General features: G+C 43.5%; 2 protein-coding genes and 1 non-coding gene across 3 annotated transcripts; 1 reads left to right on the top strand and 2 right to left on the bottom strand.

Moving 5' to 3' along the window:
* Positions 1-12128: 12128 nt before the first annotated feature.
* trnav-cac lies at positions 12129-12201 on the top strand. Its single transcript has one exon. It is a non-coding gene; the product is annotated as a tRNA-Val (tRNA).
* A 715-nt stretch (positions 12202-12916) lies between these two features.
* On the bottom strand, positions 12917-39203 carry efnb2a (ephrin-B2a). Its single transcript, XM_041056947.1, has 6 exons — positions 39087-39203; positions 38292-38961; positions 28050-28333; positions 19391-19483; positions 17716-17826; positions 12917-16570 (listed from the first exon to the last, which is right to left on the bottom strand). Exons 2-6 carry the CDS (start codon positions 38402-38404, stop codon positions 16164-16166), a joined length of 1008 nt encoding a protein of 335 aa, XP_040912881.1. The 5' UTR covers positions 38405-38961; positions 39087-39203; the 3' UTR covers positions 12917-16163.
* A 3213-nt stretch (positions 39204-42416) lies between these two features.
* arglu1a (arginine and glutamate rich 1a) lies at positions 42417-51281 on the bottom strand. Its single transcript, XM_041056948.1, has 4 exons — positions 50719-51281; positions 48022-48247; positions 44983-45066; positions 42417-44194 (listed from the first exon to the last, which is right to left on the bottom strand). The coding sequence occupies exons 1-4, from the start codon at positions 51048-51050 to the stop codon at positions 44030-44032; spliced, it is 807 nt and encodes a 268-aa protein (XP_040912882.1). The 5' UTR covers positions 51051-51281; the 3' UTR covers positions 42417-44029.
* Between the last annotated feature and the right edge of the window lie 20808 nt (positions 51282-72089).

Consider the following 72089-nt stretch of genomic DNA (forward strand, 5'->3'; position numbering starts at 1 on the left):
GATATGTCAGAGATGTTGGAGAGAGTATGGCTCATTTGATTAGATGTCTTGGGGAAATGGGATGCAAAGAGATGCAATGGGATGCAACACCCCCATAAACCAAGGGTTATGGGGGTGTTGGAGCCAACCTTGGGTGGTGCAGTGGATCAAACCATAACCTCTCCACAAGCTTAACCATGAGTTTATTACTGTGATGGCGAACGTCAGGAGATGCTTCTATGGGTCGTATCAGGGGGTAAGGGACAAACGACCCACGTGATCGTCTGGGTTGGAGGACCCTCACAGACGACTCACTCTCCAGATCTATTTCCCTTGCTCTCTCGCTCTCTCTCTCTCTCTCTCACGCACACACACACACACAAACAAAACCACCCATTGTTCAGTCAGGTATCATCTCATGGAACGATCAGGTTTTGGGATCATTAACTTGAGAACTCTTCAGCATTGCTTGCAGTAAGCAGTAACCTTTCCTTGTTAAAAAAAAAAACAAGTTGTCTTGTGTTTACATTTGTTATCTTAATTGTTACATTTGTTCTTGTTTTGCTGTGCAGGTTGTTGTTTATTTATTTATTTATCTTTCTGGAGGTGTTTTATTATCCCCCAGGGTTACTTTAATATCACCAGAGCCAGTTTTTCATTTTGCTCCCCTCTGTGTGTGTGTGTGTGTGTGTTTTTGTATCCATCTTTTTATTTTTCCATTTCACTGAGTCTAACCTGAGTCTGAAACCCAGACACTGCACTGCTGTGAGAAACAGATCAAAGAAAGAAGAAATGTTTTCGCCTTGACGTAGTAAAAGGGGAACAGATGCACAGTTAACTCCAGTACCTCAGGTGGATGCAGAACCACCGTCTCATTTCATGAGTCCACATAGAGACGAGGATGTTGGTGGATGTTGTACCTTCCCATTTTCATGCGTACCTGACAAGAGACCAGATGCCAGATTGCATTGTTTAGAATGATGAAATAACTGTTTATTGATTTTCACACACATGCATAAACATACATCCATATATATGTGAGAATATATATATGATATGATATATGAGAGAGATGTGTGTCTGTGCATATATCACACATTAACCTGTTTACACATACACACACTTATGTAATATATATGTATGTATATATATATCCATTTGAAACCACACCGTAACCTGTCGTCCCGTCTGTCAACTGTGTCCTGTCCTGACCCATCACCCTTTTTTTTGTCTGCCACTCTTTCCCTTATTGGCTCGGGCCGAGCTCACAGTTTTCCTCGGAGACGACTGAAGCCCACATTAGCAGCCGTCTGGGTGCGGTTATTTTGAGGAGCTTTGGAGTTTGACTAAACCCCAACAGCTCTTGGTGTAAACACGCCATAACGCTCCAGTCTGCCTCCAAATGACTCTCAGTGGAGCAGCTCCACGTTTCATCTCATGGGTGACATCACAAATGAACTTTGGGTCCTGTGGACTCGCAGCTGGAGAGCTTGACGAGTTGTTTATGTACTTAATAAAACAGACTCGACGGAGTAATGTATGCGAGCCCAGTTTTAGCCTGGATTATTTAATGTCACACAGTCGGGGGGGGGGGGGCTGTGCAGAGGCTCTAGGGATTTTGACATATTAGATATATTATTCCATAGGATTACAGTCGCTGAGGTGGGCCACACAACACTGAGGATGATATTTATAGTGAGCTACATATATGAGCACATAATGTAATGACTCCACCTTTTCAGGCGCTCGTTGGAGAAGATACAGCCTCCAGCAATGCAAACTGAGCTGTATGTAAAGTTATTCATGCCTACTGAATGCACGCAATGAGATAAAGATATGAATCCATGTTGCCGCCTTCATCCGCCTCCTCTGCACCTCTTTTATCCTTTATAGTCTTTGGTTGTTGGATTTCTCGATTTCTGTCAAGGCTGGGTTAGTATCACTTGTGGTGGGCTCTGCATTCTTGCCCTGTCTAGTGCTTTTATTTTGTAAAGGGCCTAAATGTGTCTAAATCATGTTCATATTGTGCTAATACACAACTAAACAACAAAATCTGAAAACCTGATTCTCTCAAGAATGAAAATAATCCAATGAAGAAAAATAATCTACTGAAACTGAATCGGAAATCCACACGTCTTAAACTTGTGACTGGGCATGGAAGTCACACTGTCCGCAGGCTTCACTAAACATTATACGTGGCCCTGAGCTACATGGTATCCAATACCTGCATTTATTTGATACAGTGTGGTTGCATAGCAACCAGCCAATAATAAAAGGGAAATTGGAGAAAAACATTCTTTGACATAGATATATAACACAATCTTGACATTTGAATTAGCAGGTTGGCACCGGTGCTGAAAGGCCTAAAAAAATCAAAATCAAAAATCAAATCACGGATTGCTGCAGTTCAGTGAATTCACTTGGGTGGATGATATAAAACTGTGTGAATCATTCATGTCAAGTTCATAAATTATGATAATAATGCATATTTGTACCGTTGCCCCGCAACAAACTTGCCTGGGTCCATCTCAAAGACACAATCTGGTCTTTATTATACATCAGTGTATGAACAGTTTCAGCACATGAACAGTTTCACTAAGTTAAATCTTAACGTGTTTGTATGCTGTATGTCTCTGTATCACCTGACTCCTGAGGCTGGTTCTGATTCACACCTTCATTTCTTTCTTCATCTTTCAGCCTCCATTGCTGCATCCTGAGTTTCTCTCCCTCTTCTGTCTCCTCTCCTGTCATCCCTTTATTCACTCTGAAAACATAAGAAGCATTAACTGAGCTGTGATACTTCCGTATAAAACAGAGCTGATGAACTTAACGGTTGAAACGATGCTATGGAAAAAGAACCAAACAGCTTAATAACTTTACTGACTTCAGAGTTCACAACCAGCTACTCCCTTTATGGCCTTTCATTGTCTGGTTACTACTTTCGATAAAGATGTCATATCTTTCCACTGGACTCTGATTCATGCTCTGCCTCACGTTTACAGTCTGCCTGCAAGCTCTGGCCCAAAGGGTGCGTTTGTTTTAACTCCTGCAAAGCACAGGTGGGTGGTGGCTTTGACTGTGGTGTGCACTGGTGTTGGCATGCGGTAACAAGGTGCCTCCAAAAAAAGCTTTGCCCCTAGGGCACCCTAACAGGTTAGCTGGCCATGCTGTCTCTGGGTGGGGGGGTCATTTTTAAAGTCACAGATATCCATCCACCTCCTCCTCCTCCTCCTCCTGGTGTATGTGTATTATCATATGGATCTGTGCCAGTGAAAGAATGAAAAGCAAGCTATTGTTTTTGGACTTGCTCCTCATTTGTCTCTCACCACCACAATGGACCAGACCTATCACTGAGGCATCACTCTTTGAACCACAAGAGCTAATTCATCCATTTATATTCATGTGAGCAAAAACCCCTTCCACTCTGCCATCGAAAACAATGCAAATGAAACGGAGTTGATTTGTCTCTTTTTCTACGTCCCCAAAAACCCTCAGAGAGAGACGTGGATCTGAACCTTTGTACTATATTCATGCACCTCCGAACATCAGAAGCTAACAAAAGCACTGTGGGCAGATAAGACAGACAAAAGAGGTTCCATAATCTCAGCATCACAGACAGAAAAAAATGGCTGTTATAGCCATAGATGGATGGGCTCAACGAAAAGAAGAGGGAGAAGGTGAGACTGAACCTGGACAAAACAAAACATATTTTTTGAGTGGTGGAAAGAATTCGGGAACAGTGCGACACTGAAATCTCCTGCTGAGACAGATGAGTTCTTTTATAAGGTAGTAAGTAAGTTCATTTATGACTTTTACCAACTTGAATCAGCAACAGGAGAAATGAGATCAGTGCTGTACTTGAGGCAAACAATTCACTGACATTTTCTTCAAAGAAAGACATCAGTGAGCGAATGAGAACCGATTCATGCTTCATCACTTTGGGCCATCGGACATTAAAAACCGGACTTCTTGGACCTTTGAAGTCAATCGAATTGATTTTGCATTAACTGATGAAGCCCCTGGAAATTTGCATTCTTGCATTTTTCCATTGCATTTGTATGCAAACACATACTAGCCTGCCTCCGTTCCATCTGAATGTACGGTTAGAGCGCTGACCGACCTGCATTTAACTTGCGCGCACATTGCAGAAATAAACATTACACGTCTGTGAGATGCATTTAAGCACATGAATGCGGGGTATGGATGAGAAGTAAGGTCAGCAGGAGACTGAACAAATTACAAAAGATATGGCAGAAAGTTTTTTTCAAAGACCGATGACTAACAAGGCTTTGGCAAAAGACTGAAGATCTTCCTGCTTTCTAAGACTCAAGCAGCTTCCCGCTAATTCTAAGCTCCTCCAGCTCATTCTTGTCTTCATCCAACCACTACTTGACACACTCACCTGCAGGCAATCATTCATAAGCTGTCAAAATTTAAAAGCAGTCTCTCGTTCTTGGCTGTCAATCAGCTGTCATTTCAGAACCGCAACAAATCGTGACCCGTCTCCGCCCCCCTTTCACCTCCTGAGCTGTGGACGCCCAGCTCCCTCCAATCAAACCAATCTCCAATCTGAAATCTCCTTCTAACAGGACGTTGCAACCTCAAGCTCCATTCCTCATCACCACCACCACCAGAGCCTAAGCAAGATTTTGTGTTGGTCTTGGATTATTTGACCTGTTTCTGCTCCCCTAGTGGATATACTTTTTAATGTTCCATGTACAAAGTACACAGGCAAGCACGTAATGATGGCCGTTACAAGTAACAGCACTGACCCTTGTCAGACTGCGGGAAAAAACTGTCAGAAAGGATCGCCCCCGAGCAGCCAGTAACTGGGAACAAAGCTTTCAAAGTAATAAGAAACTTTTGCTTTCAACTGATAATTTCAGAGACAGATGATGAGAAAAGAATTGGAAAAAGGAGGGATTGTATATTTTTGTCACAATAGCATTAGAGGCAGTAGAAGAGGAAAATGTAGGTGAAGAGATATCATTATGTGAGGAGAGGGCAGTATGGGTTTTCAACTTTGGAAGGAAGAATAGGGATGAATCTGCTGTGTTTGTCTGGAGTAAGAAGATCAATCCACTTTTGGCAGTGAGAGAGGAGAAGAGGCTGTGAGGCACTGGGAAGTGAAAGCTAAGCAGTCAGGCCACAACTCGAACAGGAGTCCTTCTTTCTCCATGGTGGGAGATGATCCTCGTGGTGGAAAACCTACCGTATATATACAGGAGCTTGAATGCCTTAATTATGTATCATATCATCAGATAACCTCTGCTTGAATGAGAAAGCCAAAACCTTTATTTATTTTATTTTATTTATTTATTTGTTTGTTTGTTTGTTTAACAGGGACAGTGCATAGCTCCCAGCCATGCCAGAGTTAGCTACCAGCTAATTTTCATCTGTAGTCCCTGAGCAGGAACAACAAACACTGAGTATTAAGACAAAACACTATAGTCCAAGATAAGTAAATACATAAGAATACAACAAATATAAGAATACTGTCACTGAAACAGCCTTCTCAAACAACAACAGGACAACAAACAATAACAATCAGACAGCAACAATAACAGTTTCACATAGCAATAAAATCACAATGTTAAAATTACAAATCAGTGGATTATGAACCAATAAGATTTATGGTTGATGAGTGCATGATTGGGTTGATTTAAGCCATGATTTTATCTTAGATTTAAAAACCAGTGAGGGTGCTTATCTCTCTGATCTCGCTTGGTACTGAGTTCCAATAATTAGTGGCTTTGACAGAAAAAGCTGATCTGCCAAACTCAGTACGTCTGTGCTGTACTACACAGTGAGCTCTGCTGGTCGTCCTGGTTGTTCTTCTATTGTCTGGGTGCAGTGATATGAACTCCTTTAATGGAGGAGCAGCCAGATCATGTACTATTTTGTACAGTAAACTAACATTGGCAAGGAATACAAAATTATCAAAGGTCAGAAGTTTATGCTTTTGGACAATATTACAATGATGATAACTTGATGGCTTAAGAGTTTGCTTATAAAGTGTTTGCAATGAGTGAGTGAGTGTTGTTTTTCCAGATTGTGACCAGCTTGTGATGCAGTATGCAATATGTGAGAAAATCATTGAGTGCATATATAGTTTGGCGGCATCTAAGGGGAGCTGATTTCGGATGTGTCTAAAGTTTCTTAAGTTAAAAGGTTACATTTCACGTGTTGTTATTGAGAAAAGACCTTTATCAGCTGTTATTGGGAGGAGCATGGCCTGACTGTGAAAGATAAACAGAACTTGCCAAAAAGATAAACAGAACTTGGCAACCACCACCATGTTTTGGACAGAATATGGTCAATAACAGGGAAGGAGCCGTGAAAAACACAATGAACAAATAAAAATAAGGAGTAGAAGTATGTTTTTACTGCATGTTAGCCCATAACAAATCTATATCTAGGAGTGGATTTTCTGTTATGTTTCAGTTGTTCTGCAGACCAGCTCAGGTCTTTATTACTTGTGATTATAATAAAGGTCTTTCTTCTACTTAAATAAATTTGTGCCTCTGAGAGCTTGTTTGCCTCCACACCCTCTCCATTTGTATCAAGCGATGGACATTACTGTGGGAATGGAGAGTTTTTCCAGATACTTTTTCTTTTTTTACACTGCAATCCAAACCCCCCACCCACCCAACAAAACTGCAAAATCAGTGGTCACATTCAATTACCGGTTCCCGAGCAGCAACTTACAGAAAGTCTTTAAACAATGCCATCTTACATACAGTGCACTTCACTGACAGTCATTACTTTTCAGATTGTCCTCCACTCCCTGTAGTATGAAACAATATGAAACAATGTGGACTGTACAACGGTCCCATTAAAGACATCACCCTCAAACACATTTACACTTACATGTCACCATGTTATTTTGGTGTCCAAATGAAAATGAAAACACAATCTGTCAGTCCCTTCAACAAGGTGACTGTCCAGTTAGGACAACCATCATTTTTCTGTAGGCAGGACACCATAGGCTACTTAGCGCAACCTGACTTTTTGGAGTGATGGCAAAGTCTGTAGCACTGCTCCTCTAAGAGGCTCCAAGAGAGCAGCATTGTTTATACCACTATGGGGGTGGAATAACCAATGCTACTCCCCCCGGCTTTCGCCGCTAGCACTATTAGTGCAAGGAGTGTCATCACTTTGACTGCAGTTCCTGATCAGCAAGGCAGCACAAGAGAAGAGTGGTCAAAAATCTTAAAATGATAAACAGCAGTGTTTTCAGTGTGTTTCACCACTTGGACTGCAACAGAGCAACTTCAAACAGTGCAGTGGCTCCACAGGGGTCCAATATAGAGAGAGTGACATGCTTTCCAATGATCCTGATGCGACTCTGGCAACAAAAGCAGCTAAGCAGTTCAAGGGAAGGATATTCCCATGACAACAAGATGACTGACAGCTCCTCGGTCGTCATGGTCAGTGGGAGGGAGGGATTCCTGCACTGATGCACCCTTGATTTGTTCCCTGTGAGTTTGATTGACACGTGATGGCTACATAGCTTTAACTCTCTTCATTTTAGGGTCCTGCCCTCGGCTGGTGACGCCCAGAGATCAGACAGGTTTATGCACACGCATTTATCCTGCACAGACAACGTGTAGGCAGTTGCTCATTAAAGGGTCAGTTCACCCAAATGAGTGGGATCTAGCCTTGTCAGCTTTATCTGCTCAGGTTTTTAAATGTTTTTTTCTATAACATTTCTGCCTCCACCCCAAAACAATAAAGGTGAATTGAATAGAATTTTGTCTGTAAAGCTCTGATAAAAAAAAAAAAAAAAAAAAAAAGAAAAACACAGAAGAAAAGACATTGAAAAGAAATTCAACAGCAACACGTGTTTCCAGAAACAACAACTTGGTCCACAGAGCTTGCTGTTTTTAACTGGAACTACTTTCCACTGAAGGAATAGTTTGAGGTTGTTAATCTACGTTTACTTTTACCTGACAAGCCATTATTGCCACGACAACAATGACGATAAACAGTTTTGTTTCTCAGAAGCCAGGGCAGAATAGTGTTACATCGCTTAGATCACACTGGTTGTATTGTAGCCTGCAGGTCTTTAAAAACATTTGAAAAAAATTGTTGTGTGTTGTGTTGTTAGTTGAAAGAATGCAGCCAAATGTGACTGATATATGTGTAATATGCAGCCTAGGGAAAACGTTTCATTGAAATGACAAATACTGTTTCTCTCATTGAGGAGGTTGAGGAGCTTCTGTGTGGATTATATACTGTACGATGCTGATGCCCCCTTATTATTATTTGTTTACTCCAACCACATTAAAGAAACTAGGATGAAATTCCACACTCACATGACACAGCTGCACGCATGACTGACTAATTAACTTACTCAGCGGAGCTCATCTGTGCAGATGAGTCCAGTGTTTGGCTCACATTGCCTCTGTCCGCCCACAAACGCCGCAGAAGACAACGGCGAACATCAAAACACAGCGCAGCATCTCGGACCACACAGGAATTTCTTCCAGTGGTTGACGTGGGCACACAGTATTTTGAAGTTCGATGTTGGTATGCGATATGAGTGCTGTGTTCTCAGTTGTTTTTATTTTTTTTCTTTTTATATCACACCCTCCAAAACAAGATATGTACAGTATGTCAACACACACGTCTGAATTCAAAGCAGCCTCCAGAGAGATTTTCATCCTACTCAAACAAACTCCAAGCAAAGTCCCAGCGGGTTGTCTTCCTACCAAAGACATAATCAACGTTGACACAGGAGCCTCCTGGGTATTTAAGACACTTGGCCCTTGGGTTCTGAACGATGTTAAATTACAGACATGTGGAGAGAGGTTAAGGGCCTAAAAACCTGACTACTCCCAAATGATAAACTCTTGAGCCTCCTCAAAACGAAAAATCCATTAAACACCCGCAACGCCTCATCGCCTCTCTCCGCAGTCCAAGGCATTAAAGCAAGAGAGATAAAACGGAAACGTTAAATAGGAAAAACATGAGAAACCCCCACCACCACCACCGCTGCCTTCCTCATCAAAGTGTGGCGGCATGATGCGAGATGAGGGACCATTGAGAGAGAGAGAGAGAGCGAGTGATGGAAGCCTCACAATTTGTTTTCTCTTTTTGTTTCCTGCTTCTTTTTTTCATCTTAGCTTCTCAGGCAGTTTTTTTTTTTTTTCCTGGTAAACAGTCAAGAGCTGAGCTCCAGTGCTGTGAAGATATTTTCATTTTCTGCTGCTGCCTCATAAACAGAGAGCTGTGAAAGACAATGTGGTTAGAAATGATGAATATATAACCAGTGGCTTTAATATCTTTAATACTTGCAGAGGAGGGGGCAGAGGATAGAACGGTGTATGATGAAAAAGAAGAAAATAAGATGGTGAGTCGTTTTCAACTCTGAGGTTTTGTTATCCATGAGGATTTTTTTTTTAACTGCAGGTTTTGTTCGTAATGCTTTCCTCACAGCAAATGTGTATATATATATATATGCATGGGAACATGGGAATATCAAAACCGTTCTCATGTCTCATGTCTGTAGCTATGAAGCTACAGCTAGCGGTTTAGCTTGGCAGAAAAACTGGCTAGCTAAAACAGGATATAGATATAAATTAGGAAGGTTTAAGGCTCCTGTGTGCAAATTTTGTTACCTTTGAGGAAAGCCAGGTCAGCTGTTTGGCCCCGTTTCCAGTCTTCCAGTGCAGGCTTACCAAATTAAGCTAACAGACTGATAACTGTAGCTTCACGTTTATCATGCAGACTTCAATCTTCAATTATTACCTGATATTATATTCTGGCCAAGGTATACTTGAAACAAACCAGTTTGTATGATTTGCCATCAGTGGAGACAAAAGTGGTTTCAGATGGTGTTTGTTCAGCACTTAGTTTGAATCATACCAACTACTTCTATTTATTGCAGGACTACTTTGTGGGATTGTGTTATATTGTTACTATATCTTATCTATATCTATGTGCAGTATTTTTCTGTAGATATTGGTTTCTCGTGGTTGGTTTGGATGGTACACTGCTCAGCGTTCAATTTACTTATCCACAAAATCACGGAAATTACAGCGTTCCCATCCCAATCAACCAAGCAGCCATATGAGCAGCCAAGAGTGGTGTGGCCTGAGGGGCAAAATTTCAAACAAAAGAATACTTATATTAAAAATTTTTAAATGAAAAAGAAAGAAATTCTGATATCTTGACACCTTCGACCTTATTGCAAGGTTTAATCTCAAACCCAGAGGTTCAACCTGTTTTTCAGAAATCAAAAACAGACCCCAGTGACCTAATGTTAAATGTTTAAATAAAGTCCGGGATCTGATCACCCAGATCTAGACTTGGCCAAGAAGTCTGGCTAGCTGAACTCTTGGCTGTCACAGCTATAATCTTGCCTGTTGATTGAAACCCTGGCCTGAGGACTCTTTGGCTGAACACAGAGAGCTATGGTGGCAAGCTGATGGACTCTGTGAGCTGATTTGGTGGTTGATTGACTGCTATCAGCCAGCTACAGTAGAAGAGATGTCTGGCTTGCTTTGGCTGTGTCTTTGCCTGGCTATATTTTGGAAGGCTCTCCTCCTGACTCACTGGCAGCGTGACTGGTTATACAGGCTAGTTGCCTGGATATATTGGCAGACAAAACAAGACTGACTCACCAGCTTAGTGACAATTTGGCACGATACCGGTTCTGTTTCACAAAGCAATCATCATCCCACTGATAGGAAACAGAACCTCTTAATCACTGTCTCCATATTACACCACCCACCCTGCACACAGAACCCACCGAGGGACCACCCAGCAGACACACCTTCACTACTCCTCGTCCTCGATACTCACTGTGTTGCAAGATTACGTTAATCTCTCGTGTTGTGCAACACGTGGCCAAAACGATGTGGACACCATCGCCTACTTCCTTTGGTCTGAGGTCTGATCATTGATTGGGCAAGGCCTGTTATTTTCAGTTCAGAAAGTTCTACCAGGACCCACCGGGTCTGAGTCAGGTAGCAGAACTGAATCCTGCAACTTTATAACACTGCAAGACTAAATCCCTGCAGCATCCCTTTAATGCTATGGCATACAATGACTGTTGCCAAACATGTGCTTCCAAATGTTTGGCAACAGTTTTGGCAAGGTCCTCTACCGTTTAAGCATGGCAACGCCCAAAACCAGTACCACAAGAAATGGTTTTCTCTTTGGTGTGGAAGAACTTTACTGTGTTGCAAAAAAAAACAACCCCTGACTTGAACCCCATCCAACACCTTTAGTATTCTGCCCTTGTAAGAATGCAGCTGAATTCAAAACGTGGCAGATAAGGTAAACAGTTTCTCATTAAAACATCGCGAGTCTTCAGGTAAGTTTTGATGCTTTAAGTAAGAAGATCTGTGAAACTGGAATACAAAACATAATAAAGAAATGGTATGTCCGACTTTGTTTTGTCTGTTTCTTGTACAGTCATAAATACAAAATTCACAAACATAAACCGAAATTATTATTTACGCCACACAACACACGCAGTAAGTAGCGATTAGCTTTATGCTAACATAATATAGAAAAACCCCATTGACGGGCTAGCGTATTAGCATCGGTCGCGCTATTAACACACAAACGATAAATCAAAGCGGGACACCGTAACAGGTAAGTTAAAACAGATAATTTACACAACAACCATATTACTCACGGAGTTATGTCCTTTCGAGGTACTGCTGGAAGAAAACGACCGTAAGTGGAGACAACAACTTTGACGAACGTTGAACATCTGAACCACAGAAAGCCCAGAGGGACAAACAGTGTAGCAGCGTAAACAATCCCCCGACACTCAAGAATGTACTTGTATCTCAATGGGGAAAAAAATCCCGGCAGTCAGGTTCCAAAAATGTGTAATATCTGGGTGTGCATGTGTGTTTATACATATAGTATATTTTTCTCGATAGAAAATGCTATCTGGATTGTTGATTTCTCATTTCAGGTCTTATAAAAGCAAGACTTTCAAATATGCTTCTGAAAATATTCTATATCTACATATATATATATATATCACAAAAGTGATTCCATACTAAGAAATACTAATACAGTAAATAACGACTAAAATAAGAAAATGAAACTGTCATAAATTCTTTCACTCTAAAGTTGTGTGAAATTATTAAACATCATTATAATTATAATTACAAAAAGACATTGCCCGGTTAGCTCAGTTGGTAGAGCATGAGACTCACTTTCTCAGGGCTGTGGGTTTGAACCCCACTCCGGGCGGCACCACCTCCCACGTGGGAGGTACCACAGGACTTTGGTGCATTGTGGACTGGGACCCTGCGACTTGGGCCTGGACCCAGATAAGCAGCAGATGATGACTAATAAAAGATGTTATTTCTTCCTGCAGTGTGAAAACAGGGCTACAAAGCAACACAGACAGACAGCGCGTCCATAGGAAAAACATTTTATTGAAAAACATTTTCAGTTTGTAACAGACTGGTGGAATGTGTGTCATTTATCCTCAACTTTGAACTTTTGTTTTTAAATTTTTGAATGTTAAAATCATTTTTCACAGCCTGGCCATCTCATTACTGCAAGGAAGGGAATAAGAGGGCTACAGCCACCCAGTAACCATGACATGACTAAAGAAAACCAGGTGTAGACGAACAAACAATGCAAATATAATACTGTGTTACTTACAAACTGGACTGAAATTAAATCATAAACAGAACAAAGAAGAAGAAAAAAAGAAACTAATTCAATAAATATTTATGGTACACACTTATGGCACAAATATGCAGCAGTCGGTTTGGCAACTTTTCTCTCTTTTTTTTTTTAAACCAAATTACCATGGAAACAGTGCAAAAGGGGAGGGAGTGGGGAGGACATGGGCTTTCCATTGCGCGCTAGCTAAAATACATAGCAAAAAATTCAAATTTTATACAAAACATCTTACTTTAAGAGTTTATAAAAAAATGTTTTTTATTGGGTTGTGGTCAATATTTACATAAGCTATTTACCAAAAAAGTAGTATGCTCTGTTTTACTGAAGTGTATTCTGTTTTTTTTTTTCTGTCATTTTTTTTTCCCATTTACTTTCCTAAAAAGGTGAATAAGGCTATTGTAACAACCCAGGATCCATATACAATACAAACATTAATGTATTTACAGTTTCTTACCTACAGAAGTACGGTGCAAAATTACTGAGTCAAGTGACCAAGGGCTGACCATACGAGCAAGGCATTTACAGTAGCCTGAGGTGCTTCTCCTAGCCCGTGTGCTAAGACTCTCACAGAATCGCTATGACGTTTCATAACAGGTTGAACCAATCCTGGCCAATGTCGGGAGAGCGTTAGTCAAGCGGCTGCTAAGAAAAGGACGTCAGATTCGAAGAAACTAATAAGATTGTCATATTCTGCCGCAGACAAGACAGCAACTAAACAGCCATTTCTTTGTTGTATAAGTGTGTCTCTTTTCACCTTTTCTTAAATACCTGTTCAGGTGTGATATAAGTATATATGCTTTTTAATGGTTTCAGTTTTCACAGTTTACCTTTGTACTACGGCACATGGTTAAACAGAAAAAGTTCAAATAATACTACAAATAATGCAGGAACAAAAAAAAAAAAAAAACTAACAGCAGGCTTGTGTGAAGTACTTTGCTAGTTTTGTGTCATTTGTTTTGTTGTTACATCTTTCAGTGGTTAAGAACACTTTCCATAGGTGTTTTTTTTTTTTTCTTCTCATAATTGATTAAAAAAATAAATAAGAATTGCATATTTGCAGATTTTGTAGCCTCTTAGAGGCACAAACCTCAGATCATACAAGGCTTGGCTTTTCGGTGAAAATTTGATGTTCTTTATGAACAAATGACGTGAATGATGGCCTGATTTATGCACGTGACCGGCCTAAGTCACGACTATGATCCTAAGCCAAAGATATTAATGAATGTGAAGTCACTGAAATATAACAGACTTGCTCAACACGTGCACACACACACACACACACACACACACAAACATGCACAGAGAAAATGAAAGGTGTGTATGAGAAGAATTTGGGGGACACTGGGTGTTCATGGGAAATATCATTTGGGAGATGCTACACGGAGTGAGTGTGGGAGACACAGCTACTCTGCCCTTGTGTACACCAATGTGAGCTATTTTGGGTCAGATAACTCTACTCCCCTCTGGGCCAGGGCGCCGGGCCCAGGCCACCCTCCCCTGGTCCTCCTTCCAAAGGTCCAAGCCCTGTGTCCGCGGACGAGAGCTCATCAAAACACGCTCCTCAGTGGGTCGAGAGATATGAAATAATCAAAAACCTAGATTGCATAATGTGCACGTATACCATAATATATTAACATTACTTCTTCTTCCTCTCCATACCGCCTGACAACACCTGTGCTCTATGTGTCTATCATAAATAAATTCTGCTTTTTATTTTATTTTTTTTTAAATTTTTCGTCTTTGTAATGTCCTTTTTTTAAATGTACACCTATTTTGTAACAAAAAAAGTAAATCAAAAACATGATATGGAAATGCTAATGGAGACTGAGAAACAGTGAAACGTGAGTAGATGTCCCTGTGCTTTTTTTTTTTTTTTTCTTTTTTTTGATCGAGAATAGGAGAGCACCGGTCACACTGATTTTGGGCAACCTTAATCATCAATGGACCCCTAGGGGTAAACATGACAGTACCTAGAGCTGTTTCAGCCAGCTATGCTAACCTCAAACTAGATCTCGGGCCTCTTCTTCACCTGATGCAAAACAATGGCAGTAAGGCGAATTGGGTTTTTGTTTTTTATTGCCCCTAACACTTTCCTGTGTGAAAAGCCTCAGGTTCCAGAGAAGTCGAGGCAAGTTCTTACAACTAAATCTGACAGGATATAACTGCTCTCCCATCTCTGTCTGTAACTGTGTCTCTCTGTGGACTGCTGTGAAGAGTGGAGGTACCACAAATGGGGTTAAAAGTGCTGCTCTATGTATATGAAAGTCCTCCACTCTTCCCAGGAGCCACCTGGACAGACCTGACGTGTTTTTTGCACCCTCTCGGGGGGGGGGGGGGGCGCAGGGCGCAAATCTGGAAAAACAAAACGACCTAAAATCATTCTATTTGCGCTCTCGCCACTCCTAGCCACTGTTGGGTAATTTGTGTTTGAACGTCACAGATGACATGTCGCAAAAAGAAAAGAAAACCAAATATAAAAACCAGATATGACCAAAAAAACGAGATAAATGTAAATGTTGACAGTACAATTAAAAAAAAAAAAAAAAAGAAGAAGAAAGGAATCTGCTTTTTTGTCCTTAAAACCTTCAAGTAACATTACGAGTTTTCAGCACACCACAGTGAGTGATTTGCTGAAAACGGACCTGGGAATGAGGAGAAATGGTGCGATCCACACTTAAACCCGAACGTTTCACATTGACTGGTGAGACAGTGTGTCTGCGCGTGTGGGTGAATGTGTGTGTGTACATGTGATGGCGAGCATGTGGGTGGCAGGGTGAACGGGTGATCTCCGAGAGTCAGTCAGGGAAGTCCCAGAGAGGACCGGCGTGAGAAATCTCTCTCCCCCCCTTTTTTTCCTTGTCCGGCTGGTAAATCCACAGAGTCTCTCTCTCCCGCTAGTGAGCATCAAGGGAGGGCAGCCATTTCTGTGAGTTCATGGTTAGCCCATATTCTCCTTCAACTCTCCTCCTCACTCTTTTTTTTTTGTCTCTTTCCCTCTCTTTTTCCAAGCAGTAGTGTCTCTGAAGGTGAGGTCAAAAATTCCTTTTCCTCCTTTCGTCCCCGAGAAACCTTCATGTCCATACATCCGTTTGTCTGCCCCCCCCCCCCCCCCCCCCCCCAAAAAAAACACGCTGTCTAACTTTCTGATTCCACACAACACTCAGTTCCCCCCAAAACAGGTAGCAACGCTAAGGAAAGAAGAGTTTGTTCTCTTTAGTTCTCAGATCTCCCAGAGAGCAGCAGCAGTGACAGAAGCAGGCTTCTCTCCGGCCCTCCGCTCAACCCATTCGAGCCAACTGTGACAACATCAGGCGGCAAAACTTTGAGAAAGGAAAAATAAAATAGTGACAAAAACATCAGAGAAGAGGAGGAGGAGGAGGAGGAGCTGACAGAGTGAGAGAGACAGAGAGAGAGAAAGAGAGTTGTTTGCGGGCGTGCCGGCGGTGACGGCCAAAACCAAAAAACCTGCTCTGCCCAGGGATTGTTCCAGTTTGTCTCCTGCTTCTAAAAGTTCCACCTCAGACTTTGTAATAGATGTTGGCCGGGCTCTGAGGCGGCATCTCCTGTACTATGTAGACCGGGTGGCCGTAATCGCCGCTGACCTTCTCGTAGTGCGGGCAGAAGACGCTGTCAGCAGTCCTAAGCGGGATGATGATGTCACTGGGCTCCGAGCCATTATTGTTCCCGCCGCCTCCGCTCCGTTTGGGCGTGGCCAGGGTGCTTAGAGATAGCGTGGCGGCGTGCTGCGGCGAGTGCTTGCGGTGCCGCCGTCGGTACTTGAGCAGCAGCAGGACTAGCATGATGATGATGATGATGAAAATGACGCTGCCGGAGGCGATGCCGACAAAGATGGCCACGTCAGAGCCGATGATGCTGGAGGACTTTCCGCCATTGTTGTTGTCGTTGCTTTCTCTGGGTGCTACATCTGAGAGACAGAGGGAGGCAAAAGACGAAGTCAAGCAAAAGTCCAGGGTACGCTCAAAATAAACTACTTCCTACGGTCTGTCATCTGAAGCTGTGCACTGACACGCCCTGGTTCTCTCCCCAGGACAGGAGCGTGTCCCCTAATCAGGTGGGATTACCATGTCCCCCGTCTGCTGCTGTCCTACCGAGGGCCTAAAAAGTACTGGTTTTTTTTTCTGTGGCAAGGGGAGTGGACACAGGATGGCAGGCAGCCCAAAGCAAGGACCCGTCCGTTGTTTTACAAGGGGATTATGCTACGCCAGATGCTCTGCCCACAGCAACCAATATGATAATAAAAAAAAAAGCATGAGAGGAGAGAGAAAGAAAACAAGATATGGATGTCTGCAAAAAACAAAAAAAAAACAAAAAAAAAACGTGCCAGTGAGGATTTAAGGGGCAGGATGGCACATCTGTAATGCTCCATGTCAGATTTGGGAGTGAAAACAGAAAGAGTCAGACAAGGCCACACCCACAATGAACCAGAATTCTGGGGGAAAGGACTGGAGGACTGTTTAAATAGGTCAGCTTGTTTTTGTTCTTGGGCCCTTCCTGTTTCTTTTCTTTTCTTTTTTTTTTTTTTTTTGAGCACAGCTCTTTGCGGAAATTGCCATTCTGATTTTCTTTTGGGGAGATTTTTAACTGCAATATAATAGCATAAGATAAGAGTGGTCTGCACGTAGCTGCATGTCTGTCTTAAGTTGTGATTTGGTGCAGAAACAAGTGTGTGTCGCTACTAAGAGCAGGTCATTAAAAAGATGGCAGACAGTGATCAGATTATTTTCCTGAAAATGTCACTTAAGAGGTGGGTTAAGGCTGGAATGGGGCCAGCATGGAGATACCTTATAAGTCCTTGAGAGGCCAGAGATGCCTATCAGTTTTATAGGCAACATTCAATTACTGGCTGATGAATCACTGACCTTTCTTTCCTTCACTTTTACACACACACACACACCTCAGTGCCTCTTGCAACCCACACACATCCATACTTAACGCAATCTGCTCTTAGCTGGCTGAACAATTGTGCGCCCAAATGCCAAACTGTTTCGATAAATCCTCCACTCAATGACCACTTTCCCCCGGATTTAAGCTCAGAGACGGTGATCTCACCTGGCTTCTCCAGCACGTCGTTAGGGTTGTAGGTGTCCTTGCCGTCTGAGTGCTTGGGAGAGTAGGGTACTCTGGTGGGGTTGTCTTTGGGTGAAATAGGGTCAGAAGGATCTGAAAGAAATTCAGAAAAGACACACCGGAATTAACAGGGAAATCTTTTTCACAGTGGTGTATATGAGATGAGGGTATCTCATGTTAAGGGATAGGTGCAGATTTTTTTTTTTTTTTTTTTCCCAAGTCAACCAGGCGGGTACGTTTGTCCCGGTTTTCATGTGTAGGTCAACTGCTGGTATCTCAGCAACAAACCTACCAGAATGCATCCCTCTGCAGCAGTTCAGCAAGGAAACAATGTCAGCAGAAATGCAAAGGGGAATTTTGTATTGAGAGAACACACAAACAAAAATTTGTACAAGAAGCGTCATTTTGGAAGATACCCTCTTTAACTGTGTTGAGCATCATATTTGTTTCAGCTGAACCACGGCATCTAGCCAGTGCCCATGGATTTTGCTCCCATATAGTCACCCTTGACTTCATGGCTACCATCAGGCGACCAACTGTGTGTGTGTACAGATGTGAGTGAGTATTGCACTATGATGGACTTGACATGACATACCCTTTGAGCTAACATTGATTATTATTGGTTATCACTATACAACATTAAAAAATATTCCTCAAAGCTTCCTTGAGACAATTTTGTAAAACTCTTGAACCTCAAAATGCTTCAATGGTGCAACAAGCAACTCATCACGCACGCCACGTTTTCCTTTACTTCTTCAGCTGGATCCATTTTTACAGATACGGCTCTTCATTACGCAGCCATTACTGCAATCAGCCATAAAGAGTAGCTAACGGTCGTTTCTGGTACCGTCAAGCTCAACTATCCTGGAAACCACACTTAAAACTAGCCTGCATTTCATATGATAAATCTGCTGATTTGTAAGCAACTTTGATCAACACTGGAGGTGATATTTGGTACTATTAATCAATCCAGAACCCATTTCCAGGCCTGTTCTTTTCTTCCCCAGAGTACAATAGCTTCGATTAATTCTCCGACCTACTGTAATTCTCAATAGCTCTGAAGCTGGTGTTGACAGAGGGCCAACCCCAGGAAATTACCGATCTGGGTGGCAGCCGGGCAACTGATTTGTGAATAATTATCGCTATAATTAAGAAAAGAGTCCAATCTGTCTGGAGCATCTATGCCTGAGGTCTACTGTGAATGTGTACTCATCGACAGTGACAGTGTCTAGAATGTCACTCAAGGGCACTGGGTCTGTACACATCACACACTCAAGGTCACGGGTCATTAGCATTCTGAGTTTATGTGCATCGAAACTGAACTTGCATGCGTGGACAGCCTTCTGGCTGAAAGAGCATATATCAGCAGATATTTTCCAGTGTATGCATGCACAACTGTGTGTGTGAGTGTAGACTGTGTGTGTGTGTGTCTGTTTCAGTGCATTAGGCTTCCGCTAGATTACATCTCCTCCCCTCCCCCCTCGCAGCCCCAGGTGTCATGGAGACGATGGAGCGGTGTGCTGTGCGGTCTCCTATGACCTTATTGGGGTATTTTCAGAGTCTCACACAATTCCGCACAGACTATGAGCGCTGTACTGTGGCTGCCCGCCGATGCTCGCAGGCGCTCACAACCGTGATTCGATAAAACAATACTCACTTTGTCCCACTTTCATGATTATTTTCATGGACTTGGTTTTGCACACTCCGCCCTCCTGGTTGTCGATGCCCTCCATGGTGCCATTCGAAGTCGCTAAAGCAAGACAAGAGAGAGAGAGGGGAAAAAAGGTTAGGATTGATGGTCACTAGCCCCTTTTGCACAACCTGTTCAAGGAAGGAATGTTGGGTATCTGGTACAAAAAACAATGTGATAGGAAAATTGTGCTGCCCTTTCCGCATTAAGTCTATTTCAGAAAAACTGCCAGTCCCCAAAGACAACAGAGGCACTGAAAGCCTTCTGCCGAGGAAGGATATGACTCATACCCCCTTTAATAAAATCACAAGTCACCCGTTCGTCACCTCAGTCATTCCACTCCAGCAGAATATTTCACATCCCCAAAGTCAATTAGCTTGAGTAATTGTGACTGTAATATCTCTAACTGTGCTGATGGGCCTCGTGAAGGAGGCAATTAAGGGAGGTAGGGAGAGGGGAGAGACTGAGAGAAGGAGACATCGATGGCTACAGGGACAGTGGCCATTTCGGCAAGCCACAGGGACGCTCCAGAGATCCAGTTATTAAAGAACACATTTTTTGGATTTTAAAAACCCCTGAAACACTCTGATCTAAACGATCCAAAAACTTGCTGCTAAAGAAGAACAAGGGGAGATCAGCTGCCAGAAATATTCAGGGACGTGGACAGGTAGGGATGAGAAATGGGCACTTTTCCAGGAGAGGCTGTGAAATTAAGGGAACACGGAGGGAGGCGATAAATACCTCAATAGGCCTTAAATGAAAAGAGTTTAAAGGATCTGAAAAAATAGGTTGAAACACAGGAGAAAACACTGCTAAACACTGAGTTTAAAGGGCAGCAGCAGCAGCAGCAGATGTTGAGAGAGGAATCTGGTGGGGTGGTGCAAGGCGTCCCACATGAGAAAGGGGAAAATAAATGGGCTCTGTAAGCAGATGGTGTAAGGGCCTTCTAAAAAGAGAGAAACTGCCCCTTTGATAAAAGAAAATTCTACTCGTGTCAGACTTGTACAGATGTGGCCCACACACACACAGACAAAACGCAGAGGCCAGAGCGAGATGCCCTGCCAGGGCTCAATCAGCTGAATGTTTTCAAGTCAGTGAGCCACTACTCTGCCTTTGTGCTCTTCTGCTCTTATCTGTGCTGCCCCTGGAGGGTACTGGGTAGAACTGCAAGCTAGCTTGGACCATGAGTGGGACAGGGAACAGGCAGGGAGGGAGGGAGGGAGGGAAATGAGAGGTGGGGGTTGTAGGGCTTGTGGTCTATCAGGTCAGTAACACAGAGGCTAACGAGCTGCCAGGGCTTAGCGGCTTGGCTTCCCGCCAGTGCACAGTGGCCCGCATTCACTATGACTGCTCCCACCACACCAACTCCCCTCCCCTCCCCTCCCCGCCTCACCCCTCCCCTCTGCTTCCTCTCCAGCCTATCCTCCTCTTTCCCCCTCTCTCAAACAACACCCCATCATCCCCAGTTTCCTCCTGTGTAGGGTGACCACCATGACCGCCACCTTCTTCCCTAAATCCTTTTACCCCCGAACGCACTTGCCTCCGCAGCACGTTGCCTTCCCATTCCTACTGCACCTGAAGCTTTTCCGTAGCCTGCAAGGGACCTGAAAGGCAGGCGAGACCCCGACTGAAACAGTTTTGAAAAATTAAGCTCTGAATAGTTTGCCACTTTCTCTTTCTCCTCCTCCCCATTGTTCCGTTTCTTTTTTTTTCCCTTTTCCTCCCCCTTAGCTACCAATCATTTTGATATGAATCCCCTTGCTTTAATAAGACGGTGATGAGAGTGGACACAAAGAGCATGTTAACAAGGACTCCCTGCCTCCCTCCTTCCTTCTCACCCTCCATCTCGCCTCCTCTCTCTCCCCCTGTCTCTTTCTCTCGCTGACCTATGGCTTTCCAGTGAAGACTGAAAAGCACATTACAGACAAAGCTCCTTAAAGGCTTGCGCTCCCGTGCTCGTGTGTGTGTACGTAGATGTGCGTGCATGCGTTCATTTCATAAACCTGTTAGCACAACACACATGTCATTAACCGTCTTAATGCTCCGTACTTTGCTGAGTGACTGGCATGATGACGGTATGTTTGTGCAGTCGTGTTCGAGGTGTGAGCTAGGTGGAAAGTCGAGGTGCACGCACGCTCAAACCTACTTGTGCTTGAGAGGTCAGAGTTCACAGGGTGTGAAGGGCAGTGACCTGCACAGAAGGTGTGTTTGGGTCTCATATACCCACTCACCTCCTTTATTCTTCCTTCCTTCCCTCCCTTCTTCTTATCCTCTTTCCCTTTGCCCTATTAAACCATTTAACACATCTACATCGATCTAGACTGAAGAAAAACAAAAAAAAACTGAAACATCCTTCTTGCCAAGCCTTAAAAAAACAAATCTTTTTCAGACTTGGCTGTAACACTTCCTTGACATTTAAAAATAAATCAGGAAAAATCCTTAAATCTTTAAATTTTTCTTCCCCTTTAAATGCAAAACACACACTCTATGCCAGGACTGCAGACCAGGCAAGCCTGACTTGGATTTAAACAGAATTTGATTGTCAAATCTGCTAAGGCTGGCTGAATGACTTGGCCCTCCTTGGCCCCAGCCAGACAAGGCTGGGCTGCACTGGCTGACAGACTAGCTGGCTAGAGTTAACCAGCTAATCCGTAATGCTGGAGGAACACGGCAGGAGGAAAGGGGGTGGGGATAGACCTGATTCATACAAGAACCTCACAAATGGATTTAGTCATCAACTACTGCTGGCTTTACAGCACCCAGATAAGACAGGGAGGGGAAAAGAGGTAGGGGAGTACCAGAGGGAAAAAGGAGGAGAAAAAAAAAGGGAGATTAACCCACTACTTCATGTGTGTGACCTTCTGAGAGCACACGGAGAGAAACAATGAGGGAGAAATGAGAATGAAAGAAGAAGAAGAAGAAAAGTTCCATCTGATTTTCACCATTTTCTCCATCTTGACTGTGAATTACAGAGTCTATTTTCTCGCTGCTTTCAAACCGGCTATGTGGTTAAAATGGGGTTTTCTTTGGAGGGGGGGGGGGGGGGGGTTGAAAAAGGCTGGTTACACACATGCATTCGCATACTCAAGAACAAATGGTTCTGCAAAAACAAGGCCCACAATGAGGGGGAAAAAGGACATTGGTTAAAAAAATAAATAAATAAAATCACTCACTGGCTATGACAAAGTAGCGCTTAGGACCAAAGTGACAGCTTGAGTGGGTCTGTAAAAAATGTGCTGGCACACACACACACACACACACACACACCTTCAACCACACACAAGTCACATGTAGTCTCAAACAAATGGCAGAAATGTGTCAAAGAAGCGTCCTCACTTTGAGGCGCCTGCCTGCGTCTGTTTGTGCTACAGCCACCTGTAAAATTAGCACTAGCTCCCAACCACAATCCCACTCCCACATTGTAAACACACACACCACCCCCCACCCTCACCCTCTTTAACTCAATTTACCCTCCTTAACTTAATTTTCTCCTGTTTATCAAATCAAGAGAGTGGAAAATCACCCTGTGTTTAACAAGACAGTCAATTGTGAGCTGCAATCCGGATAAAGACTGTGAACTCTTAACTCGGTTTCCCACTTTCTCCTGATGTAACTCGCAAATAGCAAGAAAAGACTCCTATACTGTAGATAAGTGTGCTAAAGTTAAAGTAGCAAGGGGTAGTTTAGCTGACGTAAGATTTAAAGAGTTCGTGGTTAATAGCATTTTTGCCATTTTGGCTTTTAGCTAAAATAAGCTAATGCTGTAGTTTCATTTGGCACCAAACAGGCCGGTGTCCTTTTTATGACATTTCAGATCGAACATTTTTAGAAACACTTTACATGAGTTGAAAAGTGAACTATCTGTGGTCCAGAATGAAAAGCCTGGTGAGAGCTTGAAAAACTATACTTTGAAAGCTGCTTTGCTAACACTGCCAAATTCTGTGGGTATAATTAATACACAATGCACTGCTGGAAGACAATGCTGGGCTGTTCATAAATAGTGGAACAGAGCACAGGCATGGCAGCGAGAGACTGAGGAGGCATCTCAGAGACACAGATAGGAAGGGACAGCATTAGTATTGCACAGAGAGAGAATGAACGGACGGACAGAATGAGGGGATGTGTCCCAGAAAGAGGAGAAGAAGAGAGACAAAGGCAACTATGATCTAAACTCCAAGCGTAATTGCCATCCGTCGGGTTGCTGTGGAGCGTGAAACCATCATCACGGTGCCAGTGTTATGGACTGGTTAATGCCCATGACAGGGGCCAATGACCCACAGAAACAGGCGAGGTCAAGCTGGGTCAACCTAAATACCAAAGCTGTCTGATAACCGCTGCTACCAATCATTTAACATCCCCTCATTCGCATCCACCTAAGTTTATGTTACCAGTGTTCGACTGTTGCAAAAATCTGCTTGTTTTTAGCTTCACTTTGAACACTGCTGATTAATACGACCATCCATTTCCATGGTATGACAATAATGCCATCCCGGATTTAATACTATGAATTTTGGCTGTGCTGTGGTGAATAAAGAGCTGATAGTTTCAATCAGACAAAAACCTGAAAGCACATTTCAAATGAGAAATGATTTAATGAGAAATTTTACCCCTCAGAGGTTCCACTACATTCACACAACAATCAGAGAACCGGGGGAAGGACGGGACTATTTGCTGTTGTGACTGAAGCAAAAGGTCTTGATGAAATTTCACGGTGCTCGTCTGCTCTGACTGTGAATTCAGCCTTGTCCTTCTTTTGCCCTCTTTAGATCATCTCTCTGTCTCTTGCTATGCCCCCATTCTTTTTTAGCTTACCCTTCCCTCTCTCTTTAGCTCTCTTTCCTTTCCCCTCTCTCTTTCCCTCCTTCCCCCCCCTCCCTTCCTCGTTAGCTCCCTTACATTTGCGTCCCTCTCTCTTCCCCCTTTTCTCTCCATACTCAGCTCTCTATCCTCTCTCTCTCTCTCCCTCTTTAGCTCATGTAATCATCTAGCTCACTAGGTTCTCCACTGCAGGCCATGCTGCCACAAACAATCACATCAAACTCATCTGCTCTCAACTGGAGCAGCATTGTGCATAGTGCATTGTGCCATTTTAAATAGGCACACAGAAACACACACACACACGTACACACATAACACGTGCGTGCACAAATACAAAAACGTGTACACAAATCTAAGCGTGGTGACAGAAATCTTCCCTATACAGCTGCTCCCTCTAATGCATGCAAGCAAACACAAGAAAAACATGGAAAGCTGTGCACACACACACACATACACACAGTCGCAGGCCATATAAAACACATTAACATGGAATGAATTATTTAAGCTGCACTTGAAACAGATCTGACCACCTATCATGTCTTTGCCACAGGGTAGTACAGTATGACACAGTGAAATACAGAGGTCTTTTCTTTTGTCACAGTTGTTTGACTCTAAAAGGGTGTTTATATTTTTTTGTGTAAGCTGGGGGGGGGGGGGGGGTTGACATACCCATCTAATCTAGGCCCAGCCTTGGCACAAATACTCAGCACACGGCAGCACTAATCCAATTGGTTGAGACTCAGATCCGTAGCATTGATGTGGAGGCCTTGGCAATTGTGAGAAGAAATGGAGGATTTAACAGTGGTTAATTAATTACATATCGAGTGCTCACTCCAAAAGGCTAATGAAATCCTCTCGGTGAACTTTCTGAGGCAGTGTCACACTCTGATGGGTCTTGGACAACACTCCTGGAGCGGGATGCGCAGGGTTGGACAACACACATTTAACAAGATGGAGACGCTTTCACACAGAGGTACACAGGGTAATTCAAGCCCAGAGTATATGTATCTATTCATTCCCATCACTTATTCAGTCAACACACACACACACACACATGTGCTATTTCATCCACAAGCACAGATTCACACGTTGACTCGCTCAAACACTACAAGGTAAAAACAGCCACGAATCAGACTCTGCCTACGCACACCTCTGAGCGTTTCCCTCATTCTGTCTCTCTCTGTTTTTTTTTTTATGTTTATTTGTGCTTTACTGCTGGTGTTTACCCATGCAAAGCTGGAGCTTCTCCAAGCAGCCAATTAACAAAAAAAAAAAAAAAAGGCTATGTACACATCATAGCAGTGGGCTGTTAAAGCTGGGCCAGGGCTAGCCAAGAAGAGGCAATTAACAGCAAAACGTGACACACTCCAATGGAGACAGCTCCCTCTTTTACCTCTTTTTTTTTTTTTTAAAGGCTTCACACTTGCATTTTGGGTCACTGCGAAAGGGAGGGGTGGTGGGGAGGTTGGGGAGGATGGGGTGGATGTCGGTGGAGGGGAATTTGCTAGAACTGCAAAATTGGATTTTTCCAAACCCTCGTCTTAAAGTTTCAAATTGAACTTTCCCACCACTCTGACTGATCCAACTTGTTGACTCAGCAGGCTGATGAAGCGGAGGGGCTTTTGGCGTGAGGCGGTGGGAAATTGAATATTTTGCATATTCTCATGTGCTCAGGCTGTGGCAGGGAGCATCAGGTAGGAATACATGGATACATAAAGTGAGGAGGACTGTTGTTGTCACTGCAGCCTCCTGAGGGATAAGGTGTGTGTGTGTATTATCAGTGTGTGCATGTCTGCCCTTGCAAGCACGTATCTACCTGTCTGTCCATACCCACCACATGTGCACCTATATGTACCAGCAATCGTCTTTCTCATCGGCGTTCTTCGTTAGCCTGAACTTAATCCCATCTTCCAGATTCTGTTCCCCGACAGTGCGATTGCATTCAGTGGCAGGAGCACAGGCAGAACACCAGAACAACCAGGGGGAAGTAAACACCAGCATCAGCTCATCAATAATTAACTGCTGAAGAGGAGATGAGGGGAGGGTGACTGTGTCTGCGTCTCTTCAGTCAGAAAGCCTTTGTAGTCCCTGAGCACACACACACACGCACACAAAAACCTCATCTGCCTCTCTGTAGGTGTGGATACTCGTGCCTGTGTACCTGTGCGTGCATCGGCTGTAATCACATATTCTCATCTAGCTTATCTTGCCTCCAAACTTAAAATATAAAACCTAAAAAAAAAAGCGAAGCGTAGCACTGCCTATGAGCCCCTGTCAAGCATTTAACCTGCTTTATTTGCTACAGCATATTTTCCAGAGCGAATGTCTGACCCACAAGACCGCAAAATTAGCTGTTAAGACTCTAAACACGGCGAGACAAGCCCCACCGTGCAAATATCCTGCAGCTATGACACATTAGTGACAGAGCAGCCACTTTTGCCTGTTTGGTTTTAAATTAACTTATGTGGAACTGAATGAGCATATTGTGTTGGTGACACACAGTTTTTTCTCAAACAGCTGCTTAACAGATCTCTCTTTGGGACTTCTGAGCACTGTAGGAGAAAATTTAAATTCATAGGACTCAGCTACTGCAGGCAGTTTAAAGAAGGATTTTGTACAGTGCGGCAGAATTAGTTGTTTCTTCCCACATTGGATTTGAAAAATGCAACTTCTTCGACTACAATAGACAGTTTGGATAAGATGCAGTCTTTCCTCCTCTCTTCAGTCTCCTTTCTTTCCCTTCCTTCTACTCACTCAGAAATATGGCCTTCTCCTACTGTGACAGCTCACAGATGGCTGTGGCAGAGCCTCACAGATGGTCCTATCTGCGGCACAACCCCCCATCAGTGCCACACAGATGGTTCAGTCCACCTCCAATGTTTCTAACCAGGGGGCCGTCGCTAAACCCCATCAGAACTTCCTCCCAGGATGGCGTTAGTACATCACAGGTGATCAGCAAAGAGGAGTGGCCACACCTGCACCACGGGACTGGATGGTGACTCACGTCTAAGCCACAAGGATGTGGAGGACAATTCTGAAGAGTTTGGGCTGCTGAGTCCCACAGCTAAGAAACCTTGAGGCTTTGGTATGCTTCTATAGAAGTATTTCATAAAAACTGTAACATCTGAAGGCCTACGTCAGAGAGGTGTGGGCTGAGGGGGTTTCAGATGCTGATGGCCATCTTTAAACATCAGAACTACTCATCGTAATGTTTTTCTATAACTCTCAATAGTTTGGCTTCAACGTTCCCATGCTGAATCATGCTGGAGGTTTGATTTATACAAGGAGGAAATCCCAAAGGCAGGATCACCACCTTTGGATGGTGTTTTAGCAGAACTTCAAACGGATCCAAAATGTTTACTATGTGCTAATATCATATACAATCTCTAAGAACAGTCATCCTTTGGTTTCCTCTCTTTCCTATCTTTCACCTCAACCTTGCCTTCATTTACTTCATTTACTTGACTTTATTTCCCACAACATTCTTTCAGCAACCTTCAGTAAAGGGGTATGAACCTGCATTCAACTATAGAGTATGAGCACATGAACAGCAGTGAATGCAGCACTAACTGCAAAGTAGAAGCAACTGACTGATGGTAAAAAATGGTGAGTTTTGGAAAAAGAAAGCCCCGGACTCCTGACCAGTTGCCTGACCAGTTACTGACAACCACGCCAACTTCAAAACTCAAGGTGTGTCACCAACAGCTGGTTCTTCAACCTTCCTGTACGGTCTAAGGCTGTTTTTCTGCTTAAATTATGCAACGCCTAATTTATTACCCCTTCAGGGACATACTGAACAAGTACTTACAGATGATGTAGTAGTCTCTCCCCCTGAAGAACTCCAAGCCCCATAAATTGGGGCTGAACTCTTGAAACTTTAGGGTGAACTTGACGTCCTGGTCAGGCTTGACACAGTTGAGGAGAGGCGTGTCGGCCTTGGTGATGGTGCAGCTCTCCAGCTGCTCCCTGGGCACCATGTACACCTTGTAATACTCCACGCCATCGCCCACTCCGCCGTCCACGCGGGGGCACACAATGTCCAACTTATCCCCGATCTGGGGGTACAATACCACGCCTTGGCCTGGCACGAATCTGAAAGGAGAGGCAGGGAAGAACAGCAGACAAAAGAAGGATATTAGTTAGCCGCAGAAAACCGGATGATAAGTCATTCATTATGCGTTGTGGATTGGAGTGTTTGCCACTGAGCCTCTCCATTTTTTGCAAAAAAGAAGTCAGTTTAATTATTGATGTGGTAATTACTGATTGTGTCCATTAATTTTAGATGATGAGGAATAATGGTGGAATGTGTGTGTGTGTGTGTGTGTGTGTGTGTACGTATGTGGTACAAAGTGACTCCAAGCATCTGAAGATAAAATCCCAGAGTGGCAGAAATGCAAAGAGCGAATATTTAATCGGATAAATGAACGAAGGTGGCGCACTCGCTGGATGCGAGAGAAATGGCAAAACTGCGTTAGCATACAAAGCAGAAAATTAGATTGGTTCATTCACAACAACAGGAACTGCAGCAGACACACACACACACACAAACACAGACAGAGAGCTTGGACAGGTTTGTCTGGGAGAGTCATTGAATTTCCCTAAATTCTTCCCAAAAGTAAAATAATGCTGCCATTTAGTCTCCAAGTACTGAGAGCTCCTGCAGCCTTCCTGTGATTGCACATGCTCGCACACACACATTCACAGCTGGAGTTTGAGTTAGAGGTGAAACCTCGTATTTAGCTGCTAAATGAATTTGCCCCGCACTTGAATGCAATTTGAAATGTTAACCATGAACACCCAGGAGGCTTTTTAACGGCATACTGCGAATACAGATATGAGCAAACAGGCAAGAATGCATTGCAAATCCTGAGTAATGAAAATGATGGAAACAATGATGGTTAAGAGGTGAAACAATAAGTTGATTAGTTGATTAGTCCATTAACAGAAACGTAACTTGCATTTTTTTTTTCAAGTACAATACTGAGTATTTCCTAGTTCCACATCTAAATTATGTGGATTTGCTGGTTTTATGTGATAGTAAACTGAATCTCTTAACTGGTTCTGGTTCTAATGTGAATGTAAGTAAACCTATTTCAGGAATTCATTATAAGTAAAATAATGGAAAAAAAATGTGTGTGTGTGTGTGTGTGTGTGTACTGCATGTAAAACCAAGTACCAGTTTTAATGTTGTAGTTGATCTGTGTATAAATTGCATAAAAATAAAATTTTCATCTTATTTTTTTTTTCTGTCTTTACTCCAGCAGTAAAAACTGTAAACACAAATGTCTTTAAATGTGGGCAGGCCCAGTATCTCAGTTGAACTCTGACCCTTTTTTTTCCTGGAAGGAAGTTCGGGAGAAGCTCATTTCAAAAGCTACGAGACAGAAAACACCACACGTCATCTGCTCTCTCGGTGAGGACTAAACCCCAGCGTAAGGCTTCTGTTTTTGGTCTCTCTTTTTTTTTTTTTTCTTTCCCTTTTTTGACTACAAAGACAGCCACCGCAGGGGCGGCAGGGGAGCCTTCACACAGGAGACCGGTGGCAAGGCACAGCCAATTCATAATTAACACAGAGCACAAAATGAAAGAGTGTGTGGGGGGGATTCAACGCATAATCATACATCATATGTGATTATGTGCATGCGTGTGTGTGTGTATATATATAGAATAGAATAGAATAGTTTCCAATATATATGCACACACACATATATACACATATCTCAGAAACATTTTCCTTCCATTTCTTCTTCTTCTGTCCTCCAAACATACAGATAGACACATACATTATTCACATTATTCCTCTGTCCCTTTCTAACAGTGTGCATCTCCTGACATGAGCATGTGCACAAGTCAGTACGCACATACATGCACACACATACACACACATAGAAATAAACACACACGCATGTACACAGCGGCTAACTAGGCCGAGTGAATATTTTTTCTGTCCCTCCCGGGGGGACACACTCAGCGGTGGTATAGTGTGTCCAGTGACGGACACAGGGAGAGACAGAGAGAGAGAGAGAGAGGAAGGGTATGCAGTTCTATACATTGTAGCGCCATCTGGCAGCATCTTATCATTTGTGTGCGTTTGTGTCTGGAGGAGGAAGGGGATGAAAGGGGAGAAAAAGTGGAGCACAGAGAGGAAAGGTCCTTAGAAAAGCCTCGGGGGCTTCACTGCTGCACAAATACTGTGGAGCAGTATGTTTGTGCATTAACCTTGTGTGTGTGTGTGTGCACACGTATGACTGGAAGCATGCGTTCAAGTGGGCATGTGTGTTTACACAGGGCGAAAGGATGCATATATTCATGTGCTTATTTTAAATATCTGTATGTGTGTGTGTGTGGCGTACATCATGGAGGCCATTACTGACCTACAGAGGTTGATCTAGAGGTACCTAGCTCTTGGTTTATCAAGTTCAGAGTTTGGGCTTAAAGATGAACTATCATATTCAAAGGAATGGTTCAACAGTCTGACATGAGAAAACTGAGATCAATCTCATGTCTGTGTGTTGAGCTTGACGCTAAAGTCAAGACAGGTTTTACCTTCGTTAGCATGAAGGCCGAAGGCATGGGGAAACGTTAGCCTGGCTTTGTCCAAAGTTAAAACGTACTTAATTAATATATATTATGACTGTTCACTTGTACACAAAAAGAAACATATAAATGTATGAATTTATGATATCAGTTACTAGCTGGAACATGTTTTTACGGTTTTAGCATGCAACTTTTTACGTTTCTGTTCACATACAGGTTTGATAAATCAGATTAACCTACAGATTTTAATATCAATGTTCTTATCTCACTCTCATAAATAAAGCATACACAAAAAAGTACTTTCCTTCAAATTCAGAAAGCTAAAATTAGCTTTAAGTTAAGTTTAGGGCTGGGGATAAATACGACTTCAAATTTAATTTGGAATTGGTCAAAATGTTACGACAAAACCAACTTGCACACACACACACACACACACACACACATACAGACACATACAAACAAACATAACATAAACGTAACATGTAAATAATCACACATGGTGAACAGATGAAGAATTTCCCCTCTGTTCTGACAGTGCTGTCAACCAGGGCATCTGCACTCCTGCTCTGCTAGCATGAATGCTATCTGTACAGGAAGTTGATAACTAGCAACAGCTCAAATGTGATTAAACCTACACAAAGCTAACGCACGGGGAGAGAGCTGCGTAACACACATAAGCACACACACACGTCCTCATCTCTTTCTGTCACTGGTCCTCTCACACACAAACACAATGGGTGTGTATTCAGTGTGTGTTTTATTTTCTTTTCTTTTATGATTCCATGTCATAATGGCTGTATCCTGTTCTTTCACCATCTTTACAATTCAAAGCTGAGATCTGCCTTAGCCAGGGGCTACAAAAACACGAGACGAACACACACCAAACCCACTCGATTACACCCTTGTATTTTTAGCCACCTGATTTACAGAAAAGTGCTGTATAATGACATTCAATAAATGCTGACAAAGAACAATAAAACTGTTTGAATGTGGGTTTAAAGATAAGCTGCCAAGATGCTGATTAATGGCAAATATGAGCTATTCTCTCTCACAGAGCTCAAAGGAAAGCACTGAGGAAAAAAGTGGAGAAGAACAAGAGAAGTGATGAACACGGACACAATGTTAAGTTGGACACTCATTAATTTGTTCTGCGCCTCCTCTCCTGAGCTCTGTCTCCTCTCCTGCCGGTGTTTTGTGATGGGTAAGTGTCTGGTATGTCAGATAGCAGACACCTGGCCCAATGGCAGCCATTAGAACAAAACACCAGGTGTACAAGGTCACACAAGACAGGCTGAGGAGCCCGAAGCTGCCACTGGAAGAGAGAGAAGGGATGACTACAGGGAGGGAGAGGACAGGGAGGGGACAGAAAACAAATCAAAACCTGCCTCACCCTCTCATAATTTCTCAGCCCTTCCTCCACATACGCTGTGTTTTACAATTAAAAACGTTTGATGGTGTTAGATTCTAAAAAAAACAAATTTCAACGATTAATCAAAGAATTAAAAGTTTTAAGAAAACAACTGAAGTGAAAATCACACACACAGCCTTACTGTCATGCCTCTGTTTCTTTGTCAGTTTTCTGGTGTGTCACGCACCATTTGTTCTTCCCCATAAGGGTAACAACACTTGTGTCGAAATGTGTAACCCTGCAGAATTTATAATCAAGAGAGAGCAAAAGGGAGAATGAGGGAAAGCAAGGGACAGAGACGCATGCCGCAGCACTCTGCTCCTTCGTCCTTTTCTCATCACTGTCTGCCCTCCTCCTCCTCCTCTTCTCCTGCCGACAAACACCCGCTGGAGGAGGGTTACCTGCTCCATCAGCCGGCCTCACTCCTCTCATCTCTACGACCAAACTATCGGGCCATTTGGTGGGAAGGTGAGAACAACCACAGCTGCCTGAACTCTCTCTTCATAATCTCCACCTCTTTTGCTATAGCTACACAAATTAAAAAGAAAAAAAAATTAAATATAGTCGTACGACTAAATCACAGGACTCTCCCAGACAAACCGCTGACTTCACAAAACAGTGCAACACACAGCAATGTTTTTAGTGGAATATTTATATACGTATATAATGGCTGTATATTTTAGGTTGACAGTATCTTCCAAACCAAGTGAACCTGAAATTAATGGAGTCTCTTTCCAATACATGACAAACGCAGCTGCTCCACAGGTGTGTGACACCCACAGGGTGTTCGAGAGACTTGAAGCGTCAAGTTTGCCAGATCACCTCCTGTTTTTCTCATTTATCTTCTAACCGCCTTTCTTTGCCTTTACGTTGGGTGTTCTTTTTTTAGTTTAGTGTGTGTGTGTGTGTGTGTGTGTGTGTGTGTGTGTGTGTGTGTGTGTGTGTGTGTGTGTGTTTGTGTGGAGGGGTTTGGGGGTGCAGAGAGGAAATGTTTGGCAAACACAGCAAGGAAAACACAAGGAGAAGGAAGAGGAAAAAGAGGAGGAGAATCGTAGGCCTACTTCCTGGGGTTATAACCACTGCATCTGTCACCAGTAAAAAAAAAAAAAAAAAGTTTGAGCCCCCTTTTCCTTGCACCGACTCCCTGTATCCTCCCGTCTCTGCATACCTCTCTGCATATAACCCCCTCCATTCCTCTCCCTCTTCTCTCTTTCAGACTTTCTGTTTAAAGCCTTTGGACCGTTGGATTTGTGTGTGACAGAACAGAGCCACAGTGGCCACCGCGGTGTAATCCTCCCTGTCCGAAACTCCCCTCCCTCCCCTTCCTTTCCTCTGGCCCTGAAGTTATGAGAAAGCAGAGTGAAGAGAAGGGTGAGGGCGAATATTTACTGCAGATCAAGAGCAACTGTTTGGACTCTGAATCCCAGCTGCAACGCAAGGATTCATTATGGTGGTAGACAAAGAGGCCAAGCTGGGGGCATGGTAAGGGTTAATCCACCCGCAATTCTTCGCAGCGCCCCGGCTTTCGCCCTCTGTCGGCCGAGGAGACAGAGGTCTTTACGCCGACTGTCACCCTATCCCCCTCTTTGTCCTCTCTCTGGTTCTGTCTGTGTCTCCGTGCCTTTCGGGCCCTACCTTTCATCCTGTAATCCAGGCCTATGGGATCGGAGCAGGCCTAGACATAATTATCCTCCTCGCCCTAAGGGGCCCCGATGCTTTCTTCCTTCCCTCCGTTTCATTTCTCTCACTCTTTTCCTATTCTTTCATTTCCCATTCTTTTTATTACACAATCTTAATCATAAACTTTTCTCTTGGCAGTAATCAGAGAAAAAAAGTCGCCCCCGTCAACCTCTGTAACCCTGGCGGTGTGAGCTCTCTGTCGAACATGGCAGGTTTCTTCCCTCACCCTTGTTGCCGGTCGATGTAGCAAAATTAAAACAACTGATCTTTCTCTCTCTGAGCTCCAGAAAGAGCTAGAAAAAGACAAAACTAGAGGCACTGCAGAGATTTTGGAAGGAGGGATGCGGACAGAGGTACAGGGAGGGCATCATTATGACATTCAGCACGAGGCCTCATCAGTCATTCATGATGGACCTGCATCTCTATGCCCCCCCCTCGCCCCACTTCCTCCTCTCTCTCTCTCTCTCTAACCCCCCCCCCCCCCACATTCACAAAAGTAGGAGGTAGAGGTGCCCCCGTCACTGCCCAGTCACAAAGGGCCTTTGGGCTTCTATGTAATCTCTTAATGAACTGCAGTGGAGGAGAGGGAGCGCTCCTTTTACATAAACCATGTAAAGCGGGCTACTCTTTTGTTTCTCCCTCCCAACTACAAAATGGATTACCAGAAGAAGGAGGTGTGTGTGTGTGTGTGTGTGTGGTGCGATGTGTGTTGGGGAGACTAGGGTGAGGTGGTGGTGGGTGGTGGTGATGGGGTCATTCTCTTTCTTTTTTTTTTTTGGAGGAGTTTCATGCATAAAGGCAGTAAAAGTGGTAAAGTGCAAACAATAATGACATTTAATCGACATAATTGTGGGCTCTGTGTGGAGGGATTTTAGTGTGTGTGTATGTGTTAATAAACACACATAAACATGTACACTCACAAAGAGGGAGACTATTTCTTGACCCCCCCCCCCCCCCCCCCAAAATCCCACACACACAAAGGCATTTGACCGGCCCCCGAGCCTTCACATTTCTAACATTCATCCTTCCTTGAATGCTCAAAGAGGACGACTAACACAAACTAAAGGAGAGCCACGCAGGCAGGAGCGACTTGGTCTGTTGAGCATATTGCTGACCTGCTGAATAAAGATATTCACGCTTTGGGGGGGGTTCTGTGTTACAGAGGAGGAATAACTGATACACAGGCTTGAGGACTTTCAACAAGCCAAGCTGTGAAAAGGGGGATAATCAGTAAATAAGTTTGGCTGTTCGTTTTGTTCAGCCGATGCTCAGGGGAAAAGTTATTCATCAGGTCAATAGGGAAAAAAATGAGAAAATTTGAACGTGTCTGTTCTTCATCAACATCATCATCATCATCATCATCATCATCTCCTCCCTGGTGATGAGTAATAAGGGAAATCAGTGAGGAAAGAGACAGATTTTAGAGTCAGAGCGCTTCATGAGTTCAGATTTATTTTTTTACCACAGAACCTGAATTACAAGATGAATTCATGTTCTGCTCCTAAAAGAAAAACAAAAAGGTAACCGACAGAGGGATATTTACTTAGAAAGAAAGAGTTGTCAGGGCACACAATGATATCACTCTCTGGCCTTTTATCTCTGAACTCCTCACCCAGACAGACAGAACGCAAAGAATGCGCACATGCACAGCTAATTCCACGGAATGCCCCGCTGCATTTGTGGCAGCACAGAGCTTAAACTCGCTCAGAGGGTGGACACACTTTGTTTTTATGTTTTTTTTGTTAGTCCCCCCCCCCCCTTCTTTCCAAAATCAAAAGTGACATGCCAAGTGAAATGACATACTAATTTGCAAAGGACTGCAGCTCCAAAATGGAGAAGGGTTCATGCTCTGGCTCTGTGAGAAAGGTATTTTAAAAGCACAAAATGGCTTGATGGATGATCCCTTTATAGAAATAAGAAGGCTTTGCCAAAAAAGCAAACTGAGGAATGTCTATCTATAGTATGAGATATAGTATATATATATTTTTTTTCTGTGCTGGATTTTATTTTTGATGTGACCTGCCACTTAGCATTGGCTTTAGACTAAGTTGTCTCTGCACATCAGACTCTCAGTCTCTCTACTAAGATCTAATGGTCATCTAATCTTACAGTACAGACAGCGGGGTTACACTAGAGATGAAATATAAGTGTCCAAAGTAGAACTTCCATACTATTAACAATTTAAAAAATTTCTATTCAAATTCAAATTCAATTTCTCCCGCTCTTGTGTCTCAAAATAGGGCAAAAGTATAATCTGGTGCGTCGTCAGGTGCAGGGCCTGGACCTAACGTCGGGACACAGGTGGCCGTGGCAGCCCAGGGGGCTAGAAGGCCCAAGTTGCAGCAAGTTAACCGAGAACTACGTCCCTGAGACCAGAGCAGCAAAAATACACAGGAACAGGCAAACAAGGCCCGGGCGCGCATGGCTACACGCGCCCACAGGTTAACGTCCATTTATTTGCAGCCGTTAGGCTGTAAGCCGTGAAGCACAGGCGCCTGTTAGACCATCATAACGCCTCTATTGTATGTATAGCCTACTTCACTGAGGAAAAGCAGGAGACGGAGAAGGAGAGAAGGAGAGAGATTGGGGGGGTTTCTGGCTTGTACCCGAGCCAAAAGCTGAATTATTGAGTGACTTGGAGTTTGGCCGTGACAAAACGGCCACAAAGAGAGGCGCCCCCCGCCGGGCTGAGACCAGGGGTGTAGCAGAGGAGAAAGACACCTTTTTTTTCCTCCTCTCTTTATTTTAAAGAAAAGAATTTAACCGCCCGTTTTTTGGGCCTTTTTTTTTTGAGTAAGCAAATCGATGATCTACATTATATGTTAAATTGGTGGATGTGATGTGACATAAAGGACAAAAAGCTGGAAAAGAGAATTGAAGGTCCAGGGCCTGTGTTTGTTCGCCTTTCTCCCGGATGATCACCCCACAGGAGAATAAACATACAACACACACACACACACACACACACACACACACACACACACACTGTATGGGACATCCTGAGATTACGCATCCACACAAACGCATCAAGCTCCCCTTTGCGACGCTTTCTATTCAGGCTTCTGACCCACATGTAAGAAACGTAAAGGAGCAGCGGGTTGGTCGGCCTGTGAAAAGTTTTCATCTCACTAACCATATTTCCAGTACAATTCACTCTAAATTAAAAAAAAAAAAAATCCATATTTTCCTGCATTAATTGTTGAAATCCTTCCACACAGAATGCAGGACACGGTGCTCGGGTTATCAGAGGCCCCGGTGGAGCGTCCCGCCGGCTCCTCCGCCTCTGCACGTTAACGCACAACCAGGATTCATTTCTCCTAAATATGATTTTCATTATGAAGGGTTAAAAAAACTAAATAACAAAATAAAACCCAGCATCTGATCCTGTACAAACAGGCGGGATATGCTTAACGAGCTCGATGCTGCTTCGAATCCACTGTTTACTCGGACCTGTGTGACCTGCGTGAACGGTAACACGCCGAAGCCCAAGTTATTATTGACCGAGGGAAGCGGAGCGAGACATTACCGTCAAAATTCATCTCAACCCAGCCTGCGCACTACCCAGATAGATAAATAAATAAATACAGAAACCAGCCACGAGCATCTCACTAACACCACAGAACAGAAATGTGCCCGATAAACAACAACAACAACAATAATGGATGAAAACTACACTGGGCTGCTTCCTTCCAGGCGGGTTTTGTATGCAGTGCCCATCAGAACGCACGGCCGCGCGGCCCAGCTCTGTCCACTGCGCGTAAATATTCCACCAACGGCGGCGACACACAGGCCACTGAATCTACCAGCTAAACAACACTGAAGTCATTGAAGACAAGAGGTAGATAAGTTCCCCATCTCGTGACAGGTGGTTTTGGAGGAGTATGACGGGGGCTGTGTCGGTCTATGTGTGTTGTTCTAAAGCCCGATACTAAGAAATTAAAACATAAAAAAAGCCAAACTCAGTTCGGAAAGTGTGGGAGTGAGGCTACAGAGCGGGAGGGGATCGATTTGGGATTTTATACGAATCATGAAGGCTCGTAATGGAGCTCGGCACACAGATGACCGACTGATCTGTATTCCTTTTCGCTAAATCTGACTTTCCAGGCGCGACTGCAACAGATCGCCGCTGCGCATTTTGGAGAAGAGACTGTGACAATAACAAGAGGGGATAGATTAAAAATCTAACATGACGCTGCTGTGAGAGCTCTTTTTTTCTACTCACTGTGTGCTGAAGTAAACTATTGCGTCTGCAAAGTCACCTTATGCTAACGCCAGATATTTTACGCATGTAAGCCACGGGCGGCGAGATAGCCAACGTTAAATCGGCTGATTTTTCAACAGAGTCTGGCATGAAATCGTGTCCACACGGGGAGGGCGTACGGCGCTACGGGAGCCAGTAATCAGCGCGGCTTGTGTTCCACTTACTTGGTATTTGTTGTGTTCCAGTAGATGGACTCCAGGATGAGCGCCCGGCACAAGTCCACTTTGAAGGCAATAAACAAAACTCCAAAATAATATCTCCACATCGAATCCCCCATGGTTAGCCGGCGTGTCTCCGGGTGGGTGAGACAATCCGTCTCAGAAAAAAGAATGAAAATAAAACGAAATATGTGTCAAAAAGAAAAAAGAAAAGAATCAAAATCAGACGACAGAAAGGGCTGACCGCCTCACTTTATATCCCGATCCACCGGGGATGCGCACGGATACCACAAACCCCAATCAGAGCATCTCCAGATGAGAGATCCTGCTACAAAAAAAAAAAACCCAAAAAGGCGCACGGCAGCAGTTCATTCAGCAGACAGTGCGTTAATATTCTCCCCTGTTCAGAGCGCAGACTTCACCCCGCTGTAATACATCCCTCAGAGAGAAGAGAAAAAAAAAAGTGGCGGTGTCCGCTGTGGACCGGGCTGCAGATGGAAATCAATACAAATATAAATCCCCTGCGTTAAAAGTCCAGCAGTGTACGCCAAAATCCAGCTCAGTAGCAGCAGCAGCAGAGAGACGGACAGTGATGGCTGGTTGGTGGAATGGTAAGATACTCTCCTTTCAGCTGGTGCTGGTGGTGGTGTTGGTGGTGGTGGTGGTGAGCAACAAACTGTGGGTGACAGCGGCCGAAAAATGAGAAAGGCTAAACAATGAGGTCGGATGGTCAAAATTAAGAAAAATGATCAAATATGAAAATGAAAGAAATCAAAGGAGCTGGGATGGAAATTCTCATACTAGTAGGTGTCTCTCCCACCCCCTTTTTTTTTCCAAGACAAGTGCTGCGGCTGAATCCTGCAGATCCGTCCCAGACGCCCGCAGACAGACGTGGAGATGACGCCGCGGCGATGCTCCGAAACCTGGATGGAAAGTAACTGCAAGGGAGCGCGACTGTGAATATTTGGTGGAGTTGGTTATGGCGAGACGCCGCCCCCCGCCGCCGCTGATTGGTCCCTGGTCTGGAAAGTCAATAGGAGCTGTGCTGTCAGTCTAAGAGGGCAACTGATTCAGTAGGCTGACCAGTGGTGAACGACTTATTATTGTGGAATCCTACTTTATTTTAGTTTAGTTTAGTTTAGTTTTATAATAACGGGCAGGTGGATTAATTAGAAAAGAGTCTGAGTTCATATGTTTGTCTAATTATGTTTAATTCAATAAAAGTATTATACACAAGTTAAATTAATACCAAAAAAAAAACTGTCAATAAATGTCTGGGGTGATAACACCGCTCAGAAAACACGACACACCAGACTCCATGTAAATTTCACCTGTTTTTATTCCTCGTGAATGAGAAAAGTAACAAAGGACGCGCACTTAGAGTTTCAGTGAATAACAGACCCCCATAATGGAAAACAACGAGCAAACATTAGGCTCCCATAAGGCTCATACACAGGGGCTGCACTGAGCCACAGCGCTGCATGTGTCTCTGCTGATTGTAACACAGGCCTGATAATACAGCTCAGTCCACTTCAGGGGTTTTCTTTTTTTGTTTTCCCGAAAGGCAAGAGCGCCCACTAGCGGAAAACTGCCGCAGAACTGAGGCAGACTGAGGAGAAGTCACAATCGACCTCTGTTCAGTTTTTTTTTTTTTTTTTTTTACATCGAAATCAAACGTAAACATCGCAAAAAATAAAGTGTGTTGATTTATTACAAATGCAACAGAAGACTGAAGTGTTTGAAACAGGTTGTTTCCAAACGCAGAGCAGGTTTTAAAGCTACATTCACACGATCTCTAAACTTTTGTTTAACAAACAATTGTTAAACAGTTGTTTGATTTTATTTGATTGATTTATTTTTTTTTACTGGATTTTTCCTATGAGAACATACATTTTCAACTTTAACCGCTGTTATTTACATTACCACGCTCTGTGTTGTGTATTAGAACTAATACAACTTCATTTTATCATTCATTTAAAATAAAAACTTCCTTCAAAGCCTAATTGAAATGGCAAACATTCACACTCCCTGCAAACACTGAATTTTTTAGGCAATGGCCTCTAATTTGACACACACACACACACACATTCACCTCTGTAGATTACGGCTTTCTCCTCGTGTGAAGTTTTGACACTTTTTAACGACTTAATTCGATCAGGCCGTGTGTGTGTGTGTAAGTGTGTTTTGTGGCTGTTTGCTTAGCTTGATAATCAGGCTGATGTGACACCGGGCAGATAACACGAGGAGTCCGATCCCAGGTCTCTGCTGAACGCGGAATAAACACACAGGCTTCGCCGCAGACTGGATGTTTATTGAAAGCCGCGCGGATATTCGATTAATTGAATTTATTCAAACACGGGTCAAGGAAGCTTAACTAGACTGGCATGTGTGCCGGCTCTGTGTCCGGGCCCCCGAGACCCCCTTTGACCAAATATTTATTTGGTTGTTTCTTTACCAGCTGGAAAACCAAGCGGAAAGTTTCAGAAATATTTCAATAGGGACTCAGGATATGAGACGCGCGTTTTCAGACAGATTTGAATTGTAGGCTTTTTTGTTTGTCTTCTCCACATAATTTGTCTGTAGAAATAAAAAATACTGGAAAAAACGGCTGCAATTTATAATTATAAATTCTTTATTTGTTCTTTTATTTGTCCCTGAAACTTATTTATTCTCGTGGTCATTTAAAAGTTTAAATTCTTGTAGAGTTCCTTATGTTATAATCCCATGTTAAGTTCTACAGTTTTGTGGTGTTCTTCAGTGATTTTTTATTTATTTATTTATTTAGTGTGGGGAAACCGTGGATGACAGAGCAGAGACAGATTAAGTTCCTTTTATTTTTTAAATCTCTTCCTTCCTCCGTCTGCGTGGCTTAAAACTTTCTCCCTCAGCCCGTCCATCAGGCAGCGACCGCCGCGGAGCTCTGAAGATCAGCGCGGCTGACAAAACAACTGGGAGAATATACTCACACTCACACACACACACACACACTGTCTCTCACACACTCACACACACATATTACACTTACAGGCCCTTACTGCGACTCTGAGTTTGACACTTGCAAACTAACTATTGTTGTTCCTACATTACAAAGGTAAAGTAGATTAAAAGGGAAATTTCCTGATTACAGACTTTTGTTAATTCACTTTAAATGAATTCACATTAACCTCAGAAAGGAGGCTTTTATTACAATCAACAATAACATCATTATTAATTATTATTGTTGTTGTAAACGTAGCTGGAAAAAAATAGTGGCCAGTACTTTTCTTTTTTCATCTTTGTTTTTCTTTTTGCTTTTTTTTTTGTGGGGGATAACTCAGATGTATTCCTCTCTGAAACAGAAAAAAAAAAAGGTTTTCAAAGCCAGATGTATTTTTATCATCTAAAAATCTCGTTTTTATTTACACAACTTGATTCAAATCAGCTGTTTGAAAAGAGAACTGGCAACCGCGGGAGCAGAGAGTACACACACACACACACACACACACACACATACACGGGCCCCAGCGGTGGAACTGTGTTTATTCAGCAGCGGGCAACGCGGCATCGGTGAGTGTCCCCCGGGTGAGGGACTCCTCTAACATCTCGAGGCCGAATGTGACCGCGGACGCGGGTGCCGGGACGGTGGGTGATGGTACCGGTGTCCTCTGCTGCTGGAGAGGGTTCCAGCCGCTGTGGAGTCTGGTGATCTGAGTCCTAATAACACCACATTATTAAAATATCCTCAGCCGCCATCGCTTCTCTGGCACCCTCACATGTAGTCCACGGTCACAGGGTGGCAAGAGGCCGGGGCTGAGGTGGACTCACGGCCGGAGAGAAGGCTTCACAAGCTGGAAACAAGCGGCTGCAAAGGAGCGGAGCGGAGCGAAGCGGAGGATGATGAGGCGGTGTCATTACAGGGATTCCTCTAACCTGACGCGGAGGCATCAAGGTCCAACTGCTGCTAATTTACTATGACCCAGAGAAGAGGACAAATCCTGAGTGAAGCTCTGCCTGCTAAACAGAGCTCAGGTGGGTTTTTTTTTTACTCTCCACGTCTTCTAAATGTCAGTCAATTATTTTAGGTTAAACCCTTAATGAGTAACAGTAATCTGAGGATTAAGATCATTATACACACACACACAAACCAGTGTAGGCATTCAATGGATTTACTGATCTGTTCAGTCCCTTGACAACTGGGGAAAATTACATGACAAATTCAAAATCCCACAACAGAACAAAAAAAAAAAAAAAAGTCATCATACCCACCTGAGGTCAGTGTCAAGTCACAACCACGCACACACACACACCTGCTCATTCACTCGCACACACTCACACTAACCTCAAACCTTAATCTTACCTGAACTTGTCCATCCACTACGAATCAAGACTTACCAAGTGAGGCGCATTGCCAAGTCACTTTACTACAACAAAAAAAACCTCAGGGACAGAACATCAAGTATGTGGTCGGGGAGTTTTTCGTGCAATTCGCCGTCTTTCCAAAGAGTCTGATAAAACAAAGCTCAAGTTTTTACCTTTTACTGTAACTTTTTTTTTGTTTTTTTGTTTTTTGTTGTTATTTTTTTTTGTTGTTGTGTAACTGTGGATCAATTTCATAACACAATCTTAACTTGGGAGAGCCGGGAGGAGGGGGGAGTAGTGGGAGTCAGCACATCACAGCAAGGCTAATAACATTACATCATACAGGAAAAGTCCTCTGTCGTCCATTTACCCACAAGCCCCCCCCCTTATCGCGTAGACGAGACACGTATCCTGTTGAGGGGTTTGTGGTTCGGGGGGGGGGGGGGTCATGTGCAGCTTGGGAAGTCGAAGGCTGAGATCGCTCGCACTGCAGCCACTTCAAAACCTGCAGAAGCTCTCTGGACACCGTGTTTCTAATGTCACGTGGGAACAAATCACGTATGGCGTCCACGACAGAGACAGAGATGAAGCGAAAATCCAAAAAGGAGCTGGAGATTTTACATGGTGAGCAGAGAGCGAAACGGGCACAGGAAGTAAGGTGGAAGACACGACGAACCTGTCGGCTGGATGGGGAAGTGAAGTGTGCTTTTAAAAGGCTGTGCTGTGATTTGTTACCACGGCGTCAGCCATCTTTAGGAACCTTAGTATAAAAAAAAATAATAATAATAATAATAACAAAAAGAAATAAGAACAGGAAAACCACATGACAACTCCCAGGCTGCACATGAGCTTTTACAGTAAGCTGAACAAGACAAACTAGACAATAACTCTTCTATATCAGGGGACTGGGCGATCTATTGTAGTTTGCTGGCTGTAAAGACATGTAAGAAGAGCACAGGTGCACAGTCGCTCGCCGTTACACCAGAGTTAAGACTTGGGGGGGGGGGGGGGGGTGAAGGACATGTTATAGCATTCTACATCAAAAGTTCAAGTTCCCTAAAAATTAAAATAAAACCGAGAGAGGGGAAAAAAAAAAAAAAAGCAAACAAGTCATCTGTGCGGTAGGGATGAGAAGGATGGAGGGAGCAGTCAGGTCCTTTGAGGGCGAAGAGCTGCCTCCTCTTCAAAGCCAGAAAGGGACAAGGGCCTTCACAGGGGGGGGGGGGCGAGTAAAGTTAACACACTGGTGTGCGTCCCTTTGACTTGGCCTTCCTTCAGCACTTCCAAAACGAAGCGAGCGTTCCATAGAGGACGGGAGAGGGGGGGGGTCAACGATGAAGGAGGGAGAGCTGGATTGGGGGGGGTGTGAAGGCAGAGCAGGACGTGTGGATGGAGGGGGAGCAGTCTCATTCGGTAGCCTTGAGGGAGAAGGAGAGCTTGGGCCTGGACTTGCCCTTGCCGAGGATCATTTTCTGCTCCTCCTTCTGCTGCCTCTGACGGTCCTGCTCCAGCTTCATGCGCTCCTCGTGAATCTTTCTCTGCTCCTCAACAATACGCAACTGCTCCTCAGCCTGCGAAAGCAAAATTTACACGACAAGAACGTTAGGTCAGACAGGGACAGAGACCACTGTCCTTCAAACCCACAAACGTCTGGCATTTTCTTTACCCCCCTCCCCCACTCCCAAGATCCAGGATCAGAGAGGTTTTTTCTGCTTTTTTCTTTTTATTCTTTTTTTTTTTTTATGTGTAGCTGTTTACCAGAGCCTCAGCTTGTCCAAATCAGGCCTGAATGAAATAAACACAGCTTTAAAGACTTAAGCTTATATAGCGAACGGGGGGGGGGGGGTGTCTGATAATGATCAATTCAAAGCCACTCAATAGAAGTGGTTCTTGCCAAAGGACTATTAAGTTATTCGGCCATGTTGTGGTGTGTAGAAAGTCTTGAGGTCTCAATCAGTGGAAGACAGAGATTTGTAAAAGATTTCTAAAGACTAATACTTGACATTAAAGGCGCACAAACCAGACACGATGTGTGTGTGTGTCGGTTTTTTTTCTTACTGCACGTTCGGCACGAGATGATGTGATAGCACATTTCATCAAAATAAACAGTACATGGTTTTCAGGGGTTTGGACAACGGACGGCTGAAGTGTTGCATTTAAAGAAAAAAAAAACATTTTAAAAATGAATAGTGCAATTCATGAGGTGTGTCATCAAGGCAGCATGCAAAACAACGACTAAAGTGTGGGTTACGAATCGGACAGAAATGGGGAGACGTGTCCAAAAAGAGGCGAGAAAGCAGCAACAACAGCAGCAGCAGCAGCAGCAGCAGCTTGTGCCGTTCACAGAGCAAGGGCGTACCAGCTTGGCCTGAGCCTCGGCGATCTTGCGGTTATTCTCCTCCAGGATTTTTTCCAGCTCCTCCCGCTTAGATTTTTCTTCCTCCTAGACGGGTGACACGGTGCCATGTTAGCGCACGAAGAGGTTACACCCACAAAGCACTTTCTGTACATACGTACACACTCTTAAGTTGTCAGACACACTCCCCAACCAGCGCGCACACGCACACACACACACACACACACACCCCCATATAGCTAACTCATTACACCACAGAGAAGTTTGTTTAGCCTCTCGCACATGACCACACTGTGGCATTCTTTTCAGCCTGACTTGTTGTTTAAAAATACACAGAGGAGGCAAAAAGCATAAAGAAACTGTGGGTGGAAAAATGAACCTGCTATTTTTTTTTTTTTTTTTTCCCCCTACCTCTAACTGCTGGTAATACCCTCCTAGAAAAATGAAAAGCTAAGCCACACCTAGGGCTCTCACTGCATTACTGTGAAAGACATTTAAAATTTTAAACCCAAGAATTAGAAAAAAAAAAAAAAGGGGGGGAGGGGGGCCACTCATCACACTCATAAACAGAAGACAGATATAAACTGACAGACAATACAATCTAGAAGAAAATACAAGTGCTGTTTTTTTAAAAAACATCATTATAAGCAAGAAAAAAAAGGATACAAATAAAGGAGGGAATAGTTTTGGCTCACCAATGCACGTATACCTACGCATTTTCCTTGCCTGTGTACCTACACAACTGGTGAAACCATTCGGCATTTAACGGCTGAATATTTACTGTCTGGTCCGGACTGTGTGGGCCCCTGCAGAGACAGAGAAGCGCTCCTGGGGTGGAAGGGAGGGTAGGTAGGTATGGGGGGGGGGCTCTGCCATACCGCGCCCCCGTGGCCTTCCTCTTTATTACTCTGATCTCTGTACTGTTTAGCCTCTACCTGCAGCCACAGCTCACATTCTGTTGTTGTTTTTTTTTTTTTCCTGATTTTCCTTTACAGTGGTTCAGTCCCCACTGAGACGAAGGCAGAGTGAAGGAGAGTACAGTACAAAGTGGTGTCTGTGTGTGTGATCGAGGAGGACCGGACCACGGTACACTTACAGTACAGGACACAAGTCACGGTTGAGCTGAAAGGCTGCAGGGCCAGCTCAGGTCAAGTGCTAGTTAGGAAGGTGGTGAGTTGTGTTTCCAAAATTAAAAACAACACAAATGTATTTACAAAGAACAATATCAATCTTGGCGGCAGCCCTATAGGAGAAGCAAGTCATGAGTACAAAACACAGTACATTTGCTTTTCTAGGGAGAAAAGGCTCTTTATCTGAATGAAATGATGAAGATTAGAGAGAATATATCATAACAGATCATGGTTAGACCACAGATAGTTAATCTTGTCAAACAGGAAACAGGAAAATGTAGTGGCCCGTCTTTACGTGTCCCAGAGCAGATGTCATTAACAGAAGATTCTCAGAATAAGGATTGTTAAAGAGAAAGTAAAGGGGGGGGTGGTAAAGAAAACCTGTACAGGGCAAACTGTCTGTCAAGTTAAACAAATGTGATTGACATTTCGACACAGCAGATGTGACTTAAACGTGAGAGTGACAGAGATAGGAAAAACTCCCATGAGCAAATACCAGACTGTTGCCTCGTTGATTTGACTGTTGGTAACTAGCGGACCAGCTAAATAACTTTTGGTTATAGAAAAGCTTTGCTGAAGCTACCGGTCGGGTCGGTAAACGGTGTCTAGGATTGAGAGTGGGGAGATTTAGAAAGAGCAGTGTGGTGGCGACAGAGCAGAAGCCAGGAGAGGGATGACCGAATAGGTCCAAGCAGATATTGGTGGCACGCTCAGGACTGCATTTTTCACCCTATTAGTGCTGAGCCACTGGCTGCTCCCTGTGCAGAGCAGGGTCACTGGGCTTTAGCTGTCCCTCTCCTTTATAATACATTATTACTGTCGTGTAAACAAACCCCCGTTTTTCTTTATGACGCCTGGTGAGGTGGGGCGCAGGGTTTGTCGGACACATGTCTAACTTTATTGTCCAAAACCAGGGAAAAGATGAACAAAGGGTCTTATAATGAACTTGAAGGAAGCCTGGGACACTTCCTCTGACAACTGTGTCATAGAGGCTGTTAAAGGATCAGCCTTGTTATTGGAATTCAAACTAAAGGCTGGTTAACCTGATACATTAAAACTACGACTTTCTAAGCTAGTTGTCCAATTTTTAAGGCATTTAGGAAATGGCCAGTGACGGACAGGGACAGTGACTGTAAAATACAGAGGTCATCTTTAAAAAAAAAAAAAAAATTATGTCTTATTTATAGACATTAACAGAGATACTCAAAGATATGAAAGTAAAAGATTCAGCCAAATCAAAGGAGGGGGGGGGGGTGAAAGTGATGAAAAAGAATGAAAGTCAGTCAGTTTTGGTAACCCTGCCATGGCAAACTCTCACCGGCACGTTAGGAAATTCCCTCGAGGTGCCAAAATGAACAGTGGCCCCTGCTGTTAAAAACCAAAAGCCCTGGACTTCGAGCTTCTCCACGCAAAACCTTTAAGTATAAATATATCATGGAAACACCAGTTTAAGGAGTGTATTTTGAATCATGTGCAGCCTTGCTCCCCAGAGAGTAACAAGTGCTACTGTGCAAAACTTCTTATGTCACATTTTTAAAATGTTAAGAAACGGTCACATATGTATTAACACGGTTCCTCGGATATTTAATGTTAATTAGGACTGACGTGAAGGTAAATATTTACAGGTACAACTCAGTAGATCCACACAATGATCTACGATGAGTCAAGAGATTTTCTTTAATCGTTTAATAAATTATTTCCTTGCTGTGAAACTTGTACCATGACTGGGTTACATTCATAAAAGTGAAAAGGGAGGGGGTGGGTGGTCCCTCCACCTCCACCATCCCTGCATGTCCCGTAGTAAGGCACCAATCAGAGCAGGTGACTGGGGGGGAGGTGGGGACGGGGAGTTAAGGGGTTGCAGAGGTATGGAAGGAAGGGAGGGACTGCGTTCCAAACGACCGAGCGTTACCTCTCTGGCCTTCTGCGCCGCCAGCTCGGCCTGCCGCTGCCTCTCCAGCTCCTCTAGAAGCTGCCGCTCCATGATGCGCTTCGCCTCCTCGACGCGCCGCAGCACCTCCCTCTCGATCTCGTCCTTCCTCTTCTCCAGCTCCTCCTCGACCCGCTTGGCCACCAGCTCCTCCACTCGCCGCGCCGTCTCCTCCTCGATCAGCTTCTCCTCGATCTCCTGCTGCCGACTGGAGCGCAGAGCAGGAGAAATAAATAAAATGACGGGAGGAAGGAGAGCAGAAATAGAGAGGGACAGTTTTACAGGACATTAGGGATGGAACCAATTTATCACCTTAATCTGTTCTCATGCCAAAGACATAAATATAAACACAAAATTAGAACAAGAACTAAGCATGTCTGACTTTGGTCTATTGTGAATATAATCTAGTTTTTCCGCTGGGCTGGGATAACATGCACACATGGCGTTGTCTTCACATGCTTTTCCACCGCAGGGGCGACCACAGGGCCATCAGGCCTAACGGCTTCTCTCTGTCAGGCCTTGTTAAGGGCAGGACATCACCATTAGGCCCTGTGCAGGAAAATGGCTCAGGCCTGATCTGTCCCCAGGATAAACTAATTGGTTCAATATTTGTGGTCATGCAAGGAAACTGAACACAAAGTGCAGTTTCTTAAACTTTCACCATATTGAGCTGTCAGCAGCTCTGTAGCTCCTTTCTAACAGTTTTCCATTAAGGTTTGTTTAACTCCTTCATTTTTGTTCTTGATTTCATCAAACCTCAAAGAGCCTTAATCTTTCAACGCTCCTTTACTGTGCTATCAAGGATGCAGTTAATTCTGCTGCTGTGTTATGAGATAGCTAATAAAAACTAAAGGCGACTGATGTTGATGTCTGTGTATTTGGGTATGGGGCAGAAATGGTGTAAATAATGCTCAGGAAATCAGATGTGTACTCCAACTCGTGTAGCTCAAATATCAGCAAGTCACACAAAGTATTACCCATCAAGGTTAGCTAACTCCTGCCCAATATAAAACTATCTGCCTGGAGCAGAGGTCTAATACCACACAATAATGCAAAGCTGGTTCTGAGCATGTAGCATGTTCACTGTGGAAAAATGTGTGCGCAGACTAATTTTCTGCTTGAGTTTTGATTGTGTTGTGGATGTATTTGGTTATCTTCCTGTGCTGTACATACTTTTAGTGCACGGTATGGAAGTGGGACTTTTTTTTCAGTACTATTTTGCCAGAGGATAAATAACAAATGTTGAAAAGGGAGATGTGGTAAGAGCGGATACAGCCTCAGTGAACTGCTTAGATGAAGAGCTGCAGTGAACCGGTGCTTTTTTTTTTTTTTACAGGTTGGGTGTAATTTGAACCTCAAACAGATCATCATTTTACCATTGGCACAAACTGATGATTGGCTGCACTCAGCGCAATACAGTCCAACTCATTCCAAATGTGTGGAAATCTGACTTCCTATGACAGCCTGCTACACATGTGGGGGTTAAATGAACCTGTCCAGTTCAGCAGGAGACTAAAGGACATCTAGTGCAGATGGATGTCACATGACATCCTGTGTGCCTATTGAAAATGCTTTTAAACTGTCCTTTCTTCCCCTCTCATACTGTACTACAAACAGGAAGCTATTAGCTTTTGTTGTCAAATCGCTTCTGACAACTGCAAACACACAACCTTCCTTCCCTGGATTTGATTTTCATGCTGTCAACCAATGGGAAAAGAGACCTTACCCAACCGAGGACCGAGTCTCTGTTTCTCTAACAAGTCTCTGGTCTTTGCGTGCCTGGTTAAGTGGCCCCGTGGCTATTACGAGGTAAAGAAAAGAGCCACTCAGGAGGCCAGGTGTGGGGACAGTGGCTCAGATCTCAGGTGTCTGTCTGCCTCTGGCTACCACACACACCTTTACAATAGCAACTTCCCTGTGTAACAATAAACGGGCAGTGGCCATTATACCTGGCAACCACTGAAGCGTTTTCAGATGCAGATCAGTGACAGTGGTGCCGTTATATCAGCAACTCCTGAAGCAGCAACTTCATAGGTGCAACGGCTGATCCAACCTGTGCTGTATAGTTAAGACTCTTTAATCAGAGCACATCAGGGAAAGCATGACCAACTTCAGCACCACAGCTATGCCTTAATGAATGCTAACAGTATGCAAACTGGTCAAGGGCTGTCATAAGTAATTAAAACGACAACAAGGGGAATTATTTTCTTATGCATTTTTTCTTTCCATTAAAATTCCATTTGATCTTCTAGCAATTACAATTTCCACTAAAAGGTATTAAAAAAAGGCACAACTTTCAAAAAAGTTGTTATAAATCATTACTTGAACCAGTTTAATTTCAATGTGTCATTTCTATTAAATTCCACATTACCTATTAATAAAACTAAAACTTGAGGTACAGTTGAACTGAGAAGGTGAGCTGGCCCCTGCAGCAGGCTGTCTGCTCTGACAGGGATATTAATCTTGCCTGTGGAGGCAGGGCCCTATGGAGCCTAGCTGACGTTAGCATGCTTAAGAGGCTAGCTGGTTAGCATTAGCTTACTCGTGCAAAGAGCTAACGTAGCCCCATACAAACACATGCAGCCAGCCTAGCATTTAGCTTAGCACATACTGAAGTTCGGTGTGGGTAATGTTATGCAACGTTGCAAGAACAGAGTGACTCGTGCAATATGTGCTTACATTTTCCTTTGTCTCTCCATCTCTGCCTTTCTTTCCTCCTCTTCTTTCCTCTGCTTCTCGTCCAGGGCATTTCTCTTGCTCAGTGTCCTGCCGAAGATGTCGATGCGCTCCGGTGGCGAAGCTGCTCTTTCTCTGCGGGACGAAGTTGTGGTGGATCGAGACCGGGAACGAGATTCTCTGCGCCGGCTTCTTTTCGATTCTCGGGACTTGGACCGTTTCTTTGACCTCTCCCTGTCTCTGGACCGCGACCGAGACCGGCTCCGTTTCTTACTGTGCTTGCTGCTTTTGGAGTGTTTGGACCGAGACGAGCTGCGGCTCCGAGAGCGGCCCATGTTGACCACCTCCACTAGTCGAACGCTTACACCAAAGTGATGTGTCTTATGGCTGATATGTGTACAATATCTGGAAGTCCGTTCCACCTGCACCTCTTTAAACGTGTTATTGATAATAACTGACCAAATGGAGTTGCTTCAGCGGGCCTGTTTTAGAGAAATAATCATTCGAAAGTGGTTATTGTTTTGCCCTACTAACTTGCTATAAAGAAAGATGGCGGTCTGTCGAGTTTATAGTATCCCAGCAGGCACCGCGGCTTTCGTTGTTTTCCGGCGGTCTTCGGGTACAGTCACCAAAAGTGCCGTTACTTTTTAAGCGTAACGGTCCGTATATATAAATACGTGTATTTATTTAAATTTTAGAATCACAAGATTGTCACAGAGGACTCTCCACTCTGAGTCACTTGTTGGCTGACTCGTACATTATCGTATCTGCATAGAATAATGTACGTTTCTTTAATGTATGTACTTTGCAACATTGCACGTATGTGTACAGACTGTCCTCTCTTTAGTATTTCTTTCTTTTTATTTAGTATGTTTCTCCTGCGTGTGTTATGGGACTTGTCAGTCCAAGTCTTCTGTTTTGCATCAACAACACCATGTCAAATTCCTTGTATGTTTAACATACCTGGCAATAAAGCGTTTCTGATTCTGAGAAAGTTTTTTAAATCCTAATGAGCTATGAAGGCTAAAGGACGTATTAACGTATTACAACGTAATTTATGCTCTCAAATTAATAAATTTGTGCATACAAATTGCCAATTTGTGCACAATTTGTGTTCTCACATGGATAAAGTTTTTACACATATTAACAACATAACAGTAAAAAGTAACTGACAGGTTGTGGTGTCAGATAAGAGGGGGGTGGGTGGGGGGAGCAGAGTGTTAGCATTGGCCAGTGTAGCACCCTGCTGGATGATGTCAAATTGTGTTCCAGCAAAAGTTGAACCAGATTCAGCTTTTCTGCCTCACAACTCTGCCCATTCAAATTAATGAGAGGAGCTGGGCTGTGGTTTGTTTTATGTATTTATTTATTTTTTTCCACGCAGTCAATTTCAATGTGAACGCAAGTGCTGCAAGCAGAGCACAACTTTACACTGATTTCAGTTCTTGTCCCCATTTGACCTATATTTAGCTTTGCCTGTGTCCATTTTTAAATACCGCATTCATGCATTATCTGGGGCTAAAATGATGCTTTTATCTGAGCTCGTAATTATAGCAACAAGAGTATCAGATAACCAACCAAGAGACAGAACAAGGGAGGGAAAAAAAAAAAAAAACACAATTTCACAATGACACAGTCCTGTACAAAAAGATTGCCATCCCACTCTGGCAAAATGAGGCCATTGTGAGAACTCTCCCCAGAGTGCTGCGCTCGAAATAAACTGGCATTACTTTATTTAAAAACACATAACTCAAAAGCCTGGTGAATCGACTTTAAAAAGGTCACACCACTCTAGCTAAAAATGAAAGTGCTCCAACTTCAGACAGTTTTTTTTTTCCTTTTTTTTGTCATTTAGTTCTTTCTCATTACCTGCAGCTTACAGCCTCTCAGAGTCTAATTTTAGAAAAAAGAAATAATTTGTTCACATGGAGTCATGCTGTGTGCAGTTTCGTTTGTAGATCAAGAAAACTTTTTGTTGCTTTGAACCGATAACGGTTGTCAGTTGAGTCACTTCCATCCCCTCACAGATGAAAAGGGATTTTGTGTTGAGTAACTGTGTGTTCGTCTGTGAGCCTGTATCGTCAGATTGAGTGTGAGCAGCGCCACAGAAATATAAATTTCCTCAGAATTAAAGCAAAGAGAGAAATTATGTGATTTTATTGCCAGAAACTGAGGAAAGATCTTGGTTCATCTATCCAGGAAAAGCTTCCCCTGCCTGCCCTCTCTCTCGCTCTCTTTTATTCCTCTGCTCCAAGCCAAAGAATTGATTTTCTGTAACTTGTGGTCGTCTTTTATTTTAATGATCCACGAATTCTGTTCCCGGAGATGAGAGGAATTGGCATTAAAGAGGCAGAGATGTCTTGTATTTTTGCCTCCGTAACGGGAACTTGGGAGAAGTGCTTAAAGCCCCTTTTGATGAATAATAAAAAATGTTTCATGGAGGTGAGGAGGAAAAGAGTTCCAGCGCGGCTCTGGTGGGAACACATTAGCCGAGCTGGAGAAGCGGTGGATGCGTAAATGAGAGAATTTGCAGAGTTTGTCTGCTTTGCTCCTGGGTGGTTTGGGGTGAATGTTGAAGGAGAGGCAATAACTAAACGGGGAAGATGGAGTTGTTGGAGAGGGATTCAGAGAAGGGATGCTTGATCACATCTCAGTCAAGTCTGATCACCAGCTCTTCCTTTGGTAGGACAGCTTTTAGCCAACATGGTGACTGACTTGGTCACTGATTGGAGAAGTTCATCACTGTCAGTTTAGCTGTGTAACTCAAAGTTACTTTCCTGGCATCCATATTATAAAATTCTGTTTGCGCAGATCCTCCTCATCTCACATTTGTTCTAGCACAGCAACATTATCAAGACACTAAGATTTATGCAAGAACCACTCTTCCAAACAGATCTGTCCTTACCAGGCACTGAAGAGAGGTGGACTTGATTGAGAGTTTCCTCTTACGCACCAACAAAGACCCTGTTCAAACCTGCCATTAACGTGTGTCTTGGGGTGATTCTGATGACAAGTGGACAGCTCTGAGTACAGGTGTGAATGCACCCCAAGACGCATTGAGTACGCATTTGAGATCTGATCACTCAGACCTCATTCAGAGGTGGTCTGTGCCTCATACGGCCACATTCGTGCATAAATACACATTGATTGATTCACAACATTAACTCATGCACTGATGAACATGCACGACAACATTCCACCTTAAAAGTTGCTGGTAGCTGTTAGTAGCCTTTGAGCAGCACAGAGAAATTCAATTATTCTTTCCACCTCTCTAAAGGCAGTAAAACATCCTTTCATTCATCACTCACTCTTCTGACAGTTTCTTTATTTGTGCTGGAGATGAAAACTTACTTAGCTACATTTTCACAGCCTATTCAGATATGAACTTTTCCTCTGAATGAATGTTTCCGATAGAGCTTCATTTGCTCTGCACAAGTCAGTAAATAAAATCATTCAAAACACAAACTCCTTGTGTTCATTATTAAAAACAGCAATGCATTTGGTTTTAGTTCACAGAAGTGATGTGCGTGTTCATTTGCATATGGAGCGGAGAAGTGAAGACTCATTTTAATGCCAGGTGTGAACTGACGTACTTTGAGCTGTCCACTTATGATCAGATCCAGATGAAATCCAAGGAACTTCCTGGGAACACTCAAAGCTCAAAACCATTTTTAAAGGTTTGAGTGTTTTCACTAGCACAGTGGCCTCAGTGACTGAAATGAAGTTTGGAACCACCAAGAGTATTGCTGGAGCTGGCCCTCTACGGCCCTGGTCAGCCGTCACTCTATCAATGCTTCTGGAGTCCTCTGCAGAGATGGGAGAACCTGCTGGAAGGACAACCATCTCAGCAGTACACAGGTCAGACCTTTATGGTAGAGCGGCCAAACAGAAGCCAGTTTGTGTAAAAGGTATCAGACAGCCTGCTTGGAGTTTGCCAAATGGCATTTAAAAAACTCTGGGGAGGCCACGAGGGACAAGACTCTCCAGCCTGAACTGTTTGGACAGAGCTCCAAACACTGTGTCAGGCTAAAACCAAGCACTGCTCATCACCCGGCTACTGCCATCCCTACGGTGAAGCATGGTGGTGCAGCATCAGTTACATACTGTAGCTTTAATGAAACTTTCAGTACACTGTCATTTGTGGTAAGACTGGCTGTCTAAGAACATCTAATCTGTACATGTAGTTTTCTTATGATTTTAAATTTCAGCCTGAAACAGTTTGATGAATTATAGATCATACTTTGAGCTCAGATTTACCCTAACTACACTCTGAAACTTAAAGAATCAAAAGGCTCATCCCTTTCAAAGTTGACTCTCTCCTTTCAGGTCCCCTGACCCTGCCCCGTGGCTGCTCTTCAGGGGGAAACCCACTTAACAAACACAAGGATCTCTTTTAAAAAAAAGCCCTGCCACATTGTCACATTGTCATGTGGATGGCCCAGGGGTTCTTGCCATAAAGATCCATCTAACCTCAACCCTCCACCCCTCACCCCAATGAGAACAGTTCTTTCATGGGAGAGGTGAGGCGGAGAGGGAAACAAAGAGGGGGAGGGGAGGGAGGATGGTGGAGGTGGAGATTTGGGGAGAGCAAAGAGATTGAAGATGTGTAGAAGAGAAGGGGAGGAGGTAGTTCTGGGGGGGTCAGTGGAGTGGGGAGTCTCAGGGAGTCTGCCAGGACTACTGACCAGTTAATAGCAGGGAAATACACACCATGTCCTGTCTCATTACCCATCCTTAGTCAGCAGTCCAGGCTTTAGTAGTCTGACTTATATTTGAAATATTGCACGTTGAGTTCAGGTATATTCCAAAGGTCCATTTTGGAACAGGACTCAGCCTGATCTCAAACAGATGCTTCACATTTAAGTTAATAGTTGCACTAGTTAACTTCCAGTGGCTTGCACTGATGCTCTTGAGGCACAACATGTGGTGGAAAAACTGATTTCCAGAATTTTCTGTTTGGGAATGTGTTTGGGAAAACTTCACAGGAGATAACTGCAAATTGGATGTGGAGTTACTTGCAAAATTTGTTTGGTCAAGAGCTTCTGTTAGGTCCAATGAAGGCTCTAATCAAAAACAGCCAAAAGTAATGTTCGAAAGGAACCCGTGAAGTCCCGTGACCTTCTTCTTCTGTTGTCCGATCTCATCCTCCATTTTCCTCTATCATCACACACTTTCTGATACCATGTGACCCTGACGACCTCCACTGAACCCGCTGACCAGATGTCCATCCTACGAATGACCATTACTCAAGAAGGAGCCATCGTGACGATGCACTCAATTCAAAATCGTGAACCCTTAAAAGAGCTCCCCATTCACTACGACCGCCATATGCCTAATGTCTTCCTCCTGACGATTTGTTTGCGTGACGTGACAGCCATGTCCCCCTTCCCTCATCAAGAGATGTAATTAAGTGTTAGAGGAGCTTCAGAGATGACCTCTGCGACAAAAGACTCAGAGGGAACTTGGCTGTCACCACCACGCATACATGTGACAAGCGGTGGTCAGTGCTGAAGATCATCTTTCTTGAGGGGGCTGGATGAGAGGACAGAGGAGAGGACAGGTGATTCTGACTGGCCCAAACGGAGAGAGGTCAAGGGTCGGGTTTGAAGTATTGGCCGGCGGGTAAGCTGATCCGGTTTAGCTCCTGTCTCTATCTTCATCTGAGACAAGAGGTCTGCTTCTCTTGTCGTCAAGGTGCGGCGCCCCCGGAGGTCCCGTCCCGCCATTCAGAACTGAAATGAGTAAAAGGTTTGGTATCGGAGCAATTATCAGCTGAAATTAAAAACCAGGTGTTAGCGCAGAGGGGAAGGTCCATGTTTGCTCAATACATATGAAAGGAAAGCAAAGAGCTGGCAGCAACATGAGATGCTCTGTGTGCACCACGTTCACTGTGGAGGCTGCAGTTTTATGTCAAAACGTGAAAATAAAGAATTTGACTTAAAAGACTCTCCCTCGCCCTCCTGACTGTGTCTTTGGCATGTCCTCTGGTCTGAGGAGAATGAGATTTACTCCTGCAACTCTTTCATCTCCGTCCCGTCTTTCTTCTTGCGCCTGCTTTTCTCCCACAACGTGCGCCGAGAACGCCTGTGTGAACAAGTGTGTGCGGTTCACAGCATGGGAAAACAGAGCGCCCCTGAGAAACTCCAAACAGGACGAGAGACACATCCATCACAAGCCTCGGCCTGCCACAGAAGACACGCGGTTCACAATTCGCTCTCCTTGCTTGCCTCTGGTCCCCGCCGTAACAATGGATGTTTCCTGAAGGCTGGGGTCACAATGATATTAGTGTGTGAAAGCTCAAGAACCAGAGAACAGGAAGGAGCCAGGGTCTTACTCAACATCCAACCATTACTCATAAGACTTTTCTTGAGAAACCCGCACAACAAGAGAGCTGTTGTAATACTCATACACCTCTTCCTCACTCAACACTCATCATCTTAGCATCACGCAAAGGGAAGGTGCAGCTCACCGGTTTGCTGCCTCTGAATACAGCATGACACAGTGTTATTAGCACAGCAGAATTACCCCACAGTGATTTTTATCTTTTCACAAGGCGGAACGACTTCACCTCTTAGATATGGACTTTCTGGCTGTGGTTCAGGAATCACTTCATTCTGACTGGCATTAGTAGCACATTCACTCTCAGGTTAGAGGAGGAGTGATTATTCATACCAAGATGAAAGCACCAACCACTGAAGGCCTCAGACTCTATCTATTAGTCTGACATCTTTAGAGCAACAACATGCACATCAGAGCGAACAAGGTGTTGTGCCCCCCCCCCCCCCCCCCCCCACCCCCCCAGTCCAGGCCTTGTCAGGTTTGTGCCTCTCTTTGTTGAGCTAGCTCTCATTTACATCAACTTTTAAGTAAAAAAGAAGCTGCTCTGTCAGTCCCACAAAGCACTGACAGCCGTGACGGTTAGCATGAATAGATGAGTTTGCCACCTCGTGCTGATCCGCCCCCACACCACCCAGTCTTTTTTAGACATGAATTTGGAGATGTTTCGTGCGTTTGTGCGTCACCTCTCAGCACTGTGAGAAAAGTATTATCTGGACCACAAAAGTTAGAAGGTTTATACGTGTACATGCCAAGGTCGTGTTCAGACAGACACCAAAAACAGCACTGCGTGACAAAAACGCAGCCCCCCTCATGCGTTTCATTAAGCCCAGGCAAAGGGCCTAATTTCCACTGGGGAAGGAGATCTACAGATTTCAAAGGCCTCTCTTTGTCCCCTCCACTTTTATAGTTTCAGGCTGATTTCCTCACTAAATAGGGTTCTGTTATTGAGGAGCTGCAAAATCCAGACGGAAGAGGAAAGAAATTGATAAAAATGTTTACAGAGTCCTCTGAAGTTCACAGCAACAAGCCTAACAAGCAGCAGTGAGTGGTGCAGCAAGAGATTTGTGGACTTTTATTTAGTATTTTTGCCTAAGTTTTACCTCTCAGGCTACATACATGCATATAAATTAGCCCCAGTTTGTTCTTCTCATGTATTAACATACATTGGGGTCACAGAGGAAGCCATGGGGTTCTTTAAAACAAAGTATATTATTGTTGAACTAAAGGGACTCAGTGCTGATGTGACTATGTAGCATTAGCAGCTTAATTCTACTTAAATAAGTTTTTGGAGCAGTGAAATCCTTTCGTCTAGTATTATTAACCTCTGTGCAGTGTTTTGGCATCTGGCAAGCCTTACCCCTACCCGAAACAATGCACCCCCACCAATGCAGCCCCTTGCTTCTTTATTTAGTACAGTCCAGTAAATCTGGAACATACATCTTTTTCTCTTTATTTTGGCCCTGTGCCCCCACACTAAGATAGCTGCCATAGCTCCTATCCTCAAAAATCAGGATTTCTTAAATACAAAAGTAATGAATCCATGTGCACACAATGCACACTAATGCATACACCAAAAGATACAAAACAACAGACACACACCATGTTTATTTAATTGTGGAAAATACACTTCCCCTAAGTTGCCATAAATCTGACCCAGTTCCCAGGGAAAGGACTGTGGACTTGACCTTTAGTCTCCTAAATGGTATTTACAGCAGTGAAAATCCTTACACACCAGTCTCAAATTGTAGATGGGAAAATGTGACCTTCTAGAAAAGCTTTGTGATTATTCAATTTAAATGTCAATACAGCCGATCACAAAGCTCAGCGGTCATCTGAGATTTACGTCAGATGGCTGCGTCATCGTGAACCAGTGACTTGATTTATGTCACAGCATTGTAGTGCAGGAAATGCTGTCTGTCTGGTTACCAGGTGGTGTTATCAGCCACAATATTTTCTGCTTGTTCAGTTGTCTGACAAGAGAAACAGAAACTACACTGTGTGTCTGTATGTGTGCACATGGAGGGAAAGGACTGAGTGTGTGATTGTGAGTCAGAGATGGGATTTTTTTTCCCCTTTTATTTTGGCTGATTGTCTTAGCGTTCATTAATGTTGGTAGGCATGGAGTACAGGACTGGGCGGCTGATTTCACAGTGTGTTTATCAGGCATGGTTGTTGAGGAGGCTGCTGAAACGGTGATCAGGGAGTGACTGAGACTGCCTGCCAGGGCGCCTCACGTGATGCCAGCAGAAATCACTGCTTCCCTGTCCCCGTCTCTTTTGTTTCACTTGATTCTCATGTCGTATGCATTTCCACTCATTACTCAGAATACAGGGACCAAGTGACCAGAAAGGCGTGCTTGGTGTTAGCACTGTGCAGACCATTCAAAGACTGCAGGTATACATTGCCTTTGAAACATTAGCATGTTAACACTGTCGTTATGAGCTGTCCCAGGGCTGCAGCTAAGTACGTCCTCACAGAGCTGCTGACATGGCCCTAAACCCTTTCTAGAGTCTGTATCTTCTAAGTTGGCTGTGCAAATAGCTTGACTGAATTCACTAGTGTCAAGCTTCAGTTGAATTACTCATTAAGCCGCTGTGATTAAAGTAAGTGATTAAACTGTAGGTACACTAAGTGATTAAATGTATATTCTCACTGATAAACTAATAAAGGAGTTCAAACTACTGTCAGTTGCCAGCTGTTGTAAATGTTAGACGTCAGACATCACAGCATACTCTGTGCGAACTCCTTCTAATTTTTGTATTAGCGTGAATTTTCAAAATGACACAGGAAAAATGAGCTATCATAGTTTCCCTTAGCAACTGCAACCAGTTAACCTCCTTTCTGACCGTGTAGAATTCATTTTCCCAGCTCTTGCTGTGTTGACTAAAGGCGCTCTGCAAGACCAGTGTGTGCTTGTTACTTGATTTAAATACCCGGCATCCCTCATTCCATCAGCCCATAAAGATTCCTATCAGGGGTTAATTGTGGAAATAAAGAACCTCTAGCTTCCCCCTGCCCTCTCGTCTCTCACACCCAACAACCCCTCCCACCTCACCCATCACCCCCATCCCATCCATTCGGTGACTGATGTCCTGATTAGAAGGCGAGGGTGATTGATCCATCATATCCATCATGCTGCCTGTCTGTGGCACAGTATGGTGTCATCCCTTTTGCTTCTTTGTGCAGAATTCCTACTTTTGTACTGCACGTGTGTGTGTGTGTGTTTATGTGTGTGTGCATGCATGTCTGTTCCCTGCTTCATGTGTGCAAAGCACTTACTATTCCCATGTGAAAGTGTGACAAATCTAATTTGGTCATCATCATCAATGGCGATCTAATTTCTTTTGCATATGTGTTCAAATGCTTGGGGGCCACCATATGCTCATTGTGTGAGAGGAAGCGAAGCTGGGGGGAAGTGAGATTCGGTGTTCACCTATCAAACACAGTTTAAGATGTCACCAGACCTAAATAGACTCTCCCCCTCTCTGTGTTTCCCCCCTCATCCATCTCATTGACAGTGGCAGAAACAGTAGCCTCCGTGAGCGGTCTTACTGGGCCCTCAGCTAACAGTAGGCTCTGCCTGCTATGTATGGGGGCCTTGTCCGCAGGAGAAAGCCTATTCAGAATCGGGTTAACTCGTGGGACACCCCACCGTCATTGGGTTGACCTGCATGTGGACCTGAATTGAGCTGCCAGGTCAAAAACCCATTTGCCTGCTGGATATTTTAACACCTAACCGTGACCCGTCACCTTTTCTTCACAGCTGTAAATGATACTAAAACAAATGATCTGATGAAATGACCCTGTCACTGTGCGTTAACTATGTCTCCATATCACAATATACACATGATGGAAAAATAATAATGTGTTTCCCAACTTCATTCCTCTCTTTTACTCGCTAAATAAATATATATTCAGGGGTTTCTTTACCATGTAAAAGTTGATGTCCACAGACACCATGAAGAGAAGAGATTTGTGTAAAATATTAAACCTGGTCATAAATAAATTGACCAGGTTATAAATCATAGGATTGGACATTTGGACATTTTGAGTGGCTGGTGGTTGAAATATCTGAATCTGGCCCAAAGTGGGGGACTGCTGACTAATTACTACACACAACTCTCATGTTGCACGTGGAAATTGGATGACCAATTTCAGATCAGTATTTTAAAATGATAATGTCTGTACTGTCGCTGTCAACAGAACTGTTCCATGCAGTCAAAAGCTGAACTTGCATTGAACAAGGCAAGTCAAGGTCTGGGATATATTACACAGTAAGCGAACAGTCAGTTGGCATTGGTGTGTGAAAGGACAAACGTGAGCTGCCAACAAGGTTTTGCGGGATGTGCTGCAACAAGATTGATCTATTGCCCCTCCAGTTACAGGACTTGATGAATCTACTGCCAATGTGTTGGTGCCAGATACCACAGGGCAGCTTCAGAGGTCTTTCAGAGTCCATGCCAGGCAGGAGTGGTCATAATATGTTGACCCATAAGTATATATGAACATATGAACTCTGTGTCAGATCTAATGTTATTTTACTTCACAGCTCCTTTCACATTTAATCAAAATCTACACTCAATGTAAGATTTGTTGGTGAGTGACAGTCTCTAATTTAGTGGAGGACATAAAAGAAAGAGGGGGAGGAAAGAACGACCTGGGAGTAAACTCAGTCAAATACTGTTTGGTGAGCCTGCATCATTCTGTGTTTGTTTTGAGGTGCCTGGAGTGCCAGATGGGTGGGGTTTCTGAAAAAAAAAGAAGACAATGCAAGTGCCGGGAGTTAAGACAATCACAGGAAAGCAATTGAAAACCCTTTTGGCAGTTTTGCAGTGACCACACACAAATGATCCTAATGCTAATTTTCTTCTTTTCATCTGGTGCTCAAGGCAGGTTAAAAAAAAGCAAATTTAATTTGATAAAAGGTATGTAACCCTGGTGTGTTTGGGAAACATGGGTGGAGATAAAGACGGGGTAATGAGTTCCATAAGAGCGCACAGAGCAGGAGGACAGGGACGGGTGGGGAAAAAAAATGGCTTTTGCAAGCTCTGAGAACTGTCAGCACTCTGCAACCTGAGTTAAAGGAGGCTGAAAAGTGGAGGAAAATTTGCTTTTAGGCTTAACAGGTCTTTTGAGTAATAATCATACGAAGCTCAAAGTGTTTGCTTGGACACATCTCAGTTTGCTCTTAAATATCAAATCAGTAACTTGCAGCTAATGCATTTTAACTCTCAAAGTTCCTCCCTACAGCAGGGACAGATCAGCGGGGGGGGGGGGGGGGTGGGGGTTGATACCAGGAGACCCAGAGGGCTGTTAACACATCAAAGACAATCTATTCTTTTATCTAGAAAAAAAAGGTGGATCGGGCCCCTGCCTTAGTCACATTCAATATGGAAGCTAACGGCTCCTGTAACAGGGGACTTCTTTTGTCAAACTCTGGTGAAACACTTGCTCCATCTCTAGGGGGGCAACTAAACTTAGCTGACATTTGACTCAGGATGTAAACCTTTCTAACCCCGCCACTAATAAATGTGGCAAATCCTAGTCTTGTAAAGACTGTTAATTGGAAGAAGAATGGATGGATGGATAGACAGATAGTGTATTTGTCCTAAAGGAGGAAATTCTTGAGCACACATAAAAAGTGAAGAGAGTAGAGTTGTTAGCAAAAGATGTTAACATTGAACAGAATAAATTCATTCTTGTTTGCAGAACTCCAAAGCTGTCTGTGTACACTCTTATATAAAAGCCCTGTGGGGCAGATTTACCTGAAAAGTCACTCTTAGGACAAATTACCAAAAAAAAAAAAAAAAAAGCAAAGAACTGCACAATGTTTGAAATTTGCAAGCAGAACATTATGTTTGATTTTTCAATCCAACAAGGATCCAAACTCCATTTAGGGAGATTTTCAACCAAGACAAATTTTTACCATTTGGAACGATGTCAAAACCCTTTAGAATAAAGAGCCAGGGTCACTTCTTAACCTTGCTAAGTTGGACAGAATAACCTTAAAAGAGAAATTAAATGCACATCCCTTTTTATTTAGGGCATTTTAATAAATTGATAACTTAATTGTCATCTTTCATCAACATCTAAAAGTCCTTGTCTATCCTGTAATCAACATCCTTCATCCTTGATATCATAACACCTCTGTCGGCTGAAATGCCTATGACTGAATAAAGTCATTTGCCATTCAGACACGTATGTCTGTGACAAGTCAATGATCTCCAGCTAAACTCCACATACACACTGGTACACAAACTTCTCAAATCTTCTATTGCATGCCCCCACTTTAACAGTCCTGCAATTATGCTGCCTCCGCAAAGACATAATGTTGAAAAATGCCTGCTGTCTCTACAACAAATATGGCCATTTATCGCTTAATCAAATGCAAAACTTAATCAAATATAACTACATGCCCTTGATCAAAAAATAAAAATGCATATATGCCACTTCTCATTGTAGTCTTAGCAAACACAAACTCAGAGTTATTTAATTAGCGAGCCAAGTCTCTAAGGCGCATTGAATACCAGGCAGTGCTACTGTAAATACACTTTCACCATCTGGTGGTGTGTGACTATGCACCTGTCTCTCTTTTCTCTGTGACCTGAGATAGCCTCTTGCTAGGTGGTAAGCGCATACCAAGCTTTGGACAGCTGTCTCTGTCTCTCCTGTACCATGCCCTATAATCCACAAGTAATGAAGAAGTTCTTTTATTTCCATCGGTGAAGAAAACTACAGTTCTGCCATCTTTGCTGTTCAGTTAATTCTTTGCAGACGATTCCTGCTTCTTCTCCACCATCGTCGTCCGCTGTTGCATTCACTAGGCGCCCCCAAGTCATAGCACTTCGTTCCTGCTGTAAGACGAACGGTGTGTGTTCATGTTGCACACCCTAGTATGTGGCCTTCTGCTGACCCCTTTAGTCACTTTCATGTCCCAGGTCAGCTGCTCGCCCCCTGGGTAACATCAAGCACCCAGCACTCCCACAGCCTCCAGCAGATAAGGCTCTATGTGTCCCCAGCCGGTGTGTTCACCAGGTGTTGAATTAGGAGTTAACACACACTCTTTCATTAGCACTCAGGCAGTGTTGCCTGATAATAATGGCTGTTATAAACCAAGCCGGCTTCATCTCCTGCCTTGTGCACAGCAGATGAGTCAGTATATAAAGACACACACTCAGCCCCACAAAGGGAAAAGGTGATAGCTTCAACTTGCAGTGGCAAATAAGATTTTTGATAATGTAGTCAGCATGAGGTCAATATCAATCTACCACCTCCTGTGTCAGTGTATTCTGTTGAAAAAAAAAATGCCTTTGTGTAACATTTTTTCACAGACATTTTTTCCTGCCTTCAGTCAGGTAGTACTGTGGGATTCCTTGAATAGATCTAACAGGTGTTGCGGTTACATGACCATACTTAGTAGGCTGGTTCCACACCATTGAATTACTGTCCAGAGCTCCAGCCCCCCCACCCCCGGCTATTCAAATAGGTCTAGTGTGGTGCTCATTGACAGCTGTACCAGGTTGGAAATACAACCAGGCAAATAAGAGCTTTACAGGCAGGACTAAAAATGGAGATGTCATCTTGTCATGTGCCAGAGCCAGAAAATGACGACAAAAAAAGTGCCCCCAAAAATTGTGACAAACGTGGAAGAGATGGACACGTTAGTACAAGTTGTTGTGTGCCAACTTATCGAAATAACAGCTCTTAAATTTGAATGTTGCTTCAACTGACACGAAAAACACGAAGTTATCCGTTAATGTGGCTTGTGTGTCACCTGAAAACGTCAGTGGGATGGAAATGGGACAGTCCCTCCCAAACATGTACACAATGTCAGACTAAATAATGAGGTGAAAAGAAAATGGTAATTCAGTTTGATTCTTAGCTACATATAATGTTGTTACATTGTCAAATAATTAAGATTCACAACACTCTTGACACCATATTATATTTACACCATGTTTGCAGAGTAAGAACTGGAAAATGTCCTTCTTGTTATGACTGTCTCCCAGTGTAGCAAAAAAGCTAATTATCTACCAAAAGCTAAAGTTTAAAAAAAAGCTATGTAGGCTATATACTGCTTTTACCTGTTTTAGTTTTTATTTGTGCTCAAATTGGATTTTATTTCCACTGACAAATGGTTTTGCAGCTATTTTGCCAACTTTTTGGGTACTTTTGTGGACATTTCTGCCAATTAGGAAACACTGTTGTCATAAATCCCATATATATCCCACTCATAGTTACAATGAGCCTCCAACAGACATATGGGAAAGATTTTTACTGCTCACAACCATAAAGTTAACCAATAAAACCAATAAAAGCCAGCTAAATTTGATTACAAGCTAACTATATACATGTAAATCATACATATGGTCACTGAAGTTGATCTTTGCGTTCATGCTTTGACTCAAAGCTCAGATAAAGTAAAGAAAAGCTTAACTCTACAAAATGTGACTCACAATCAGACAACAGTGTTGCTACCTACTGTCCCATGTTCACACAGTCCAGCACTGGAAGATGCTACAATGTGGCAAAGCCAAATTAGCGATGCAGCAGAGAAGATTCAACATCACATTATTAGCATTAGCCATCATTACAAACATGCATTGTTGTCACACCGCACAGCACTGAATCCCCTGCACTTGGTTAGCACCATCTGGCCATGGGATCATGCATATTCAGAGAGGAACAGAACCTGAGATAACACCTCACAGCCTTATTCACAGTCACCTCTTACTGAACCATAACTTCACACCTGATATATTTAGATCACCTCTTACTAATGACTGGGAGATTAGATGGCTGCAGGCAGTGTGTAGCTAGCTTTGTATTCTGTTTGTGTGTATTTGCTAGTGTGAGTTTTCTGTTTGCTTGAACATTTTTAACTAACTAATTGTGTCTGGTGGTGACCGGTGACCACTGGGGGAGGTCGTCACTGAAAACCCCTGACTCATCATTTGAAGGGGATCACCCCGGTCATACTACCATCTGCTGCCGTCAATCACGGACGCTTTAGCAGAGAGCGAATGTGTTTTACTGTATCTCATCTGACTTCCCCGTCTCCTCACCTCCGCTTCCAGCTGTTTGAGAAAGTAGCAATCTGAATACACCAGCTGACGTGTTCTGCCACAACAGGAGGTGAGTGTGATTTAAAGTTGCGAGGTGTAACGGCAGATCCAGCACCACGCTGAAAACACATAATCCCTCATCCAGCTGGCACAGCCTGCCCCCTTGACATGTTTGTTTTATACCTCTGCAACCGGACTTCAGAGGGTGACGGTAACATTTGACAGTCATAGCCTTTCCAGGCATACCGCTACGTGTTTGTGCGAATGAACTCATCTGCACAGGAAGTACTCAATCACTAATGTCACTCAGCCTCCTGTCTTAAAATTAAACATTGTAAAGCTTTATTTCTGCATCGTCAGATGATTAAATGGTTACGCTTTGAAATTTCACAGTAAGTGGGTTTGACGGATATGCGCACTGTAATCTGTGTTTTAAAGTCTGAGATCGTTTTCGTACGTCACAAATCCTCTTTTGGGTCGCATGTGTGAGAACTATGAATCAGATATCCAGAGACCAGAGCCAGTCCAGCTGTCTGTCTGTCCTGTACTGGGCTGAGGCACAGACCGTAATACTGTATTATAATAATATATTCCACTGTAGTCACACAAGGTTTCTCTACAGTCTTGTCCATACTTTCATGCAGATGTCGGCCTCACTTACTCTAACTTAACCTTATTCTTATTTATATTCAAAGGATTCATCAGTAATCACATTGGAGGAGACTGATCAATAAAGTTTTGAGAAGATATACACTTTATTAAGAATAAATCACATTGTCACAATCATTTCATGAGAAGAGGTAATTTTATTCCAACTTTATGGGCAGCAGTGTACTAATGAAATCTGAACATTTCCTGATGCTGTTTCTTCACATTTTCACCTGGAAAATAAAGGAAATGCAGCATACCTGTCAATAAAGGTTTGCTATCACTGACATTAACAGTGCTTTGGTCACAACTAGATTTGGCTGTGGCTGGTGTTATTTGGTCAGTGGAGTAGAAGCAGCCACAAGCAGCTTAATGATACTAGAGAACCTGAGTTAGATGAATATAGTCTGACAGTCTTAACAGTTCTGTCAAGACTGTAGAAAAAAGTAGGCGTTAGAGCGATTGCGTTAAATTCTCATGGTGCAAATGTGCAGATGTTCTGTAAAGTAATTCACATGAGACTAAGTCGTTACAGGAAACTGATGAGATAGTAAAAGAAGATATCTACAAATTAAGGTGGAATCTTGCTGTCAAGCTCGAAGCGGTGTTGCACACACAGCTGCTTTTACTCACATTAACTGGCATTAAGTCACATTATCGATTTCTGTGGTGTCGGCGATGGAGTTTTTCCTGCTTGATCATCAAATCTACGACTTCAGGTGGCCCTGAGAAAACCGGGGCCATCTGAGATGGAGAGGAAGGGAGAAAAGAAAAGATGAAAAGAACACAACAAAAAAAGAGAGAGAGAAGGATCTGAGAGAAGAAAGAGAGAGAGGAAGGTGGAATAGAAGGGTGGGGCAAGGAAAGTAAACAATCAAAGCACAAAAGCAGAAACAGCGGAAATGGACAGAAGGTGAAAGATTAAGAGACAGCCAGAAAGAGTGAAAGAGAGGGAAAGTAAGAAGTGATGACGGATGATGGAAGACGGAAGAATCCTTGGGTAAAGAAGAGGAGCAGAGCAAAAGAGCTGCAGTCGATAGAGAGGGGATCAATGTGCGATCCAGAGAGGAAGACTGATCAGGATCAAGGGAGCATTCATCATGACACAGTCCTGATACACACACACACACACACACACACACACACACACACACACACACACACACACACACACACACACACACCTCTGGCTGAACAAAGAAAACCAGAGACTAGAATCTCATGTCTTAATTTTAGTGTCTAAAAGAGAAGACCCACCGCAACCTTCATTCCTCCCTCGTAGTTCTCCAGCTGTGCCAGCTCATTGCTTCAAGAGCAGCTGCAGTTTCCTTCAACAAACTCTTGTTTTCCCGCCCTGAGAGCGACCTCACAAACAATTAACCAGCCAAATTTACTAGATAAACACGAACAAGTGCTCCCCGATCACACCAACCCCGCTCCGACCTCTCTGTCAGCTCACAGAGGCGACTCAGGGCTGCAGGAGACAAGACACTGTCCATTGACACAGCATGAGAGGGTCCTGAGATAACATTTAACAGCAAGGGCCTGCAGCTCACATCTGTGTGGGAGCTCCTCAGTGGCTCATTGTGCACAGGCAGTGCTCTTCATCGAGGTGGGTGGTGATGTTTTCTAAGAGGCCACCAAGACAGGCAGACACAAGCACATTTGCATTTTAGGCATTATGTTTATTTTTGTGTACCGGAGGGGGTGGCAATTAGGTGAGCCGCTAAAAATGATGCGCACACACACATTTTGTCATGGCTGTATGCTTCGGTCTGCCAATCTCCATCCCAAAGGTGTACACTGAACTCTTTAGGTATGTTTACATGGAGGCTAAAATTCAGACTCGCATTTTTTTAAAAGCCCAAACAGAGTAATAACGCTCCATGTAAACACCTCCATCAGAATAAAACAGGCCAAAACCGGTTGAAATTTCAATCAGTTGCAGAGGAGTGGTTTAAACTTTTAATAAAAACTTTTAAAAACTGTAATAAAGGAATGAACCTGATTCCTTTCTGGCTGCATTCTTTCTGTGCGTCCCCTCCTTCAGGACGTAAATGCGCGGGGACGTACGTTTCTCCACTTCCCAAAAATGGCTGCTTCCCCTGCCTTTGAGTTTTATTTTAATACAAACTCTTAAAGAACTGAACATTATCAGATAGGTATTAAGTATTAAAAAATAACACATATCCAGGCAGGATCCATTCACGCAGTTGATCAGACATGTGCCAAAGATAAGAGATAAGAGACCCATTGAGAAAAACAAATGACTTATATATTCATAACTTTTGCTCAGGTCAAACAGCTGTTCCACTCAGATGCCTTGGCCCATGTAAAAGGCACATCACAGCCTGCTTGGAGTTTGCCAAATGGTGTTTAAAGAACTCTGAGAGTGTGAAGGAAAAAAGAGGTTTTGGTTTGCTTGGGCAGAACTCCAAACGTCATGTCTGCTTCTATAAACGACTGAACTCAGGGTCTGAATGACACTGTAAAAGGAAGCAAGTTTTGAACATTTAAATTTGTATAAATATGTATAAATAAAGCCAAAATAAAATCTCTTTCCTGCACTAACCCAGCTGCCTCACACACATACACAGTATCCAAAATATGTAACTCTTGGCAGTGGGCTCCTGAGGACGAAACCTTTGGCCTTTTTTGGCCAGGGTCCAGCCTGTTTATTGTCCTCTGACGGTGTGTCCTCCCTGTCGGCTGCCATAGTCACAGCTGATGGCTAATTATAGCAGCTAGCATGGAACCCTGCCTTCTGGCCACCTCCTTTCACTCTTGTTGTCTCATGTTCGAATGTAAATACGTGTCTTCTTTACCTGTAAATTATTGAGCAATGTGCAATTCCAGTATTGTGAAACACAGATTATGACACGATGTTATAGGGGTTAACAAATTACCTGCATCCTCAAGTTTTCACTTGAGACTATAGAACTTGAACTTTCTCCACGTTTCATCATTCAGTTTCTGTACAATTTCAACCACAACAACTTAACAGTATTAAGCACATGCAGTGAGTTTCCCCAAAATATTAGCACAGCACATCAGAAAAAACCTGCACAAGCCACAGTTAAGAGCCGCCGTTATTTTTCCATGCGAGCATTCCGCTGATTCTTTGGAGGTGATGCAAGCAGTTTTCTGTTTGGATGTGGAAAATGAATTCAGCACTCATAAAATGTTTTTCCCACCACTGATACTATTTAGAGATGCTGCTTGAATTTTTTTTTTTTGCCAAAGTCCCTGATGTGTGTAATTGCGATAAGCTGTGTGAGGGAGACTTTTTTTTTTTTTTTTTCTGAGCAGACATCCGATTTTCAAACTGCTGTAGCAGCGCAAAGAGGAGTTTAACATGGTTTCACATGGATGCTCCATTATGTTATATAGCAGAGCATAAATATCTGACAATGTGACAAATGGAATAAAAGATTTAGTTTTAAATGACTTGAGTAGCAGAGGGTTTGTGCAGCATTCAGCCGGTCCACTGTAAAGAAGCAGCATTAGACATGATGGACAGGCTAAAATGAAAAAAAAAAAAAATCTTTTATTTCTAAATTAAGACACACTTCCTGGTTGCAATTTGTTGACAGCCTGCACAGCAACTTGGTTCCGTTCATTTCATGAACGTATCATTGCCGTATGGTGGACAAAGAGCCGACAGGAAATCAGTGTGGGCTGCAGACAGCAGTCAGGTTAGAGGACTGGGAGTCTAATGAGTCAGAGGTGATGTAGATTTGCCATAAAAAGAAGCAGTAGGAAGGATGGAGGTGGATATGAAGATGTTTCCTCCGCAGGCAGGCACGGGGGGGCAGATGTAACATAGATGTAAAATACTTGGACAGGCAAGGATGTAGTGGAGTTGCATTATGGGAAATGTAGGATAGAGCATTCTAGCCTTAACTCGACCCCAACTGTGTTTGAAGGAAATGCTAAATTAATGGAGTAATCTTTGAAGGAAAAAGAACATTTTTTACTTTTTAAAATTAAATCAAGAAAGTCAATCAATCAAGAAATTATTGTGATCTACAATAGTTATTTTATACATGAGGTATGTAAATATATGTGCATCCTCCTTTTTTGAAACCCCGAAGACAGAGTTCCTTTGTCCTCATGTCATTCTCTTATTTTATAAAATCCTCATGATTTGTCCCCACACCCCAGCCTCATCTCTCTCTTATATTGTATCACTGTGGTAGGTCAAAGGTCAAGTTCCTCTTCTTCTTCTCTTCCTCTCATTGTCCATCTGTTTTACTAACTCTCTATCACAAACTGCCCACTGACCCCAGTCCCACTCCCTTCTTTTCCAATTCCTCCATTTTAAATATACTTCCCTTCCCCTCACCTCCCCTACTTCTCTTACTTTCCTCACCCCGTCCTCCACTCTCCCTCTCTCTCCTTCTCTCTCTCTGTCCCTCCCCACGGTGCACAGGGGTGGGTTTGGTCCCTCTCTGTCTCTAACACTGAATGAAGAAGGCAGCTTTCATCACAGCAGCAGTCCAGCTTCATACTGCACTCACTGACTCTCCCTTGGCTGCTGCCTCATAAACAACGTGAGCACGACAAATAATTGACACTCAGACCGGCATCGGATTTTAAAATGCAACCCGTGCTCAGATACTTGTCCTACAGCACGGACACCAAACAAATCAAGACATCTCATTTGCATTCATTTTTTTTAACCAGACAAGCACATTAAGGGGTCACCATAGCAATACATGCAGAGTGCAACAACACAAACACACACACACACACACACGTAAACTTCTGCATGCATCTTCCCAGCCATTGTTTTGTTTATGACTGTGTTTAGTGACCTACGGTGGGAATCTCACTCTCAAGAAAACAAAAGACAAAAGAAAGAAAGTCGCTGTTGTCATCTTCGTCCTCTGCGGTCATCCTTTGGTCAACATGTTATTTTCATTACTGGACTTTAGCCAGCTGGCTAGCCAGAGACAGCAACACACACACACACACACACACACACAAACACTGGATGGACACACACGCAGAAAGACGGGGAGCTCCCTGTCCAAGACAATAGCCATAAATATAGCAGCCTCTGGGAAAAAGAATACAATTACTGTGTCCATCCCTGCACCGAGGAGCAACGCCCAGTCCTGAGTTTCCTGTCCTGTGAACCCCATGCAGAGAAGTGTGCACTCTTCTACTCCCCAAAACATGAGACTGAAGTCAACCACCTGGACCTGGAGTTAAGAGCTGATTTTAAAACGATTACAGCCTGGGAAAAACCATACATCATATTCTATTTAAATATGAATAATGACATTTTGGAAGTGATGGTTCTGATGTTTGTTGCAT

The sequence above is a fragment of the Toxotes jaculatrix genome, chromosome 15 (assembly GCF_017976425.1).
Source record: "Toxotes jaculatrix isolate fToxJac2 chromosome 15, fToxJac2.pri, whole genome shotgun sequence".
Lineage (NCBI taxonomy): Eukaryota > Metazoa > Chordata > Actinopteri > Toxotidae > Toxotes > Toxotes jaculatrix.

What these genes read in the sequence shown, in the direction of transcription:
- efnb2a (XM_041056947.1), bottom strand. Translation starts at nt 38,404, where the DNA reads ATGGGGGATTCGATGTGGAGATATTATTTTGGAGTTTTGTTTATTGCC. An exon ending in TGGAACACAACAAATACCAA is followed by an intron (nt 28,334 to 38,291) that starts GTAAGTGGAACA and finishes CTCTCCTTTCAG; the next exon opens with ATTCGTGCCAGGCCAAGGCG. An exon ending in GAGAGACTACTACATCATCT is followed by an intron (nt 19,484 to 28,049) that starts GTAAGTACTTGT and finishes GTCTTGCTTTAG; the next exon opens with CGACTTCGAATGGCACCATG.
- arglu1a (XM_041056948.1), bottom strand. Translation starts at nt 51,050, where the DNA reads ATGGGCCGCTCTCGGAGCCGCAGCTCGTCTCGGTCCAAACACTCCAAA. An exon ending in CGGCGCAGAAGGCCAGAGAG is followed by an intron (nt 45,067 to 48,021) that starts GTAACGCTCGGT and finishes TCACCCGTCTAG; the next exon opens with GAGGAAGAAAAATCTAAGCG. An exon ending in CCGAGGCTCAGGCCAAGCTG is followed by an intron (nt 44,195 to 44,982) that starts GTACGCCCTTGC and finishes TTGCTTTCGCAG; the next exon opens with GCTGAGGAGCAGTTGCGTAT.